General features: G+C 40.4%; 4 protein-coding genes and 1 long non-coding RNA gene across 7 annotated transcripts in view; 3 read left to right on the top strand and 2 right to left on the bottom strand.

The window, feature by feature from the left end:
- Positions 1 to 2,916, bottom strand: part of wnt7ba (wingless-type MMTV integration site family, member 7Ba) — a 6,438-nt gene extending 3,522 nt beyond the window's left edge. Inside the window, exons 1-2 of one of the 2 annotated variants that reach the window (XM_034863425.1) lie at positions 2,431 to 2,916; positions 1,075 to 1,301 (exon numbers count right to left, since the gene is read on the bottom strand). In XM_034863425.1, the coding sequence (XP_034719316.1) occupies positions 1,075 to 1,301; positions 2,431 to 2,513 (310 nt within the window). In that variant the 5' untranslated portion in view covers positions 2,514 to 2,916. Of the gene's footprint in view, positions 1 to 1,074; positions 1,302 to 2,420 lie in introns of both variants that reach the window. The other variant, XM_034863424.1, reaches the window with a different exon arrangement.
- Positions 2,917 to 51,809: 48,893 nt separating this feature from the next.
- On the top strand, positions 51,810 to 62,930 carry pparaa (peroxisome proliferator-activated receptor alpha a). Its single transcript, XM_034863008.1, has 8 exons — positions 51,810 to 52,031; positions 55,998 to 56,204; positions 57,153 to 57,307; positions 59,747 to 59,885; positions 61,222 to 61,421; positions 61,503 to 61,769; positions 61,945 to 62,188; positions 62,258 to 62,930. The coding sequence occupies exons 2-8, from the start codon at positions 56,021 to 56,023 to the stop codon at positions 62,500 to 62,502; spliced, it is 1,434 nt and encodes a 477-aa protein (XP_034718899.1). The 5' UTR covers positions 51,810 to 52,031; positions 55,998 to 56,020; the 3' UTR covers positions 62,503 to 62,930.
- Positions 60,185 to 61,595, bottom strand: LOC117938425. Its single transcript, XR_004655387.1, has 2 exons — positions 61,474 to 61,595; positions 60,185 to 60,633 (listed from the first exon to the last, which is right to left on the bottom strand). It is a non-coding gene; the product is annotated as an uncharacterized LOC117938425 (long non-coding RNA).
- A 1,249-nt stretch (positions 62,931 to 64,179) lies between the features above and the next one.
- Positions 64,180 to 66,203, top strand: cdpf1 (cysteine rich DPF motif domain containing 1). The gene is made up of 3 exons (XM_034863011.1): positions 64,180 to 64,520; positions 64,802 to 64,913; positions 65,305 to 66,203. The coding sequence occupies exons 1-3, from the start codon at positions 64,408 to 64,410 to the stop codon at positions 65,431 to 65,433; spliced, it is 354 nt and encodes a 117-aa protein (XP_034718902.1). The 5' UTR covers positions 64,180 to 64,407; the 3' UTR covers positions 65,434 to 66,203.
- Positions 66,204 to 67,827: 1,624 nt separating this feature from the next.
- Positions 67,828 to 70,650, top strand: LOC117938422 (cyclin-dependent kinase inhibitor 1B-like). Of its 2 annotated transcripts, none has more exons than XM_034863010.1 (3): positions 67,828 to 68,538; positions 68,869 to 69,026; positions 69,437 to 70,650. In XM_034863010.1, the coding sequence occupies exons 1-2, from the start codon at positions 68,117 to 68,119 to the stop codon at positions 68,990 to 68,992; spliced, it is 546 nt and encodes a 181-aa protein (XP_034718901.1). In that variant the 5' UTR covers positions 67,828 to 68,116; the 3' UTR covers positions 68,993 to 69,026; positions 69,437 to 70,650. The 2 variants fall into 2 exon arrangements, with proteins under 2 accessions (XP_034718901.1, XP_034718900.1); XM_034863009.1 differs by having other exon boundaries at positions 67,828 to 68,546; positions 68,868 to 69,026.
- The last annotated feature ends 787 nt before the right edge of the window (positions 70,651 to 71,437 follow it).

Below are 71,437 nucleotides of genomic sequence, written 5' to 3'. Positions count from 1 at the left end.
GATGTAAAGTACTTATGTGGTAAAAGTGTTTGCAGGGAGAGGGCAAGGGGACCTGGGTCCCAAGCGTTTTCTGAGCTCGTTTACACACCACAGGAGAAAAGAGACATTTCCTCTGACAAAGAAATAAAGGGATCCAGACGTCTCGTCTGCCTGTCTCCCGTGTAGAAAAAAGTGATTGCTCCCAGAGCTGCTAGATTAAACATGAATCCAAACCCACAGCAAGACCGCAACAAAACATTTCGGACTGAAATGCAATTCATATAAGAGGTTCACATTAGGAGCAAACAGGCTTCTGTGAGAAATAAAAACTGGGACGAATGTTGACTAAAAGCAGAGAGATGTGTTATTTTGAGTGTCCATGTCGGTTTGATTTACAAATGCTTTCAGAATATGGCACAGCCAGATAAGCATTAGACTGTGCTTTTATAAGGAAGTCTTCACACTCCATTTATGACTGCTTTGCTTTGACAATGTGTGTTGCGAGCACAGTGACGTCACACACATGAGCTACAGATTGAATCTCCGTTGGGGACACCAGCAAGGGGTTTGAGGTTTTTTCTTGTGTTGGTGTCTAAGGGAAGTAGATAATTAATTGTGGTTGTTGCAGGTGGTATTCCAAACATCGATGCTTCTATAAAAGTCTCACCGACAGTTTTCAAGTCTGTTTAGTTTAGTTGAGCTGTGCTGCAGCTTTTTCTCATCCCACTGACAACACTTAGGAAGTTCGAGGACAATACAAGAAAGAGAAAACGGGCGGATGTAGAACCACATCGCTGAACTGTGCTCATTCACAGTTCTTTCAGCTTCAGTGATCAAAAGTTTGGTTTGGTTAGACCAATAAACATACCTGTTGTGTTGACACACCTGTGGACAGATTAAAGTACCACCAAAAGGAGGAATGTGCTGCCCTGATCACATATTAGTCCACATTGGTACCTCTAAGTTAAGATTTTCCACATATCTTTAGACCCCTGTAAGTTGCTTTCTTCCCCCCACTCAGCCTATTTTGCTGAGCTATATTGTGATGATAATAGTTCAAACAACTTAAACAAACTGAGTTTTAAACAGACTGACCTACTCTCAGCTCTTGTCCAAAGACGGTCCTCTCCCCCAGGGCGGAGCAGTTCCACCGGCCGTAGCGGAACTGGTACTGACACTCATTGATGCCCAGCTGTGCGCCTTCGCCAATGACAATGATGGCGTCAGGGCGACTCTGACAGAGGGCTCTCTGACGGGGGGCCAGTCCCGGTATCTTGTTGCAGATGATGTTTGCACCTAGAGCTACCACAGAGGACAGAGCCCTGGCAGAGAGAAACAGGGATTAATGAGAGGGACTTTGAAGACAGACCGTTGTTTTTACAAGGAAAAGGTGACTACAGATTTTAAAAAAAAAAGGGAGAAACAAAAATGTTCCTACTTATGTAACATATAGTTTGGATTGAACCCTGTGCCCCATGGCTATGATTTGGGCAAAAAGTTATACAATTTTTTCGCAATAAGCATGTTCTGCTAGACTTTTCGTTACAGTTGCCAGTCTATAAATCATTAAGATAAAACAAAAATAATTATGACTAAATGAGCAGATCCTATGTAATCAAATGGACCTTCATTAAGATATAGACAGAGGACGATAGTTAATTATAGGAATGGGTCCAAATCCAGTTTATTCTGCCTTTCTCTGTCTCTCTGTTACAGAAAACAGGAACCACCACAGCTATTTCAGGTTTCAGGACCGTCCCTTGTTATGAATGAGAGGCATGTATGGTGCAGCAATCATTCTCTTTGTGAGGGCCTGGGTCTTTTAATGCCACAAGAAAGAGCTCATTACATCAGCCTGGCCCTGTAGGCAGAGCATGAAGTAGTCCAATATGTCTCTTTTCCATATGTTACACTCCAATTATGGCCCATGTCTGACGAGGTGCTCCTATGACAAAGTGGCTCTGGTGTAATGTGCAAATCCGTAAGAGCAGGTTCTCTCATCAGCTGCGTGTACGTGTAACAAATCAGGTAGATTAAATATTGGCCTCATTATGATGAAAATATTTGAGTGAAAATGACATAACTGCTGATTTTATGGAAAGAAATCCGTGGTAGTCCTTTATTTCATTGTGAAATAGAATGAACATATCCAGCGAGCCAATTGCGCATTTCCTACCAATGTTTTTATAAATGTAGGCTAGTTTAAACGGATATTCTAAGTTACATTTGATTCAGTTTCTAAAATAATCTAACTGCAACACCATAACAAAATATTGCCATTTACTTCAATTAGCACGTTAAAGTGTTTCCTCGTGGTAATAAAACACCTGCAACAATCAGCCAATGCTCTCAACTTGACAACGCGTGCGTAATTGGCCATTTTGCGCGTAAGGAACCGATTTGGGTTTTTAATTAAACAGGTGCATTGATAAGAAACCTACAGGTAGCTACCGCTGGTGAGGATGAGGAAGATCTGTGGGTAGTAGACGGACAGCAGCGCGCTGCGGGACGAGATGATGAGCATGGTTGCGCATTGAACACAACTGTTTATGCTCTCCTGTGGTTAGAAAATATAAGAAAAACGAGAAGTGGGAAGACGTATATCCTTTTATCTGAAGTCCAAAGCGTTAAGCGCGGAAGCGTCGTTTCTTCTTTCCGCCGTTGAGAGGTGGCGTCTTCAGCTAGTGGAGCCGGGGCGCGCTGCGGCAGCTCCAAGTTCCGCTGTCCATGTGTTGGAGATGAGAGGCTGCATCCCACGGTCGAAGTGCGCTCTGCCACCTGGACCGCTAGAGGACTGAATGGTGGGGGGGTGGGGGGGGGGTGGAAGGAGCGAAAGGGTGGGGGCAGATGGGGTTCCGGATGTCAGATACGCGCTGCTCACGTCTCCAAAAGTGGGACTGTCGTGGCATCGAAAGGGCGGGAGACAGTGGCCTCTCCCGGTGCACCAGCCCCCGGGATGAGTCCGCACCCTGCATCCTACCGTATCCCCTCCCCCAACACACCTCCTAACCCCCCAATCTTCTCTCTCTCTCTCTCTCTCTCTCTCTCTCTCTCTCTCTCTCTCTCTCTCTCTCTCTCTCAGCCATTTTTTGTTGATGCCCAAAGTTGTAAGTTATATCTGTATCGTCAATATTTGCATTTGCTCTTTTTTTCCTCCTGACTAAGGGGGAGGCCGGTTCCACCTGCAGGATTAAACCTATCTGTCACCCAAAATTCAACTTTAATGAATTGTACAGTATTCTACATTTCTAACAATAAAAAGGCAAACTTTTCTCAGTAGTATTAGTAGTAAACCATAATGAACATCTCCATCCAAACTTTCTGGAATAACTACACATCACTTGTTTTTATCATTTCATATAGCTTCTTTATTAGCATTAAAGTTACATTAAATCATGATTTAACTTTTCCATGAAGTTACCAAAAGTTGAATTAAAAATTGGCCAAAGAGGGTGGAGTAATGCAGTTTCCTGGTACGGAGCAGTACTAAAGCTAAAGCAATCAGTTGATTAATACATTGGTACAACAGAAAATGATTCAGCACCTATTTAAAATATTCAAAGTTTCAGTCATTTTTCAGTCCTTTTTCCAAGCAAAAGCTTTAACAAGTCATTTGTTACAGCTTCCCAAATGTGATCCTTTTGTTAAGAAATGTATTCTTTTCAGTTGTCAGAATTCTGATTTAGTGCTGAACTGCTTGGCTTTCAGTTTTCAATGCTTGCTGAAATGCTTCAGTCATTTGATGAGACTTTGCAGTCTACCAGCTCATATGTTCTGCTGGTGTATCACCAACAAGATGCCCTCGTGTGGCAGCATGAAGGAATTGTCATCATCCAAAACCTTAACATTAACGCTTATGTGCACAGCAGTATCAATTAGTAGAACTTTAACAATTAATCGTTAATGAACGAGGCAGAATTGTTGTAACAGTCTGAAAAGACTATTTTCTCTTTTGGAAAAGTTAGTCACATATTTCTACATGATGACTTTTCTTGTTAAACCCATATAGCCTTTGAAGTGTCCAGGTCTTATCAGATGGAAAAGCAAGCGAAGACGACACAGAAAGGAGTTCATGCTGTTCCTTTCTTTTAAAGCTTTTCCTGTTTGCTGTGGAACTTTAAAGTACAATGGGAGGGACCATCCTGTTCAATTCCACAGCACCTTCCAAGGACGAGGAGTTTTATAGGTCTCCTTCACTGAGTGGACAGAGGACAGAGTAGAGATTTTATTGGCTCGCTGTTGACATTTTGGAAACCAAAAAATCAAAACATTCTGAGCTTCACTCGAGTTAAACAAATGACCACGAGGAGATAATATTTATACAATTTATTCCAAAATGAGATATAAATCAAATGAACAAAAGTGAGACCTTCTCTTAGAATATGGTTGAGGGCAGTTTTGTGGAAATTGTGGAAAATTCCGTTATGCCAACAAAGCATTTTGAGAAATTGCAGTGATATGGAGTATGACGTAAAAGAATGAAATACCTTTCATTCTTTGGCTGCTATAAGATTGGAAATATCCCAGTGCCCACTTAGATTGTGTGTAACTATAGCTGCAGTCAGAAATACCCAGTACTGTAAAGAATGAGAAACACTTTTGCCAATAAATTGGACCCTCTTGGCTGCTGAAACTTTGTCACAGGAACTCCGTCTGCAGCTATTTCAGTGGACAACTCAACAATAATGTGTCTGGCTCGTGGTCAGCAGAGGCAGAACTCATTATGTGTGTGTTCTGTACGTCTCTTACTCTCTGTCTCTTTCTCACTCCCTCTTTTTGTCCAAATAATACTAAACCACAATTTCCAGAGCCAAGATAGCACTTAAGAAGCGTGCACTCACTGTCCTGGCACTCGTACTGTGATATCTGTTTCGTTTCATATTTTTGCGCAGAGGATGAGGCGAACTCGGAGACTTGGGTCTGCGTAGGAATTCTTCTCACTGCCGATCTAGCCGTCAGATCGGTGATAAAAGTGGCTGTAAAACTAACAAGACTTGTTTTTGTTATCTTTTGGGAGAGCTGTCAGAGTTTTGACAGTCACAAGGTTTTGATAGCATCATCCACATTATGAGGATGAGTGACGGGGCTGGAGACAGGCAGGGAGAAACTGGAGCAGTGACGCAGCGGGGCCTCAAGCTGGATGCAGGCCGAAAAAAGTCCAGATTGATAATGGTGTCTTACAGTATGACTCCATGGGCTTTTGGGCCTGTCTTGTCCTTGAGCCCAGAATCCCTAGCTGGGTCTCTGAGTGGTTGTCAAGGAAATGGTATTAAACCTCTGATAATTCGTCATAAGTGACATTTTTCTGCAGAATAGCGGGGCTCATAGGTGGAAGAGTTAGACATGATCCCGTCCACACACAGTAGTTGAAAGTGGAAAGGATGGTACTCCAGGCAAGCCCAGTTCATGAATTTGGGGTTGGGGGGTGGAAAGAACAGCATAGTAATGTGATTGTGTCTGTGTCAAAACACAGATACCAAAACTATAAATAAATTATAAAGAACATAGTTTGTTCAGGCAGAGCACACTCGTATTAGCTGATTGGCTGCTTCATCCAGGCTTCGCAATGTGTATTACATACAGTATGCCTCTCTAAATACATTAACCCCCCTTCTGTGGAAGTCAATAAATACCTCTTTGGTCCTAGACATATACAATTGTACATGGTATTTAAAATATTCTGAAAATACTGTGTCTTAGTGATACATTCATGTACTGCCTATGCAACTTTAACATACTTTTAAAGCTCCGTAGGGCTTCATTGTTGTTCAAAAACACATTGGTGGCATGTTCCTTTATGACGATGAACATGGGCTTGCTGTCAATCCTGCACCAGCCTGGTGCTATAAACCAGTTTATATTAATCAACACAAAAAAGTAGATCCCAACAAGTGCATTTTTGTATGCACTATTTAGATTTAGTCCTGTTCAATTATTTGACCTATTTGGAAAGATCGAAAGTGATGGGGACAGGGCTAAGTGCCGCAGGCAGTACTGAGACTGGGAAATATACAATAACACCAGCTATGGGAAAAGACATGCATCAGAGTCCTTTGTCCTACGTATATGTATATGGTGTGTGTCTCTGATCTACTTAGACACCCTGATGGGTTTAATTTGTTTAGGTCAGACAAGTGCATATGGGCAATTTTGGCATACAGCTACATGCATCTCAAGTGGCTTTCAAGCTTTACCGCAATGTCATAGGCATTGTTTAGACTATAATGCGGCAAGACAAACACATGGTGCTTTTATGTGTAATGGGGTAAAACGCATGCTGGAATGCACAAGAAATGCGAGTGTGGCGGGGGAAATGAATATCGTCCCCTGCACTGTGAAAGGATTACGGAGTGTGACAGATAACAAAACAAAACCACCCTGGGGGTGAACAGGCAAGAGGGTATTTATGACACAACTAAAAGAAACTACTTTGTAATCAAATCTAATTTACACAATTTTGAGCATTCATGGAACCCGACAAAGCTGACAGCAGGAAATTGTTCCCATGTTGAAGAACAACAATTCCACTTTGAGCAATTAATGTCTTTAAAGCATCTTGAACCTGTTTCGAGAGCAGATGAAGGGAGGGCCATATTTCCAACAGTGCCACGAGGCACATAAACTTCTTGAGAAATTATTCCTTTTATGTGAACAGGATTTATGTTTTTGGTGTAGAAATACACATTTGGAGTTGTAAACATGTTGCAGATGTTGGGGGAAATGGCTACACAGCATCACCAGAAATGACAAGACCTTCTTTCCTCATTATGATTAACCCAGGAAACAGATTCACAGCGCATTCAGACGCGCATGTTAAAATGTCCGCTTGTCTGTGTGTTATTAACATTGTTCATGATTATCCACAGGGAGTCATGAATGCATAACTTGCCCTAGGAAAGCATATTCCATTGTGCATTCCAAGCACCAAAACACATAGATTGTTTAGTACACGCTCATAACAAGTCAAAAAGATGTTTATCCACTTTTTTATTTTTCCACTCATTCTATTGCACCTCGCTCCATCATTCTTTGTTAAACTGTCTTCTCTTAGTTGTAACTGCAGAGGGAGACAAAGCATTAGAGAAGGGCTTGGTTCACTTCTCTGGTTTGGGTAAAGCATGTCTTTTTTTAAACCCGCATTCTGTCTTTTTGGACATTAGATTAGCAGCTAGTATACACTTTATCACGACAGACACTAGTGTTACATCATTAACATGCAAATAAAGGGTTCATTATCACATTTCATTATTATCATTTAGTTTTAAATGAATAACGCATATTCAGTGAGGCACGTGTTAAACCAGAGAAAATTCCCCTTTCGGATTTCTTTCTTTTTGTTTCCACTTGTTTCAGATTCTGTTGAACTGATCCTAAGGTGACTTTGACATTGCCGCATATGAGGTGAGTAATTTTAAGATCCTCAAGGGGGCTCTTTACTCCCATGTTTTAAAGTACAGGAGGCAAAACTGTCCAGCAGCCTGTAGTCCCCACCATCCATCAGAGGTTCCACCATCTTGGTTCCTACCATCTGTTTTTTTAAATTTAACCATTACGTTTGTTCATGTAAGCACGGGACAAAAATCATTTTCTCTTAGTATCTTTAGGTTTTTAAGTCAACCCGAAATTAAAGATAATTGTGTTCACTATTGCTTTTCATGAATCTGTAATCCTTGGGTTTAAACTAGAGTAATAAAAAGATATGTATACACTTTATTGCACCATCAAGTAGGAATTGGTTTGTGCACGCCAATCACTCGCATGTGAAAAGGGAAATGTGTGCTTCCCTATCAGCAGAATTTCCATTTACGGTACTGTGTCTTTACTGTAGGTAGACACACACACACACACACACACACACACACACACACACAAGCCAGATGTTAGCATTTGACAAAGAGATTCAAAAGTCATCAGATCTGCTTCATTGTTTACGGCAACAACAAGAACACATCTAATTATTAGCAGTGCTTTCTGAGCACTGGATCCTGTCACACTATAGTGCCACATTTGTCATTTTGCAACATGCTGTTTTCTAAATAATAATTCCTGCTATTAGTAAGAATTACTGACGTGATAATCCATAATCATGCATGCAATTATAAATTCAAATTTTGCACGATTTAAAGTGTGTGGTGGTCATCAGGCCCATGAGCCCCATGTGTAATACTGGGTTCAGATCCCATCTGCTGCATGCTGTGCTGGTGTCTGAGTTCTTTAGGGTCAGATAAGGACCCCTGAACAAAAGTGAAGCCACTCCACATCCTTCTGCTTCGGGTTAACTCAATTAGGTCAATTTACATAGTAGTGGTTATTTATTTAGTTGTATATACTTTTTATTTTTTCATAATGCATCATTTAAATAATAAGAACAAGGTGTTAGAAACCTATTTTTAACCCTTTTAAATAAATGGATAATATTTAAAAAGTACCAATTTGTCCCTAAGGGAAACTTGTTGAATTGATTGTCTTTCTTCGTTTACATCGCCAAAGATTGTTATTCCGCTGCAGCTAGTTTGATCCAGCACAACTTGATCTGTTAGTAATTCGAATGTGAAGAATTATTGCACCGGGGCTTTAGGGATTCAAACATGTGTTACACTTCTGTAAGTTTTATTCCCTTGGAAATACTTGGCCCTTAATGGGTTGGCCCATACTGTCAAAACCCACTAAAAGTCTCTCTCTCTCTCTCTCTCTCTCTCTCTCTCTCTCTCTCTCTCTCTCTCTCTCTCTCTCTCTCTCTCACACACACAAATTGATATAACCACAACCTCTTAACCGGTTTTAGCAGGCTCTAATAGCTCAAATCAGAGTAAGTCAAGAAAAAAAAACTTTCGTAAGACTCACATCATGTTAGTGCTGACCTTGCTGATTGAGTTTGCTCACAATCACATGGGTCAGGGCTGGGGTCAGGCCCATGGATCATTTAGTTTAATGGCTGTTTCCTGCCTGCTCAAATGTACGTGCCACAATGTAGGAAGGTTCGGTTGGATGCAACCATATTTTTACAGGACCTAATGCAGCAGGGAGAAGATTTAGAAAAAAGGTTTGCAGGGAAAGAAAGAATAAAAAGAAAAGAAAAGCACCCTGAGACATAGTGACATGGAGAGAAAGATCAAGAGCAAGAAACTGAGGGCCAGAGGAAAAGAAAGCGATGGTGACAAAGACAGAAGGAGAGAGCTCTACTGATTTTGTGGCCTGTCTGTGTCACCAGCACCCTGTTGGGACGACAGATGTGCAGATGATGTCATGTAGAAAGGGGATAGGGCGGGAGGGTGGAGCGATTGGAGCGCGGGAGGACAGTGGGCAGGCGGAGCCTCGATCTGAGAGAGGGAAGGCAGAGAGGGAGCACAGGACTAGGATTGCCACAGTCCTGTGCTCACTGTCTCCCTCCTTTCCTTTCATTGCCCTGCAGTCACACAATTATTTAGTTTTCCTAAGATGTGACTCAGTTTGCTTTAGAAAGTGTGAGTGCTTTTTTTTTTTTTTTTTAAAGCTACTTTTGCTTTGTCACAGCCTTCACTGGGAGTTGAGAGTGTTTGGATGAATAAGAACCATACCTATCAAGGGAGAAAAAAAATAAAGTCTGCTTTTGCCGTGCCATCATTATTTTGCACAGCAGAGGCAACAAATGTGTTGAACTGGTGGTTTTAGGTGCAGGACCTCTCACAAAGTGCAGCCTCTCCAAACCACACAAGCCATTGGAGCTATAATTTACTTAGTGCAGTCATTGCTGAAGTTTACCCTCCCATCCCCTGACCGGCCACAGCATAAGAACCCAATTGTTCTCATGGTCTGCACTGACAATGGCTGTTTGTGGTCATCCAGAGAAAAAGAAAGTGAGAAAGAGAATGGGATTGAAGAGGGGAGAAAGTTGAGCCATACGATCCAGTAATTTGTACTGTTCACTGCTAAAGATATAGTCAGGGTCGAGCTCAGAGTGGGGGGGGTCAGGGTGACCGCTGAGTCCTGCCGGGATCGCCGCAAGGCCACCATTTTCCCAACAGTCTGTCCCGTGTCCTGTACTTTAACCCATCCGACCCTCTAGCATTTACAACCGTGACTAACTTTAGCTTGCTTGCATTTCAGCAACAAGCTTCCCCTCTTCTGCTCCCCCACCTGCACCCTTTCGGGCCAATTGTGCTGGCATGGCAGAGGGAGAAATTGAATGAATTAGGCAGACGGATGTTGCCTAATGGTCGTACTGCACAAATGCAGCCATTCCTGGCATTGTTATGTGTTCGAGTGAGACTGAGAGGGATTGTGCTCTTCGGTCTAGCGCAGGAAAGCAGCTAATAAGTGAGGCAACCTGTGGGAATCGGCCCAAACCAAAAGAGGACTGAGGCAGTTTTTTCCCCCCTCTGTGTTTCTGTTAGCTTTACTTTTTGGAGCTTGCTTTTAAACATTATTGATGTGTAATGAAGGACAACAGTCCAGGCATTGATTCATTGATTTAATCATGGCTGAAACACGTGGCAGATCTGTGTAGCAACCCAAAATAACCTTGTGAATTATATAAAAAAAATGTAGCACCTACTTGTTTAAAATGACCACTAGCACAAAAAAAAAGGGATCATGTCATCACTTCATAAAATACAGCATAAACTCCTGAAGCGTGGCCCCGCTCATATCACAGTCTGCGCACACAATGTGAACACAATGCAGCTTTTCAAGCAGATAAGACGCTGATAACGGCGCAGGACTAGAGTTACAGATGGCAGCTGCAGCCCACTGTTGTCTTTTTCTCTCACAGGGAAGTAGTTCTGACCTGAGCTTGAGGACACCCTAGGCCCTCTGGGTAATCATTGACCTGTTACCTGTGGCAACCCAGCCACAACATACTGTACACCCACAGGACTGCTGATAATAAAGTGATAACCCAGGTCCACGGACACATTCAGACACGCACGTGTGCTCCCACAATTGAGTTCTAAAATATGAAATTAGCTAAGTTAAACTAAACCTTTAGGGACACTTGCTCTTTTAAGGAAGCCCCAGCAAAAGCTATTATCATTGACTTATTTTCATTATTTCCCTAAGCAGGGTGTTACTGTAAAAACACGCATGCTCAGCCAACCTACACTAAACAAAACTTAAATAAAAACTATTGAGTGCACAGCCATCGCAAAGGATCCGGTGTATCGGATCACTGCACCCTTATGACATACCTTATAGTATATTTTCTGTTTGGTGTATGTGGAGCAGCCAAATATGGCGGCCAAGAGTTTATTGAACTTCATACACTCGGAACACTTATCTATGACCAGATTTTGCCAGAGTGACTAAAACGTAACTTAAGATGGTGAAGGGGAAAAGGTCACGATCAGCCCTCTGGGTCTGAGCAGTGTGATCGATCAAGTCTCGAGTCTTTTCGTGGTGCTAGGTGGGGCGTGGCACTGCACTGCAGCATGTTGGTGGGGAAACAGGCCGGGGTACCATCCAAGGAGAGGAAGGAGCAGCTAGAGGAGGGTAGGCAGTGAGTGCAGTTGGGGAGATACAGCAGTTTGGCCCTTCACAAAGCCTCCTCCTCCTTTTTTTTCCACACCTCCCCTCGCTCTCTCCTTCGCTTCATGCTCCAAACTTGTTCCTTCCTCCTCTCCTCTCTAGCTGCCGTACTTTGGGTGCTCCGCGCATAATGGTCTGTGTCTGAGAGCAGTGGCCTGAAATAAAACTAAGAGGGGCCTTGGTCGGCGGAGAATGCTAGCTTTGTCTCAGCTGCCATCCACACTGTCTGGAAACGTGGTAGGGAAAGAGCTCAAAGAGAGTGTCTGATTGCAAATTAGCAGTGCCAAATGGAGCGCCCTGCCACCTCCACAAGATCCCCTGTCCTCCCCTCACCTCCTCGGACATGTTTCTGGTATAATATATGGGAAATGGTGGAATCAATACTTTTCCTTTGACAATACTTTTTTCCTAATTGATGTGATTGAATGTACAAATCGTATAAAATGAAAGATTGATGAGTATTGAGTGCTAAAGTCCATTTAGGTGTAAGGTTTTGGACGATAAGTGCTTAATAAAGTATATCCATTACTTAAAGTGATATATATTTAACATTTTGATTTTTCTGTATATTATAAGGTTTGAAAGCTGCTGCTCACTGGGGACATTATTTTGAGTGAGCGGAACTATGCCAAATTAATAACTTCAAAATAACTTCTTTAGCTTAGTTATTGATACCTTTAAAAACTATAAATATTTTCAATGCAAAAACCAATGAAACAGTTGCAGTTGAAAAAAGTCAGTTAAATTCAAATAACTTTCTTAACAATGCTTTGTTACCTAATAAAAATATATAAAAAAAGAACAACAAAAAATGTATGGATCAAATGTATACATTTTAAGGCTTGCCCAAACTGCAAGTGTTACTTATGTATGTTCCATAATATGTGATAAATTCTTACATAATAATGTAATTATAACATATGGATCATTAGAAGCTCCAATAACAGGCTTGTATATTAATTGGAACAAATACAGACACCTGTTAAAAAAATTAAAAACTCTGTTTAATGATTTTAAAAAAGTCACGCAAAGTCACTATTATAAGAAAAATCTGATTGGATTTTGCACTGTTATAAGTTCTTTTTTATATATATATAAATGCTTTGACAAATAGTACTCTAATTAATTACATACTGATAATAATGTCGGTCTTTTTGAAATATTTGTTTAGAATTTGCTAAAAGGATGAGCAATGATTTAGTCAATGATAAAGTACACACACAGCATTCATTTATAAAGCAGTCTTTCTGATCTGTGGACCACCCAGTTTTTAATACTTGTTAACAGTTCAGCTTTATTTTATTTTTAAACCCTGAAAAAAATAGTGTGTGCCTGTTTGTCTTGAGTCCCTTCAAATGAATCTCTGTTAAAATGAACTTGTGTCACCTTCTAATCTCTGTAAGCCACACACACACACACACACACACACACACACACACACACACACACACACACACACACACACACACACACTCCCCTAATCCTATATCTTTCTGTGCTGATGGATATAGGTGTACTGTACACAGAGCACGGTCACTGAGTGCAACTGTATTATCACATGTCAATACAGATTTACCACCACTCAATACACTCACCTCTGTTGTGCAGGTTCACAGTGGGAGTGGTGATTTAACTCGTGCAAAAAAATCCTTGGCTTTTTAAGTACATTAGTAATTTGGCCTAAAGCATTTCTGTGCCGTTCCCAGGTTATAATAGTTTTTTTTTTTTTTGTAAAGCACTTTCTTCAAACCAGTTTACTTTTAAGGGACTATGACAGATTTTTAAATGGATTGAATTGAAATTCACCATGAGGACATTTTATTTTATTTGTAAATTCAATAGTTGACTTTTAAATACTGAAATCAAAGTGAAGGAGTGTGGTCTTAAAAATTCCAGGGAGTCCATATTAAAAGTTATTTTTATCCAGGCCTTTAATTTAAAGACTATTATCCACAGTATAAGGCTAAATCTGAAAACAGATGCACTTTAATTTACATGCACTTTAATTTCTGTCCCTGTTCTTTAATAGTGTGACTCTGCAGGTGAGTATTTCAGTTGTGTCTTTATTCTACTGAAAATCTATCTGTGTCTGCATTTACAGTGTACTGTATGTGTTTTCAAAAGTATGAACAGTTTTACAGAGCAAACACATGAAGAAAAGGAAAATGAGGGTAATCTGATATGTTCTACTAATAGATATGCTCATTTCCTTACAGATTATTTTTTCCAATAGGAAATACAATATTGGCAATTTGAAGTCCATGTTGTATTGTCATCTACCTAAATCTAGAATCATATTAAACTGTTTGAGAGTAAATGTATGACAGAATGGTCCTTTAACAGCTCCGTCTTGCCTCATCTCCACAGCTGATTAATCAATAAAGTGTCTGTGAGGCAAATCGGGTAACAAGTCTGGGCTTGTCTTCAAGTCACCTGTGGTGTCTAACTGGATAGCTAGACCTTCATTAATTTACAGAGGGGACGAAACCGAATCAAGCCAATTAACGCAAGCAAACAGGTGTGAGAAATGCAGCTTTACATTACGTATGACTGTTAGCTAGCATAAAAAGTAAAAAAACAAGTAGGCCTAGTTGTAGAGCTAAAACTATATGTAGCCTAGAATGTACAATTTAGCCATGTTTTAATATGTTTATTTCTGTTATCGGGGCTCTTTGTGTATAGTTGGAGGGTGAGACAGCCACATTTAAGGAATGCTATTAACTAGCTTATTAGCTTACTTGTTAGTTTTCTATACCACGACTTGTTTGAAACACTTTAATATGAATATGGTGGTTTAGCTAAAGCATGTGGCAAGCTTGCTATTAGACATGTTGGTGGGGGATTATACAAACGACAAAACGGCATTTTGTGTTTAAACTAATCCAAGATGGAGATGAAGTTTGCGTATGACACTCAAATTGTAACTTTAAAGTGACCTTGTCTTGTAATTTTACTATTAAAACATGATGTGTCATTATAGTCCCGTGTGATAATGAAGTGCTAATTCTAATTTCGCGGATATATTTTCAGCCCACAGTAAAGTGTATGACAATGAAAATGTATCATACTTAAGGGTGACATCAGGTAAATTCACTAAAGCAAATAGTGCTTTTTAGATCCGCGGAGGGGGCAGGAGGAGGAGGGAGAAGTGAGGCAGCCCTTAATAATCATCTCAACAGACTAGTTTTTGTAGATATTTTAACGTGGTGTGCCTTCTCTTTTTTTCCCCCATTTGAAGACATTAAATAGCCCGATAGTGCATGTCGCTGCACACCCAGTCCGGTTGTATAACGAGGCTTCACCTCAGCTGAACTTGACGCATCTGGTTCATCGGCGGCGAAGGACGCGCGACGCAGCCTGCAGCCTGCAGCCTGTGCCCCCATTGAACCGAGCTGGATGGCTGCTGAGCGAGAGAGGGGAACAACTCTTTCGTGGCCCGGTAACAGCTCACGGAGACTGTCTCCTAGCACATCCAACATGACGATTTTTTTCCTACTTCTCAGGCTACAAATATATGCTATGGCTTTGTGCTTTTTTTATTTCCGTTTTTTTTTTTTTGGTTCCCAGAGACGATCGAGCCACCGTATAGAAGATATAAAGACCGCTGACTTCGAGTTGGACACCTCGGAGGAAGATATACCATCCAACTTGAACTCGAGACCATGGGTGCGTACACTTGAATTTGCCATTTTGTATTTATAAGGCGATTGTTAAAAAGGTTTGCATTTGCGTAAAGTGCGTAAAAACTACAACGAACATCGACTTTTTGAGCGTAAGCATTCAGCTATATAGACCATATACATTTCCCCCAGACTGGGTCAGTGGATATTGACACTGTTATGACTGAACCGATCCACAGTCCTTAGGGGGAAGTTTCCAGGGTGCTAAAAAGAACCGCTTTCGGAATAACAGTTTAATAGCTTAACATAATTGTCTGTAAATTTGCGAACAAGTCTCAAACACCTCCCAGTCTTTACGTGACGAGAAGACATGGTCGCCAGACTGTAAATTCTCCCTCAAAATACAAGGAACGAGGTCGCTTAGTGCCCTAGTTTCCCTTTGCAGAGAGGCATAATCTTTTCCTTTGTTGTCCCCGATGCAAGCAAAGATAGACAGCCGGGCAGATCACTTCAATCCAGCGGAAAACATCTCCGCTCTCCAAGCAATTTACAGGATTTCAGTAAAATGTGCATTTAATTAGAATAGCGGCGTCTCCCGAGCTGTTCGCCCTGAGATAATCAGTGTATGTAAAACATGGGAACATATGGTAGAGCTGTGCGGTTTCCCCGGATGTTTCACTGTGGTTTTCTCGAGAGAAGTTTTTGATGAAATGAATTCATTGAAATCTAAGAAGAGCTAACTCAGCATTAGCTGAATGTATTTTTAATGGCTAAAATCCTGTCTGGGTTTCCTGACTAATTCTCAGGTGTAGAGTGAGCTTCTTTAAAATACAAAAAATGTTTTATTTTAAAGAGGGAAACTTAAATTGCTTATAGGAATCAAAGCGTGTAGCCTTTGTGATAATATTTATTTGGCGTTATAGTGTGAATGAGTGTGTGTGTGTGTGTGTGTGCTTGGACAGTAATAACAAGAGCTGCACATTCATCAGGTACTGTATTAGAGAACAGAACAACTAAGTAGTTTTTAAGGTTCATATAAAAGTTTGATGCGTGGCCTAAATCTTTTCTTCTTTTGGCTATAGATTATTCATTGTTAAAGTACCACATTTAAAAAAAAAAAAAATCCATCTGGGCAGTCATCTGTCTCCAACAACTAAAGCAAAATGCAAAAGTGCAATTAATATAGTAGAAAGACTATTAGCGGACCTTGCAATAGTATCACATTATTGTTTACACTGCATGAAAACGCAGGATTTAAATTGTGTGTGTCCTGCTTTACAGCCTATTCCAACATGTCCCCATGTTTTTTTTAGATTCAGTCACAGATATTGTTCATGCCAAGGATAATTGTTACGTACAGCACCTTTAGCTCAGCGCAAGTCAAAAGTTTGAATGTTGCACGCACACCTCACTTCATTAGGGGTTGTTCCTCCTTTCAGATCATCTCGGGCATTGTGCATATTTACCCATGTATTGTGCGTGTGTGTGTGTGTGTGTGTGTGTGTGCGCGCGTGCTCTCAAAGCTGTATCTGCAGGCTGGCCCAACCTGCCGGTTAAGACTCTACTCATACTGGAGTGTCAGTCGAAATTGCAACGCAGCGGTGCTTCCTGAGAAAAGTTCTGTGTTGGCTGACAGAAATATGCTATTGTGCTAATACCACGTTCTCTCTCCCTCCATGGCTCTTTCATTGGAAAGAGGAACAGAGCTGTCAGAAGCCAAAATGTGTACAGGGTCCAAATGACCTTTTGGCCGCAGTCGTTGGTTACAAACACAGTTTTTTAATGATAGTCTAATTTTGCATGTTTATAAAGCCAAGTCACCGTTATAAACAGGAAAATGCCATTGTGCCTTCAAGAAAATGGAGCAGAAACACAGGTGTCCCTCAGACAATGCACTGGGGCTAATTTCATCATTGTGAGTCAGTGGGACAAGAACAAGCATGGCGACAGAATGAAAATTGACGTGATTATCGTCTGATTTACCCTGTAGCTCAGAGCTCGGTTGTGGGCCATACTGGCTGTGGCCAATATGGAGAGGAGAGGAGGGAAGGCTTGGCTTGGCTTCACCCAAATATTCTTTTATTTGCTTTCCAAACAGATTCATTCTCCATTCCACTCTCCATCTCGCTCTCTCATATCTCACGCAATTGATTGAAACCCTAAACGGCAATATCGGGCTGAGCGCAATCCAGCCTTTCTATGAATAGTTGATTGGATGTGATGGTGATATGGGGTGTTGTTTCTTTAAGGGCATTTCAGGTCAGAGGGTGGGCGGCCATGGAGTCGGCGGGGCGGGGATTTTCAGTGTGCACGGCTGATGCTGCAATGTGGCGTGCTGTGCTGTCCCATCCTGTCCCGAGTGTTGTTGTAGAGGCTCACAGAGACTCCTGTCACTTTACTCATCAGGTCATCTTGCATTTTGTGAATGCATGCAAGTAGTGCGTTAGTTTCTGCCCGTGAAGGGACTTTAAGTTGGTTTTCTGAGACTTATATTAAAATACACATCATTTTCTTTTATTGTGTGTCCAAGCCACCATGTCATTTTCTAAGCTGCACAGATGGATGGTATATTAACAGTAGGAGCAATTGGCGTGTAATCGACTATTTTTTATTTTTTTTGTTGGTATTAATAATGTTGCAAGCTACAAGATGACAGTATAACGTGTAGCCTGTATGTAATTTCTAGTGCAACTAGCGTTTGTTTGTTTCCCCGGTATGTCTTTGCTGTCCCCACCAAAAACTTCACGATTAAAATCTCTGTGCATCTCAGTGCAGGGCATTTAAGTGTGTGACCTAATTTCTTTTGCTGTGAAGAATCCACTAGTGAAGGCCTTCCTCTGTGTGTTTTTGAGCGTGTGTGTGCGCACGCGCGTGTTGCTCTGGGTGTTTCCTCCTTGCTTTTCTAACAGGAAGCTGATGTGGAGTTCAACTGAGGACAAGAAAAAGGCCTTTTCTTTCCACTGTGAATCATTTGAGAGAGAGAGAAAAAAAAGAAAAAAAGAGAGGGGAGATGAAAAAAAGGGACCGGGCCGCTGCATTGATTTAACCCTCTGTAATCTGGCCTCCTGCTCTGTCTCTCTCATTCCCTCCCCCTCCCTCTCTTCATTCTCCATACCGTATTGTCTATTTCTTTTTCTTTTCCTCTCTTTTTTTGTTTTATGTCTAGTTTACTGATGTTGGATAGACAGCAGCGTTCTGGGGGAATCGGCGGGTTTATGTAGAGTTCATGAGTCCTGTGAGAAGATGGGGAGGGGGGATAGGAAAGGAGAGATGAAAAGCAAATGAAGCAGGGCTCTGTGGGGAACAGTGCAGATTCTTCAGGTTTAGTTTTAACATACCCGCAGCAAAAAGAGGCTGCCCTCGTTATGTACTTAGGAGGTGACAAAATATAAAACACCTACACAAACTGTACCACTGGCTTTATCAAGGCCAGTGTTGAGCCACAGTGAAGCATTCTGAATCCCTTGCATTCTTTAAAGCTGTGATAATAAGGAAAGAACACAAGCTAAACATAATGATAATCCCTCTGGGTGAGAGATAAATGGCTCAAATATTTAAGTAGATTTCCTGTGGCAGCCACAATGCAACTGATATCCCAAACTGCAATCATGTTTTGGATGTCAACGTCAAATGGATTTATTTGGTTAAGGTTCCTGTGTTAGAATTTGTTCCGAGACACATTTCATGTTGGATAACACTCGTTCCAAGAATCAAATGCAGGCCAAGGCAAATGCTAGAAATGTTGAAACGGCCTGACCTAAACCTTAATTGTAGATCATCTAATTTTCAAGGTTTTGTGTACAAACTGCAGTAAAAGGGGATTTTTAGGAATAAGTTCTATAATATTCTAACTGAAACCACCTTCTCAACCTCTTTAACTGTTTGACTTGGGTCTCCAAGGCTGCAACTGACTTTTTGCTTTGCCTTCCTAAAGGGAAGAAAATAAATCAGTAAAGTGTTAATTATTGCACAGTCTGAATAGACACATTTTAGTGTTGGATGGCTGCTCCTGTTTGCACAACCTGTATCTCAGTTGGTCCAACTTTGATTTTTATTTTCAAATGCATCTCCTTTATTGTGCCTGTTTATTGAAGGAATGTGTAGAATAAAATGAGCTTTTACCTTGATTCACCTCATGTTGTACTTCATGGAAATAAAGTCTCTTTGATATTTTTGTATGTATAAAAAAACCTAAGTAATAATAATGATTCACAAATGCTAATGATTTTGGATGTAATTACAAACCAAACTTATGGTTGAAAAGAATGAATAAATCTGAGCTGGAGCTCTGCCCAACATCACTGACATGTAGCAGCAGAAATGTTCCAGGATGTCCTGTGCTCAGCTTCTACTGGCACACTGTATGAGAACAACACGCAACAAAACGGAGCGCCACACGTCCTAATCAATCACTGATCTTGATCATTTTTCACAGTGCAGGTCGAAAAACAAGGGAGCATTACGTTTTTGAGTATTTTTCTGTGTCTTGTGTTTTCTGTGCAGGGCAAGTGAGGACACAAGTAGACATGGATCCACAAGCCCTCAAATACTGCAATGCAGGTGAGCACAAGGCTAACGCACACATAAATGTCCCCTCGGCTTGTGTACAAAACATAGTCAAATCCAAAAATATTGCCTTACTTACAACATCTGCTTAAGTGGTTATGGTCACAATTCTACTGAGTAGGATTCAATGAATTTTAGGATTCATGCTTGATAGGCAAAAGGGTCAAAGCTGATGCATTATATGGCCTTATGCCCCAAGTTGTTGCAGTGTTGAACCTATTATTTTTTTGTTTTTTTTAATACTGATCATTTTTTATGTATAGTGCAATACTTGCAAAGAGACTAACCTGGTTATAAAAGAAGAATAAAATTGAAATTTGAAAGTCAATCTAGAAAATATGCATTTCTTAATATCTGTCAAGTTTAAAAACAGAATGCACTCAAAAAGCTAATGCACAGTGGGCATACTTCTCCAGCCTTAGTGAAACTGTGAGTGACAAGACATAAAATGAAATGCGCTCAAAAAGGCAATCTTCAATGTTTCAATACAATCAAGTAGATTTTTAACAGACAAGAATGAGATTTGAGTGATGAGCCGCAGCACTTAGCACTTAGATCAGCACTTAGATCTGTCCAGTGAAGGAGAACGATGCCTGGCTTTAGTCTTGGAATGTCGTAATTGTGTAGGAGAGTTATGGGAATAAGACAATTGTGGATTTTATGTAACGAGATTAGAAAAACATAGTTGTGTGATCATTTTTGAATTTTGATTTCTTCCAGGAAGTTGATTCTAACAAGGTGACTAATCCTTGACTCCTCTTAAATCAGATTTACGTATGTTGTTGTCGTCATAGAATGTAATTAATGAAAAAACAACAACAAATAAACAGAAAAGGCAACCTGATGCTACAAGGACATAGCGACAAATTATAGACAGGACAAACAAATATGGGGGCGGGGAGAGGGTGGGGGGTTACATTGAATATGCCAGTGTTTCCGTCTGACATCAAATGTGACCACGCACACATAAAAAACGCGACAAAAGTTGCAGTGTTTTTTGCAATGTAGTTGCGGAAGACAGAGAAAGTAGCAAAAAAGGTTTTTTTGTGTAGTTCTTTAAAAATAAAAAGGAAACTTGTTTTGGGGAGAATAGAACTAGTAGGCTGAGTTTTTCTAGGAACCTTACCAAAAAGGCTCAGGATCCTGCAAATGTTTGTACAATATAAAAATAGCTGTTGGAATTAAGACAAAAAAATAGAATTTATTGAAAGAATCAAATTTAAACATGTCTGTCAGTGGCTTGTTGATCTTTACATTGTTATTTTCCTATCCTAGCCTAGGACACACATTCATACGGTTTGATAAAGTACTTATTGGACTTCAACTTATCATTGCACTTACAATAACGAGCGTAGCTGTCCTCAATTTGGGTCATTGTATACGTCTCAGCTCCTGTTTTTTCCTGCATCCCCGTGTGTGTTTTTGTGTATGTGCGTGTCAGTCGCAGAGGAAATTCGGCAGCCACGCCAGCTACAGAGAGCTGACATTGAAATTGGATTGAAACAGCGGCCGCTTCAGCGACATCAGAGTAAAACACGTTAGTGTACATTGATAAATGTACACAGGTTGACAGGACGGTCTGACAAGTTTTGCACTCTTTCCACACTGCACGTTTTGTTGGTAAATGTGAGATGTTCGAGTCACACACTCCCACTTCGTCATTGGCTCTCAGAGTCACATACTGATACAAAGTCTGGCACGTTGGACTGCTGGGATTGGTTTAAGTTGCAATGTTAAGTCAAAATTGCAAGTCGCACCAAAGTCACAGTGATTGGTTGAATTGGCACGAAATCCTGGAGGGACTGACTGATAAGGTTCAGGAAGTCCTCCAGCCAATTATACACGACAGAACACTTTGCCATCCTGACCTTCCAATTCATAAGATTACAATATTTTTGCTAATTTATCAATGATGCCTTGGTCATTGATTCTTGACAAAAAGACTTGTAAACGTGTCCATGATTCACTTAAGCTGCTCAAAACTTGATGTTCCTCTCCTAAGTGAGAAAACCCTCCTCCACACATATGAAAGTGTCACATATTCTTTATCTAAGGCTTCATTGAAGCCACAGTATGTAATGTTTGTATTCAATAAAATATTCAATAACTTTAGCCATTACATGAGATGAAGAGCTTTTGGATGTCTCTCACATAAGTTTTTACGATTTCCACTTCTGAACTGCAGAATGAATTCGCTGCAAAATATTCTTATTACCTATTCCAAATAATAGTCCCCTTCAGTTTTTATTATTGTAGCTGATACATACATATAAGGACTTGTAGTTTTGGGTAGATAAAAATTAAGCTATGTATCCACTTGTGATATATCAGCTATATGTTTTGCATGGAAACCCTCAAGTGTTAACTAGTAGCTTTGACAGAGGAAAAGAAAATGTACTAAATGTATTTTAAGTGTTTTGTGTGTCTCTACCTAATAATTACTAGCGAATAGAGCAAGACAAAGCTGTTGGGATATATAAGTAGAAAGTTTACTCAAACCTGCTGCAAACAGTGTATTGTTCTATATAGCAAACATCTCAGGCCCACAAAACAATATAAACTTTCCATACAAACTATCTCTAAATACTGGTCTGTCATCTCTGTCTTTCTGTGGCGTTTCTTTTCTCTCTCCACTTCCTCTGCCCTTTTCCGTGCAGAGTTTTAGCTCATGTGTGACCTCTGCAGGTGTCGCTCTACATACAGCATGGCCAACTGACCCACTGCAGGATGTGGGATCAGCTTACTTTTCTTGAAAAGCCTACGTCTTAAAATGAAAAATAAATGTACTTACTACTAACATATCGCAGCTTAATATTTACATGCCAAAATAAGTTGCCAGAATTTTAGAAGAAATGTTTTTACTGCAGAAAGAAAAGCAGAATTGGAAAATGTTCTGTTTTGTCAGCATGAAAGCTGCTTTTTATTTTGTGTGTGTCTAATATTAACTAATAGGACCAGTGTGTAGACTTTACAAGGATTTATTTGCAAAAATGGAATATAATCAGAAGTATTTAGTTTTCTTTAGTGTATAATCACCTGTAATTAAGAATCGTGTTTTTATTAACCTAGAATGAGCCCTTCATTTTGACTGAGTCCTCCCCAGAGCCGGCCATGTTGCACTCCCATGTTTCTACAGTAGCCCAGAACGGGCTACCAAACGCTGGTGTCACTAACCAATGTGAGTTGAGTGAAGATTTGAGTTGTGCATGCTCAGATTTTAGGACAACAGCAAGAACTTTAAAACTATGACAGATTACAAGCCCACCCCGTGCTTCTTGTCAAGTGGTCATGCATCTTTAGCAAGTGAGATCAACACATTTTATATTCTCTTTGAGGCCATTAACAGCTAAAAAGCTAAAACTGCTGAAGCAGAGGTTAATGAGTGGGTGGGGGCACCTCTCACACCTATCTCCCTTTCTGAGCATGATGTCAGGAGGATTTTAACTTTCACTGTCATCCTTAACACCGGATCACTCCAAGGTTGTGCTTTGAGTCACCTGCTATACTCCCTGTACCAACAAAACTGTATAGACACTTTTGACTCCAATACATTTAATTTTTCTTATAGCACTGACATCAAGTTTGTTAACGACAGCTGTGGTGGGCTGATACTCTTCTTAAATAATATTTACACATGGCACTAAAATACCCTGTGAGAGTCATTAAAGATCAAAACCACTCAGGTAGCTGCCCTTTCTCCCTGTTGAGGTTGTGAAGAAGGTACTGGATACAGCAGGGCAGCACTAAGAGGCTCAGGAAAAGCTACTAACCTGAGGCCACTAGTGGCCTAAACGAGGACACTGCCTAAGACTAATGTGTACCAATGTGCGTCCAACCTCAGGGTGACAGGCCAAGCGAGAGTAGTGCCCCAACTGGAGGACATGCAAAGATAGGTTAGCCAGGACAAAAATGTGAATAGCAAGACAACCACTGGGAGCTGAATGTTCTTTAGTTTGATTTCTCCAGGAGACTGCCTCTGGGAAGGAGGTAGGGAGGATCTCCACTAGCTCAGCAGAACATCCAAGGACTTGAACGGGTGTGACTGAGAAATATAGCTTTACATTCTTGGAGCTTTGGTGGTAGAAAAGTTTCCTGGGTTGGATAGTTGAGGTGAGGTTGGGAGCTGTGGTGAAACAACGCTGTAACTCCGTGAAGGCTCCTCAGCAGTCTTTGACCACACAAAGGGAGTCTTCTACTCCCTGCAGTGACAATGAACCCCAAAGAACAGCTGGCTCTCCAGCAGTCTTTGGTGGACGCAAAGAACATGTTGCACATGCTCTTGAGTGGTCTTGGACAATTCAGGATGTCATCCAAATATACAAATACAAACTTGTTCAGTATACCCCAAAGCAGGTGATTTACAAGGGCTTGAATATCTGCGGGAACATTGTCCATACCAAAAAAAACACATAAAAAACCCAGATTGACAGGTGGTTGAGGTGTGTCTATCAGGTGAAATGTGAGGGTTTCATGATGAGAAAATGACATGGCCAGGAAAACCGGGGCAGTTCTATGAGCATAAGAGGTGTCTTTCGAGGGCGCTAGCTTTAAAGGGCTGTTCTAGGGGATGTCAATGTCCAGCTGAGTGGCAAGCATGCTGTCTATAAAGCTGTTGTCAGCACCGGCTTAGACAACCACTGAAATGGGATCGGTCTGGTCAGGCAGTGTTAGCTGGGCATGAAGCATAGGAAGCATGTTCAGGTTTTGGTTGGCTTACTAATTACTGGTTAGGCTTGCCTTTTACATGACAGTAGAAGACAAGACAGCCAGTCCAGTCACTAGGCTCGTTCGAGATGAACTGCGCCTCGCCTGTAGAGTGGACAAGAGCAGGCGGCAGCAGCAGGGGGCGGTGACAAAAAGCTGCGGAAAAGTCGGACAGTTTTCAGCCGATTCCAGCCGACTTTAGACTGAACAGGAAGTGACAAAAACACTGTGGTACAATTCCGATTTAATAAAGTATTATCAGACCCACATATCAACTGGTACACAGTCTCTAGTTGTTTTAATTATGACAGAGTAGCTCTCAAAATCCTCTACATGCAATTTGTTGCGGATGTTTATTAACAAACTGTAGATGATCCGTGATCTGAACGGATTCAGTCTTTATGACTTCTAAATCTAACTATCAGCCACACGTGTTCTGTACAGAATATGGCTTTAAATCAGACAAATAGCAATTATAATCCTTCTGATTCAAAATCAATAAAAATGTAATATTAAATGTCAATGTAATGTGTAGCCCCGTAGTGGAAGGAGAAGGAATGGACTCAGGAGTTGGTGCTTTGATTTATTTCCTCAGCAGTCACATGGAAGTGCAGTATTGCAAGGATGACTTGTTGCAAAATAAACAAAAAAATGAAAACTAAATACTAATTATTAAAATTATCATCACAAAATAATTAAAATAAGGCTAAATCAGGGCCTTACTAGCACCTGCACCCTTCCAGGCCAAAGTCGTTCTCTCTAGAAGAGCCTCTGCCTCCTTCCTTTATAGCAGAAGCCCTTCCTACAAGACACACCAAAGTTAATTGGAAATCAATCAAACCCCATCGTGTTAATTTAGCATTCCCAAACATTTATGGCTTCTTGAATACACCCTATATCAACTATAACATCATAAATGAAATGTTACATACTGAACAAGCTTCTCAAAACAGAACTCCATGCACTCTGTGCACCCCTCTGCACTGGCTGACACTTGGGCCATTTCAGATCTTCGCCTCCATATATTACTCCAGACTCTATTACTTCCTGTTTGCCATTTCGACCCAGATCCCAGTTTCATTCCCAGTTTCATTCAACAGAACAGGTGAATGAAACTAAAATAAATGACATTGTGTATGTGTCGTATTTATCCAACCATGATTTCTAGTCTTTTGACAAGTACTTAAATGAACTGAAATAAAATGACAAACCATGTGTTCATTGATGCAAGCCCACATGCTAATGTTAATGCTCACGCTAACTGTCCCTTACTACTGCACATGCTTAGGTTAGCTTAGCATGATACAACATGCTACCCTTGGTTTAAATGAAGGCCAGGGGTTAACCCCAGGATAGTCATGTTGAGTCGATTGTGGTTAAATCAGCTGTTAAATCAGCTGAGAGGCTGGCATTTCCCAGCATGCTCTGGGTCCGCCTGGGTCTTGCAAGTCGGTGAAAATCAACTGCGCCGCCTGCGTCTCAGAACTGTGGCTGTCTTGCTCTCGTGAGATCATCGTTGCCTACATGTGCATGACGTCAGAGCAAGTCGGGATCAAGTCGGACACAAATCTAACCGGCATGCAACGGGCGCCGATCTCCAGAGACAGTTTTGAACTAAATGGAGTAGTCAGCCATCCATCTTAGATTATGGCCAAAGTGATAATCATGATTATTTTGATCAATATTGAAATTACAATTTATAACATTCAATGATTAAGGGACGAAATATTTTTATTGCACCTACATATTTAATAAATAAAGAACTGCTTTTACTTCCATATTGTGCTACATTCCTGCTAATGTACACACTTTTTCATCAAAATAATTGGGGCCGAACCCTAATATTTGACTAATTGGATATTTGTTTTTTGGGTTTGGTATTCAGTTTTCAATTGTGGGATTCAGATATTTGTTTTTTTTTCCAATACTGTAGAATAATAGAATCCTTAAAAAATGTATAACTTTAATTAAACAAATAGATTTTTCTACCTTATTTTAGTTATAACTGAATTATACCTAAGTTTGTAACAGTTTGTAGAGATCTGTATGGGTATACTTTAGCAGCCTGGTGTTGTTTTCAGGCGATTTAATGAAGGTAAACAAAGCAAATGGCTGTGCGTAATGCCACTGCTGGCGTGGCGCTGGCTGAGTCCTCCCTGAGTCATGCCATTAGTTTAGGAAGCGCTTGATTTCATATGCAGCCGAGTTTTCCATGAGCGCCGCACGCATATAATTTTATTGTGGGAAGCCAAATTTGTGAGAAGCCAAAATTCTGATTGCGATTATTATTCAATTAATTTTGCAGCCCTACGCTCATGACAGGCAGCAATGTCATGCATGCCCCCCACAAAGAATCATAGAATTGGAGTCAACTGGGTTTTTATGGGCATGATCATACTGTAAAGCCTGGCTCTGAGCCCTGTATGATAAAAAACGTACCACAAAGACAAAACATGAATGGAAGTGGGTTGGTATACATGATATGTTACTGGGCTGATGGGGATGTGGGAACAGGTGTGCATATGGGCAGTGGAGGTCAGGTGATGGGACAATCTCAGATCTCAAAACGACAGGAGAATTTGTATAAGACAGGAGAAAAAAACATATAAGGAATATGTGAGACTAGGACCTGGATTGTGACACATGCTGGTTATGGTGCTTTAGGCAGTTCAATACTGCATTTCAACAATATTAAATGAATTTTCCTTAAGTCCTTAAGTCAATTACAAAGGAAACAAGTCATAAGCAAATGAGACAGAGAAATATAAAATCACTTGAAAAATTAATCAAATTAATAGTTTCTACACATACAGTGTATTGAATTCAGATAAAGTCACTTAGGGCAGTTGATTTACCTCTCAATACACCCTGCTTTTGAAATAAAACACTTCATTTGATAGAACACCAGTTTAGTGCAGGTCCAGTAGACCTGCAGCATGCCCCAGATCAGGTGTTGTCCAGATGTGCTGGCAAGAGCCATCTTTGGGCTCCTACTTATATCTTATTTGGAGAGAAGAGATGGAACAAGAAAGCCCTCTTTGACCTCCAAGGGCCTAATGTGCTGTATACTTTAAAAATATTATTATTTTAATGTCGGATGAAGATTTGTGTTCTACTGAAACAGCATCCTTGTGTCACATTTACAGTCAAGTGAGCACAGGACTTAGTCTCTGCCCCACACATACTTGTACATACATGTCAAATTTAATTTAAAGCTGGTTTGTTTGTCATTTTAATAGATATTTTTATCCCAGAGCCTCCCACAGTGCCTTGACTGCATTCATCTTAGCATCAGTGACTACATTTACACGCTGAAGAATTTAGATTTTGTAACCCAGTTAGTCCAGTTGTCGGTTGACACGTACAAATCTCAATAAGAATATCTCATATTCTGATTATTGAAAACCTCAGTCTGGTTGTCTGGCTTTCTTCGATTTCTGTGGCATTTGAACACCTTTCTCACATTTAAGTTTTTTGACATTGACACAAAATCTAGCTATTGGGGTTACTTGTTCCCCCTCACCCCCCACGCCCGTCTCCTCTCTCTTTTCCACTTGGTCCCTTTCTTCATTTCTTTTTCTATACCTCGTGGATAGAATTAAAATGTAGGACAAGATGTTAGTCATAGGGACGCACTGAGTATCCCTGCGAAAGCCAAGTTGGATAAAGCAGTGTCTGATTATCAAGCACGTCCGGTGTCATGCTTTATAACTGGAACAGTCAGATCCGCTGGCCCCCAATTGCAAAGTATTACATACAAGGTAATTATGAGGTAAAGTTCACAGCAGTGGAACATTGTTTGTGAGAAGGCCTAAATTACTACAGAGGTTTAAGGTAACTTTATCTGTGTGTGTCTGTGTTCACGAAGGAGAAGTAATGAGAGTGGATGGTTGCTCTCCACCAGACAACCAGATTGAACTGTGCAATGACTAAAATTGTCTCTGTCTGTCTGTCTGTCTGTCTGTCTCTTCTCTCTATGACTGGAGCTGCCCTGCCTACACAGAGGGCTCGGTCACTGCTGCATTGTGGGCCAGGGCCTCATTTGAATAGGCCTTTAGTATTTTTTGTGAACAAGTCAGCGCCATTTGCATTTGTTCCAGTCACAAAGGTTTAACAGGTCAATAGGGACTCCCTGGCAGAAAACTAACACGCCAGGATACCTTTTTTTTCCTCACTCCGTCACGTCTCCTCCATCGCTGTGGTTGTCAGACGCCTGGCTGGCTTGTCCTTGTAGTATGTAACTCAAGCATGTGGTTGTATACATGTGTGCATGTACATGTAATTGCAAATAGGATTTAATCCTCTTCAGACTGTGCTGACAAAGATTTAATTGACATACGTTTATATCAGTAGTTTGTTTGAGTGACAAAGAGCCTTTTTTTTGTGTATGTGTGTGTGTTTGTGTGCGAGTGTCAAATAGCAACTGATAATGCTTTCCATGTTTTTGTTGTGTATGTTATTTGTGACCGTGCAGGATCACACGCACTGCGGATGCACTCTGTGTGTGTGTGTGTGTGTGTGTGTGTGTGTGTGTGTGTGTGTGTGTGTGTGTGTGTGTGTGTGTGTGTGTGTGTGTGTGTAAGAAAGAGAGACACATACGATAGATATCTGCACATTTGTGTCTGCAGAGTTAAATTTCCCGATCCTGGAGTATTAATAAAATGTGTAACATAGGGAAGAACAATACGTGACATCATGTGGGAGATGATGCACTTTACCAGTTTCAACACAAGTCTGATGGCAAGACAAATGCCTATTTTGCCATTTATAAATGTGTACTTGAAGAGCTTTTAGTTTGTTAATTCTCTTCTCTTGGAGATGGACACATTGGGGAGTAAAAAATATTCAGTTTTGTGTTTAGAAGCAAACAAAACTTTATAGCATTGTTAGCATTACTATTGAAAATAAAGTAAGCCCTTAGCTTAAATATGTCAAACTTACTTGAGTCTAGCAGTGCCGATATATTTTAAAGTAAGTGAACCGGCATTTTTTCAATGTAGTGACTGGTAGGGCAGATAATCTTTCAATTCTGTTTCTAATATATGTTGTTAGCTTTATAAGAGCTTCTAAGAACGTTCAAACAATTTCACATTTCTAATTACTAGCTTGCTAATTTGTGTGAAAATGCTTTTAGAAAACCATTATACCCACTTTTATATATCAATATATCCAAAGAGCACCAAAAAACATCTAATTCAAAATGTATTGTGATTTTTGGAGGGATAGCAGAATTGACTTTTTATGGTTCTAACTAATTAAACCACTTCTAATTAATCTGAGTTTTGTTTCTGTCACTCCTGTGGCTGGGTTTGGGCTTTCACAATCCAAAACTAACATCACAGTGAACAAGTAATTTTGTATCGACTAAATACTCAAGTAAGGTTTTTTTATACAGTTACCTTACTGCAAGCAGAGGGCTATGCACTTCCACAGCATTTCTATCCATATTTTGTGGGTTTTAAGTGCAGTCAGGGCAGCAGGGTGCCCTAATGCTCCGGGAGATTGTCCTCCGTTTAAAATGTCAAAGGCTGCATTGTCATAGCAGCCAGGTGTGTGTGTGCTGCTGAAGGGTCCTCAGGCAGGGAAGCAAACCCCCCACTTGCTCAATCACTCTGGTTAAGAGCTTCCACCTCATCTCGAGTGAATATACTATAGTATACTACAGTACAAAGCTGTAGTATCAGACTTCAAATTGTATGACTGTAAGCAGTACAATAATATCAAACAATCACCGTCAGCCTTTCATCACTTTTTCTACTAACAGTGAGGCTTTATCAAAATGTAATCTTCAGCAAACAGCGTGACACAGAATTATACATAATTTATCACTGTGACCTTGCATTACTATGCAGAGTTATTTGTGTATAGTATATAGTGAAGAATGAAATGTAAAGCCCTATTTAAGGTCGAATATTTGTTGCTTTAAATGCCGGTGTAGCAGTACTGATTTTATTTTGCAACTTATTTGTGTTGTATACATATGTATTGTTTTGCGTCAATAGCAGAATTCATATTTGTGTAATCTTTTTCAATGAAATAAACTTGCATTATTGAAAATATTATATTGACCATGTAAAGCATTTCAATGACAATTTTTTGTTTTGGCTTGTACACAGATAGGAAGTGCATACTGTATAAATGTATACAGAAAGGGATTTGGATTTTTTGCAGATTTGAGGGCAGATCAAGAAAGACATTAGAAAAAAGGATAGAATAGAAAAAAACCTTTTCAAATCCATGGGTTTCTTGCTTGTGACGGTCTGTACTCCCAAGTTAAAGCTTGTACAAGGCATTAGCTAGTTTAATCACTGTGTACACCAGCATGTACACTATAAGGGACTTGCCTTAGAGACTTGGCGCAGATAGCATAAATATAGCAGAATATGCCGACATACACGGACACAGTGTATATATAAGGATATAAAACTATGTACAAATCATTCGCAACTGTACACATGATTAAAACTTGGACTTGTTGTATTTATATTGAAGAGCATTTTTACAGGGATATTTGACAGACAGCAGAGGAGGGGAAAATCTAATATTTCGTGACAGACCTGAGTGGGAGACATGCTTACAATTGCTCCTGTCATGCTGATTTAAGTTCGCCTGGTTACAGCGCCATGCTCTGCTGTATTTTGTAGCGATTGTTTATGTTGAGCTGTGTGACCCTCTATTTGGACTTCTAGTCCATTATCTTTCAAAACTTGTTGCACTTGCGTCCCAAGCAAAAAAAGCAAAGTGAGAGCCCAGCATCAGGTGTTACAAGCTGCTGTCTAGGCCTGTAGCCAGGCCTAGACAGCCAGACCTGGCAGTTCCTAGGCTGCGACGTGTGAAACGCTGCACACAAAGGAGCTTGCTCCATCTGTATGCACCCTACATAGGCAGGCTTTTGTTGCAGCCGACAGGCACATGACTGCTAGCATCTTAACCCCTGAGAGCCAGCGTCTCTTTTTCCCTCTCACTAGACTGCACAGTGCAGTAAACACCATTGTGGGTTAATACTTTGAGGGGAAAAAACAACATATTTTTTAAAAGTAAGCGCTAGTGGTGTATTATTGAATTACTTGTTTGGTATTTCTGTGGACCAAAATCCCTTAAAATATATTTAATTAATGTAGTGTAATATTTATGGACTCATACTTTAAGTAAAATGAGTGCAATGCATTGTTTGAAGAACTGGATCAGGGCTTCATTTTTTCACAATGATTTGGGGTTAATATGGAGGTCAGCCATGAATGGGGGGGGGGAAGTGTTGAGTGTTGTCCCATTAAATATATGTAAAAATATGCAGATAAATATTTTCTGTGCGGCTGTATAGATTTGCAAAACAATAATTCTGTTTACTGCCAGGCCAGGTTTGCTTATTTGTCTGTACATTCTACATATGGTTGTAGGGACAGTTCAGAAATGAGAACGCTGAAAGCCACTGGGCGACCCCTCTGTAAAATCCAATTAAAGATAAATCACTAGTATCAAGACTCGGCAGCTGTGGCAGTTAGGAGATGCTCCGACCTATTACCAATCTTCATTTTTCAATTTTAGTGTGCTACTTGGATGTCCTCGAGTAGATCATTAAGTCACACACACACACTCTTTTTCTCTGTTTGTGTGTGTGTGTTTGTGTGTGTGTGTGTGTGTGTGTGTGTGTGTGTGTTTTTGTGTGTGTGTGTGTGTGTGTGTTTGTGTGTGTGTATGCAGTCCCGATGGGACACTCATGCTCAATATGAAATCAAACAAACACTCTGTTTGTAGTGTTCCTGAACCCTTAGTCAGCTGAATTGATAAATATACGAAACAACAGAGGAAAATAACAGGAAGGACAGATACGTTGCAGGTTAAATAAAACATGGGTTCACATGGCACCACCTTCCTCGTATGAAATGTGTGTGTGTGTGTGTGTGTGTGTGTGTGTGTGTGTGTGTGTGTGTGTGTGTGTGTGTGTGTGTGTGCAGTCCCGATGGGAGCTGGGGTGTGAAGAGCTTCTATCTGGGCCGAGCTAGGTCACGCAGGCCCATCTACGCTGCAGTGGCTCTGTGACGTGGCATTACACTAGAACCAACAGCAGGTCCGAACCCTTTAAAAGGTGGCACCACTCTCTGAGAATGCCAGAGAACTGCATGTAAGCTGATGTTTGACAAGAGCTGCAAAGATAATTATTTATTAATGCAGGATGGACCCCGAAATGTGAGCAGCAAGAGCTGGGAATCAGGAGGTGTGTGTGTGTGTTTGCACGTGTGTGTGTGTGTGTGTGTGTTTGTTGGGAGGAGGGGAGAGGAGGGGTAAGTTTCAAATATCCAAAAATGTGTCTATAATATATTTTTAATTTATCTTGTTAGCATGTCTGCAGTTTATAATTTGCCTTAATTTATTTACATTATTACTGTAATAACGAGTTACTCCAGACTAACTGTGTGATCAAAAATGACATAAATGTTTGAGCTGAAATGTTGCAGCCTTGAGATCTACAACAAAAAATGCTCTGCATTCAGAGCATTTTTCCTGTGTCAACTAACATTGAAGAATATTTCAATGCCTCATAATGAACATCTTTTTAACGCAAGCTTGAATAAGACCAAGGTAGCAAGAATTGCAGCATGAGGTTTGTTGTAAATTTAATTTTGCCATGCTCCACATATTTATTAAAAATCAGGGGGAAAAGCCCTCTTTGCAGAGCAACCGTGTTACATTTTAGTTTTTCGAACGTCCTCAAATGGGCAGTGTATTCTGTTATATAAAAACTAAACTTTTCTACAAAAACAAGAGAAAACTGACAGTTGCTAAGTGACCTAGAGAGGGGACTACAATGGTTAAAAGTAGGACTATGATTCTCCCAAAGCACTGCCTTTACTTTAATGCAAGAAGAGCTGCAAAAAAAAGGAGGGGAAGCTCTCAAAGTGCTGCTGTTTGGGATTTATTGTTGGTTAGGCTGTTTTAAAAGCTGTGTAGGACGTCTCTCACAAGCGCACGTTGATTTCCTCTCTCCTCTTTCCAACCTTTGCTCTGCTCCTCTCCAGAAAGGGCTCCCTACACGCAGAGAAGCTTTGTTTTTAGAGGTGAGTGGCTTAATGATTATCAAAGGAATACATTTGAATCAAAGTGCTGAGTTAGTGTCCTTGATAAATGTGAACTGGTGTTTAAAAAAACTCTTGAGAAGGTTGACCTTGTAAACTTTCAGTACTTTGTATATTTAAAGCTTCAGTCTGCTGCTTTACCCTCTTGTGCATTTGTAATATACAAGTTTTAAAAATCATTTTTATAGAGTGATAAAATTGTATAATATATTTACTACTCAGTTTCAAATGCGAAATTATTAAAAATCTACAAGATAGATGCAATTTTCAGTCATGATAGCTGCATTTGAAAATCTTTGAATCACACGTTCAAAATGTCTGAAGTCTGAAAATCAAATGATTTTGTACACAGATGGCAATTTATATCCACAATAATGCATTTTTATTATCCCACCTTTCTTAAGACATTTAAAATTTCATAAGAATGTGACATCCTGGTGGAAAGCCTTCTCAATCTCATTTTTAATTGCACAGACTGAGAGAGAAAATTCTCATTCATTTTTAAGTGTTTCCAAATGAAACTGCAACTTAGTAGCAGTAGGTTATAAAATTGTTATTTCCTAATTGTTGTACAACAATTAGAATTTAAATCATTTAGTCTTGATGAAGCTTTGATTAAAAAACAAGTAAATTACATTTTCAACTTTGCCACATTACTTCCCAAAGTTCAAAGGCAGACTTCAGGAAAAACTAAATTAGCCTTTTGTTATTGAAATAAAAAGAAACAAAAGGTTTGTCCTTTTGCAGAGGTCCCTTTTTGAAATCTAACTTAATCTTTTATTATGTCACATAATGCCGTTTGTAACTTTTTCTTTTAAACAAAGTCTTATGTTCTGTCAAGCCAATTTTTAAATGAATTCATAAATGCATTCAGCATATTTAAAAATGTATCCGGAGCTAAAAAAAGCAACACATTTTGATCAGTGACTGAAACATTTGCCTCCTTTTTTACTGCACTGATTGAACGGGCTCACATTACATGATCAATTATTCACAATGTGGCCTTTATTTGGACTCTATTTTTATAATACAGTTATATCAAGATTAGTATTTATGCATATATATGATGTATATATATGGTTTGTAAATCAATGTATTGGCTTGTATTCACTTTGTCAATTATATGAGTGAAAGAAATGCTATAATAGTTCAAAATGATTTTTTTCTCTTTTATTCTAGCTTGAAATAATTATATTTCATACTTATTCTGAACTTTGAAACAATTTAAATATTTTATTTGTTCTTATCATCTCATGAGCAAACAGAAGAAATCATGAAATGTGATGTGAACTGATTTAATTGATTAAAAAGCATACAGAATGTCTCTGCACTCTCCGTCCTTTGTCCTAGACAGACTGCAGAGGGTTAACCTTTGTATCTATTTGGTCCCAAAGTGGCTAAAGGAATTCATATCTGTATCTTCTACATTCAAGTTAGTGGAGCTTTCTGTTTTGGCATTTGTTAAAAACCTTTTTGCCTACAGTATAGAGATTCGTTGTAACATACATTGCTTTTGTAGCGATTTGGCAAGTTATAAGCAGTGTGTGAGTGACTGCATCACTCGGTCCGCCATGTTGTCTCCTCCAGTCCTCCATTTTGTGATTTTTATCCTTTCGGTTACTGCTCATCTGCTTCTGTCAAAGTTTTACCAAACTCTCTCTGGTTCATTTGTCAGAGTGCATAAAATAAATTCTATTGCTTTGACATGATTTTCAGTTGACATTTATTAATTTTAAAGACCAGTCAGGCTTTTAATTACTGAGACAGATAACCTAGTGGCTAATAAATTTTTACCTTAAAGCATACTTATTGCAAACTGAAATCTGCCAACTACTGCAACAAGAGAAAAGCTGCCTGGAAAGGCAAAACTCGTCAAAAGAAGAACTGTGTCCTATGTGACAAGGTGTTTACTTCTTAGAATAATTTGTCCATGTAATCAGCAACACTCATGTTAAAGGTTGAAGACGTCGGGTATCACAGCTCTGCAGCGTGAGTGACTGTGACCCGCTGCCCTATAATGGCCACCGGGGGTCATGGAGGTTAATAGAGACTGATGTATGAGGCCCCAGAGTGACATCCCAAAGGGGATGGCCCCTTAATCCTTATTAGGCCTCTGTGTTAGTGATCCTTACCTATCAAAGCAAACAGCACGCTCCCTTTGCCGTGGGGCCCCGGCCTGCCCCCGGCGTTACACTTCTGACCCCGGGGTCGTGGCCTTTGTTCAGAACCCTTCAGAGACTGACCTTAGGGGTCACGGATGTAATAGAGAAGTTGTCGAGGCGCGTGCTGCCGAGGGGCCCCTCACTAGACCACCTTGTAGAGGGAGCGGGTTTGCCACACTGGTCACCGAAGAGTAGAGGAAGTGTGTGTGTTCGCCGGAGTGTGAACGTTTAGATGACTGTAACTTCTAAGGCGTAAATGCAGCTAGGGTTGTACATCTGAGTTATTACCATTCCGGACAACCTCTTAAGCTTGTAAAAAAAAAAAAAAGATCTGAACTTTGGCATTTTAAAAGCAATAAGTCATGTATTCACTGAAGTAGCTACCGCAGAGAGGGTCACATCTCTCTTTACTGGCATTCCCAGGTGGTTCTACTTATTTAACTGCCTTTTATTAGCTGTTGACTTAAGGCTACAATGAATACATTGAAGAAATAGCATTTTTGGTGCAGAAACGGATGAATGGATCACTTTTTTTTTTGCTTTGCTAATGATGAATTTCCTTTTAAGAGAGATCTTGTTAGCTTATCTGTTAAACTTACTGTAAAGACAAAGAATTTGTTATTTAATTACAATTCATGTTGTGGTTTTTTTGTATTTATACTGTGTTTTTTCCAGTATTAACAATACCGTGGCTCACATTTTTTTCAAGTACTGTTTATCCCAGGGCAGTACAGCACTGAGCTGTGTGTGTTTGTGTGTGTGTGTGTGTGTGTGTGTGTGTGTGCATGTGCGCGTGTGTGTTATTTATGTGATCTGTATATGTTGATTGGTCCTGTTCATTGCAGTGGATCCATGGGATGATTCATAAGTACGCGGAGACACCCGGGGTCTGATAAGAGCACTGAATCAACAGCTCCATTGTTTCAGCTCATAATCCTAACTCGTTTTGATTCTGAGATATTCTGTGCTGTGTTGCCACTGTGCAACATGAGTTGTGCATTACTGACACATGTACTGCGGTCGGTCTATTTGATATTGCTTTGTATTTAATATTCCCCCCCCCCGCATCTTTTAAAGATTGTTTTTAAACCCTAATCACTTTACTGCAGCTTCTCTTTCTTTACCTACTGTGTTCCAATTATGCAGAACTTTAAAATATCACTTGCATGCATATCAAATATCACCAAGGCAATATGCTTTTACACACTTACAATAAATGTAAAAGCAGAGCACTGATTGGATTTAACCTGGAGGTGACGGCTGTGGATGAAAAAATTATGGTTGTGGACTCTTGGAGGTGCCATAAATTATGTTGTTAATATTGGAGTTTCATCAATGGCAGCATTACGCAGACCGCTCCTGCAGGGGCGAGGCCGCGCAGAGGGCTACAGTGTCAGAAGTTGGCAGCTGAGCCAAAACCAGAGTCGTATCCTCAAGTGAACTCTCTGCAACGTACAGTGCAACGGGCTCTGCCAAGTTTTTTGAATTCCTGCCACGTTAGATGGTAAACAACTGACTAGGAGAAATGGTGTCTTAGATTGATAAGGAGGACTGAGGATCTCTTGAATTTGCTGGTGAAACCTGCATTTGTTTACACTATTGTTTGATTAATACTCAGCATGCAGTTGTGGTTGCGTTTTATGCCTGCAGCCAGTGCAATTGGTTGAAAGACGTGGCGAGATGTGACGTCACAGGGTCAATCTAATGAATGTTTGGTGCTCGATCCGTTTTTCTCATCAAGGGACACGAGTCATTTATTTATCTTGACAAAGTACCTGTGTTAAACCCCTGTACTAACTCGATTTTTGCCTCACTCATGTTTTGCTCATTTTTCTCAAGGTTTTGCGTTCGTACATTGTGTTTTCGATATGTGAATGGTGCAGAAAGACACAGGGAAGAGAGAGTTAGGCAAGACAAGTGCACTCTCTCTCTCTTTCTTTCTCTCTCCGGTGGAAACACAGAGCAGCGTAACGCCTTTTCTGTCAGCCTCCAGGACTGAGAATGAGGAGGAAGGAGAGACTGCAACTAACCAAGCGGCCATATTAGTTTGCTGTTTTATCACTCATACTTGCTCTGGTCTTCGTCTTCTTCTCCATAGTAAAAAACACACGCATATGAGAGAACGCTGGAGTATAAAAAAGGTTTCCCCACCTTTATTTGTTTTAATGTGGGCATTTCCCCTTCACATTCTGCGTGAGGTATAGAGACAGATTGAAATCAATACCAGCTAGCTGTGCTCCATGATGTGAGATCTGTCGTTTTTTGGACAGTTTTCTCTTTTTCCAATCTCTTTTGTGTGGCTGCTACTTTGGGGGGAAAGGAGGGGAACATTTTGCCTGGGCTGAGTTCTAGGTTTCGTTTGGGGAAGAGATGACCGGAGGGGAATGAAGTCCAAAAGAGAGGACGTTTTTCTGGGGGAATCTGTTGAAAACTGCTAAGGGGCATTACAGGATTTTGGCCACAGAGTTTTCGGGGAGGGAAGTCAGGTGGAAACCGGACGGGTGTGAATAACCTTCAGCGGGCTGATGCGGAGGTTGGTAGGTGTGCATGAGACAGGGATAAAGAGAAAGACAGCAGGGGTGGTATCTGGCACAAAAAATATAAAAAGGATCCTCCTTGCAGGCTTAAATTAACACTAGCCGTTCAGAGCAGAGCTGTTTATTACTGTAGGCTATAACAGTGCTACTGAAAGGACAAGAAAGGGTGGGAGACAGAATAGGCTGGACACTGAAGGGGAGGCGGAGGGGGGTAAGGAGGGAGCAGGACACGAGTCATCAGCAGAGGCCATTTTATCGTTTGGTTACTGCCCGACATTTCTCCTTTCCTTATTCGCACGCAGGACCGCTGCTGCAGATAGCAGCAAAGCAAGGGTGGCCTAGTAATGGCACATGGCGGGCACACTGCAGTAAATATTCCAGGATTTTACAGCATTGGTTCACTGTTGCAATCATGGCTTTGCAGGCGCACCTAGGCAACTGTAATTGCGTGCCAAAACAGTCAATGTAGCTTTTCAACTCATTAACTTGTCTGTGGTCAAGAAAAAAAAAATCAAGATGATTTTTATAAGTAACATTGCCAGACTTTCTTCTTTGGCCTTTATTATGGGAACGCCATTGCTCCTGTTGCTCCCTGGATGTTTTGTAATGAAGGACATGTTAGAGACAAATATGTGTTATACAACTCAAAGCAGCAACAGCTCTGAAAATGAAAAGATAAATCGTTAATCTTTCCAATGACTCTCAAAGGTAGCTGTTGCAAGTTGTCCAAGAATACTTTAATCATTTTTGAGTGTGTGTTTGCTGTGACTCTCCTCTTAAGGATAAGTTGCGCCCCCCAACCCCCGCCTCACAACCTACCCTGCCTCATGCACGCGCACGTCGTGTCGGGCCAGTGATGCAAATGCGTAGTGCACACACTCCCACACGTCCCTGTTTCATCATCAGCTGAGCCCTTTCTCCTCCACTCACAGCTCTTCTCCCCTCCCTCTCTCACCCCCTCCCTCTCGGTTGCTTCTTTTTCTATCTATCACTCTCCTCCTCCTCTCTCCCTGGGTCCTGGCCACATGCAAGAGGGTAGACTGGGACGCTGCAGCTCTGAAAAAAAGAGGGGAAAAACACTCTGCTGCTATTTCTACAGGCGGGCCCTCCCCTTTAGCTAGTCTGTGCCAGAAGAGGGAGGGATTTTTTACTACTCCCAGTCCCAGGATTTTAACCCTCTGCCTGCACTTGCTTCTCTCTGTAAGATCTGAGCTCCTCAATATCATGCAACAAGTGGCTTTGCTTTACCCTTACTTCAACATTGCTGCGCCATTTGCGAATACATTTTTCGGGACACACGTTTTCTTCACTTCGTGGGCACTGATCACATGAATTTGGTCAGTTATTACTGCTTCTGTGTTGTTGTCAATAGAGTTACAATGGACTATGTAAAATTGTTGATTTTAGGTTGTGCGCTAATGCGCTGCGAAGGCTTTTTTCAAGCACGTGCTTCTCGATTGCCTGCCATGCTTCCTTTATGTGGTTATTCCGCTCTGAAGCAAAGGACGAAGACAGTATTGTTTTTGCTGCTTGATTTTATGTTACCTGTGCATGTATCTTGACTTGAGCAGATGATTTCACATGTATTTTCCTGCGTTCTTATGTCCTTTGCCCTCCTCCTTCTTCACCCTTTCCATCTCTAAACCTCTCCCTCTTTTGGGTTTTCTGCCCCACCCTCTCTTCCTCAGTCTCTCTCTCTCTCTCTCTCTCTCTCTCTCACTCACTCTCTCGTGGGCAGTCTCCAGTGAAAGGGGAGCAGGAGGGCGGAGCAGAAACGGGGCTATTTCTGGGACAGGTGCCAATTCCAAACAAAAGACACAAAAAGCCAAAAAAGAGTGAGATAGTTCCAAACGAAAGGAAAAGAGTGGCATGTTTCAAGAACTGATTTGGATTGATTTGGAATGACATGTGTGTGCATGTGTAACTATTCTTCTCTCTCTTTTTTGTATTCCATGTGAGTAGCAACATAGTCCTTGAATCCTCTCTCTCCCCCCTGCTCTTTTGCTCTCGTGAAGGCATTTGAGTTTCGAGCAGGGAAAAGAGGGAGGGCCGGGTGGAGTTTGGAAGAGGCAGTGGGAGGTGGAGCCTTGCCTCCTCTCCTCCCTGTTGAGACTTCTGCATTATTCATATGCCCGGGCCAGTGCTACAATCTGACTGGCTGCCTGGCTTAGCATTCACCCGACATTCAGCGGCTCTGTTTGCTAACATTCCTCATTCAAAGTCTTGTTAACTGCCAGACGGGAGGAACACGCGACTCCATGGGAAACCCACATGGCCTCCTTATTGTGGGGAGCCCTAACAGTCTCAGACTAGGAGGTAGCAGACAGGACAGAGCGAGGGGAGCCGGTTTGTAAATATTAGAAAGCAGTTACCTGAGGTTAGGCAGCTTACCCGAGGCTTAGAGATGGGTTTGAGGTAAGGTGGCACATTGACAGGGTAAACCCAGACAGAGGGGCAGACATGGGGGCTGGCACTTTCTGGGACTCCACATGGGTCTCTCGTTCGCATGCTCTCCTACTCCTTGCAGGGAGTGCAGAGCTGTGTGACTGAAACGGAGCTCCTTCTCTGCCCTTCTCTACAGAGAGGATATGTGTACATACTGTGTGCAGCCACAGAGGGATCCAGCAAAATGAATGGCGGAGATTTCGGAGCTTTACCCCGGATAGCTTATGACTGGCGTTTGTGCCAGTTACCTGCAAAGTCTCAGTGGGTAAGTCAGAGAGTGTGTGTGGGTGTGGAGCTAAGTGTGTACATGCATGTATGCCTGTGTGCCTGTGTATGTGTGTATGAAGCATGCACTCATGAAGAGGTTTTCTTTTGACATAACAGCAACACACAAAGAGGAATGCTACAGCGACTTTTGTGTGCAAAGTCTTGGTGTTGTTTCCTTCAGGGTACATCCTATCCAGAGATAGGAGACTTAGCTCAATATAGGCAAACGAGGGGGGTAACGTGGCATGAGCTTTGAATTTCAGACGAAACTAGGCTACTCCCTTCTGGTGCTTTCCTACCTGCAGTTTGGCAGTCCAGGTTGGCCTTTTGTGTTTGTGAAAGAGAGACAGTTTTGGAGGGAGCAGAGAGGGACTTGTGCTGTAATGTTGGGCCGAGGGCCAGACAAGGCCTGCTACACAAGGCCGAGTCGTCGTCCCCGCCCTCCCCCCCCATCTCTATCATGCTATCTTTCTCTTTCTCTCTCTCTCTCTCTCTCTCTCTCTCTCTCTCTCTCTCTCTCTCTCTCTCTCTCTCTCTATCTGTCTCTCTCCCCTTTTCTCCCCTGCTCAGCTATTAGAAAACTATTAACAGCGATTTTCATGTTGAGTTTTCTCATTAAGACCTCATCTTAGTGAATATTTACAGGGTTCCTGGTTTATAATAGAAGGTTTAACATTAGAAAACGGGTCATTGCTGACACGTGGCCACATGTAGCTGTGATACAGCTCGTACAGGCCTTTTAGACATACCTGTTATTGTGCTTTGTAACTGATGAGTACGTTTTAATTTTTTTTCATTTCCTTTACACAAACAAGAAAAATGCTTCAGGGAATTAAGCTGTAGACATTTCTCTTAGGTTCGATTAAGCCGTTTGAAGACACAATTAAATCCAAAGCTATGTAACCTACATACGCAGTATTTGGGTTTTGTTAGAATTAATAAAAGTTGAACTGCCGTTAATATTAGTGACACACCTGCTTTATCTTTCAGAAAGAATACCAGCACTAATTTTGTCTGTATTATATCGTATTATCCACATAATTAAAAAACTCTATGTGCCACACCCCTTCTAGTAAGGCATCTTTTAATTATCGCCCATGAATCAGTTTTTTTAATGAGCGCTAATTTATTTTTCTTTCCACATTGCCTGTTGATGTGGCTTGATGTTGGAACACCTCAAGGTACATCAGAGACTAAGATGACCAGTAGGTAGGAATGGAGGCAGCGTGAGTCATCCCAGAAAACTCCAGTCATCCCACCTACGTCCTACGTTTGACAGACATAGATCTGCCATTCTCGTACTACAGGGCCTGGCGCGCCTGGCAAGAGCTCCGCCATCGCTGTAAAGCCAGCAAGAAACCCCGATTTCGCTTGCCGCATTCTGTGCATTCCGAACCCTTCTTCTTAGACCTTAAGTCTGGAAAATTATGAGCTAGTACGTCAGCATTTGCTCTTCATTTCTATTTCTTTCCTTTCTACTTAATTCCTCAAGCTGACACACATACTTAGCAATAAAAGTTAATATTTTCGACGAGTTGTGCTGCTCTTCCCAATCCAACGGCCTGGAGGGAAATGGGGAGAAACCCACTTTAATACACTATTCAGTACTTGGAACCTGTCAATTATTTAATTAACTTTTGAAAAACATAGAATTTTTTTTTAAATTCCTTCTGACATGGGCATGTTTCAAAGTGTCCTCATACTTACAATCGCTGATCTGTCCCGTCTATTAACGTCATACAGGTAAGACATACAGTTTATTTTCTCAAAATATTGGCAGTCTTAAAAAGAATATTCCCATTTGGAAAGGACGCGAAAAAAACAACCTAGTTTGACACTGACAGTAAGTCACAGTTGTTGGTTTTTTTGCGATTTCCTGTGCTTAAAATGGCCTAACCTTTTATATTGAAAATGATAAACCACTAAGGACCCCTGCATTGCTTGTTTTTTGTTTTTTTTAAATGAAAAAAAAGTGATGTAGCAAATGCAGATTTTGCCTCAATATCTAATCAGCAAGACATATTATAAAGGAATTTATATTGGTTGTTAAAGAGAGTTAGATAACAGCAAACCTGAAGGGAATTTGAAAGCTAACATAAAGACCATCACACTTCATCTTGATAAGACACACGGTGTGCATTTATGCATGCAACTACATACACACACTTAAACACACACACACACACACACACACACACACACACACACACACACACACACAGGCAAACCCCCAGACACACTTGATGCAATGTACCCCACAATGAACCCTGGCTCCTAAGATGAATGGGGTTCCCACGCCTCTCCCAAGGAGTGCAGGGCACAGTCTCCTCCTCTGAGCATTCACACACACACAACCACACACGCACAATGCACACTACAGATGGCCACACAGTCTCACTCAAACACACATAGGTGCTTTTGAGTATAATACAGAGGCACACACACTTGTATTGAAAAGGACACATTTTAAAAGGCACACAGACAAATATCAGAGCACTCTTTCAGAGCACTCACAGCCATGATGAGAATGTCAATTTTTTAAGATGGAGTGAGACAGCTATCTTTATTGCTTGCGCTTCAGTAATTTGGTATGGAAAGCCGCTTTTAATTTGTTAAGCAGAAAACAGGAAGGTAAGTATGGAAAGAGAAGAATGAGATTTATTTGGGGTTTTTACTTTTGGTTAAATTTCAGTTACAACCTGTGTGTGTGTGTGTGTGTGTGTGTGTGTGTGTGTGTGTGTGTGTGTGTGTGTGTCAGTCGTAAGGTTTTGCTTTGCCGGGAGAATTTTAATGAAAACAAAAATGTATGGGAAAATCGAACATTTCAATATCTCAAGGTTCAGCAACACAAAGTCCTTGAATGTGTGTGTTGTTAAATTAAATAATATTGTAATATTATTTTGGATCATTGTATAATACACTACGCTGTTAGATTAGTTGTTTTTTTCACGTGGAAAAACGTGCCTTGTATATACAATATATATTTATTTATATAAAATAACATTTGCTTTGAACATTGCATTGTGTGTGTGTGTTAGTGAGTGAGTGAGTGAGCGAGTGAGTGAGTTGCATAGTTTAGTTAAAATTATTTATAACTAATAAACTAAATAACTAAATATTTTTTTCATTTGTAGCTTAATTGGATCCTTATTTATTCTATAATTGCCTCTTTTGTATTTTTTAAATTAAGCACTTTGGAAAATGTCAGCATTGTTTGTTTTTTTAGAAACTACAATTGGATTACGAAAAGGAAATGGCTAATTACAGAAAATCTAAATCCATGCTTTATAACTATAACTATAATATACATATATAGCAATAACTAACATATAGTAATATAATTCCCACTGGTAACTTTCTGGAGCGTATGCTTCTCTGAGTGATGAACCTTAAGCTTCTTCAACACTGGCCAGTATAGGGTAATAACGTTTTCCAGTCTAAATTCGGCAGCAGTATTCTGAGCCATGATCACTCTAACATATGTCACATCAGCCTTAATGATACAGGCAAGTAGCTGCTTGGCAGGTTTATGACCTGAGGGCTACATGCACACCTGTGTGTGTGTGTGTGTGTGTGTGTGTGTGTGTGTGTGTGTGTGTGTGTGTGTGTGTGTGTGTGTGTGTGTGTGTGTGTGTGTGTGTGTGTGTGTGTGTGTGTGGGTGTGTGTGTCAAATGGGTACAGAGACTGCTTTCCATGTTTGTTGTGTATTAGATGTGTGACCGTGCAGGATCACATGCACTGCGGAGTGCTGTTGTTAAGTGATTCTCATGTGTAAGACAGCAGCAGCCGCACGAATAAATTATGTCAAGTTAAGACACACGGTTAGTTGCACATAGAAAGCAATAATACTAGTTAGTGGTGTAGTTCATTCACTGTCTGCACACCATGGGAGAGGCGTGGGACCCCCCATTCATCTGAGGAGCCAGGGTTTCATTGTGGGGTACATAGCATCAAATGCATCTGGGGGTTTGTGTGTGTGTGTTTGTGTGTGTGTTGTGATTGTATTTGCACAGTATTTTGCGTGTGTGTGTTAACGTGGATGCGTGTAAGTATGACTATAATTACGTCTGTTTTTGTCCTTCACTTGTAGGCTCATTATCTTTGGTGTTGTAGTTCTTCCTTTTGCTCATCCAAATATAATTTGCTGCATATGTACAGATTATTATTACTCTGTCGTGTGTGTGTGTTGTGAATATATCCGCACTGTATTTTGCATGCGTGCGTGTTTTAATGTGGATGTGTGCAAGTATAACTATATTTACGTCTGTTTTTCTCTATCAGTTGCAGGCTCATTATCTGGGAATGACTTTATTTTGCCTATTCAGACCTCAATGTCAAGGTTAGTTTCAATGTTTGTTTTTTACCTTTCTATATTTTAAATACATTATATATATATATATTTTAGACTTTGATGTGTGTGTTTGTGTGTGTCAGTCGTAGGGTTTAGCTTTGCAGGGCGAATTTAAATGAAGCAGAAACAAAAGTTTGTGGGAAAATCTAACATTTTATTTATCTAAGGGTTCAGCAACACAAAGTCCTTAAATGTGTGTGTGTGTGTGTGTGTGTGTGTGTGTGTGTGTGTGTGTGTGTGTGTGTGTGTGTGTGTGTGTTTGTGCCACTACACTGCAACATTTTCAAAGTCCAAATCATTTTGGTCAGGTCTGGATCTGGGATCATGCATCCTTCAGCCACACAACACAACTAACAGTTTGTTGTTAGTTTATTGAACGCAATCCGACTCACACCGTTCCCAGCACACAACAGCAACTGTGGCAGTGAGTGACGCGTCCCATCAAAACCTGCTCCGGCGCGTTGTGTGTGTGTCATGTCGTTTGAATCAGTAAGGTGATTCTGGTACAGCTCCAAGATAATCTCCTCAAAGGAAATTAGTTGGGGAAAAATAGGAAAGAAAAGCCGTCAGCCTAAAGGTCAAATGAAGATCAGAGAGAAACAGTACACGAGGGCACACCGGCTGGCACCCGGAACCGCACAAAGGCCTCATTGTCACGGGAGCCCTCGGCTCTGCACACACTCCTCCTGGGTACTTGGGGAGACATGACACCTGTTGGTGGTCTTGGTCAACTGCAGGCAGAGGACAGGACACCTCCACAAAGAGAGAGCAGCACTCAAATATGTTTGTTTTATTTTTTTTCCGTTTTGAGAACAGTAAAATAAGATGTTCTTCAAAATGCACATAAACGTGCTGATTAATATTTGCCGTGACATGACAGAATGCGCCCTTACTTAAAAGTTAAAATGACAAGAAAAAAAAAACCAATTTCTTTTGATTTATATTTGTTGATTTGACAGTTTTATGCCAATCCTCCAGGCAAACAGGGTTCACTCACTTCAAAGAGTTGAGTGCTTAATCTCAAATGATTTGAAAGATCATTCTTGACAGTTTAACACAGTTTTACAGTTTAAGCCGCCATTTGTCCAAAACGTTTGCCGAGTGTTCTTTTGGAAAGTTGAGTTCATGGCTATAGGGTGTTCCTGAGTTACACCTCTCATTTGTTAATACTACCATTAGATTTGTGTTTTTTTTAACAAATTGGATACAGGTGTTTTGGGAATGTTTTAATAAGATAATACTCTCTGAAAACATTTTATTTATAACATAGTTTTAAAGTAATTTTTATACATTTTAAAAGTTACAAGATACACTTTAAAATGACAAAGAAATAAAATGTATTTTACACTGTTAGTGTGTAAGTGCACGCAAGCAATAAAAAGATTATTTTTTATTTATTTTTAAACACTTAGAAATGACAAAGAAAAATAATTCTGGCTTATCTCTGGTAGTTTCTTGCCAAACATACAGGGATAACTGCCTTTACCCCAGTACAATGTAGGAGCACGCAATAGACGTTTTTCACTGAGGACATTTTGACTTGTTACAGCTGGAAAAGCCACAGGTGTATAGAATAATAAGAGTCATGGCTGAATTCTATTTAGCCGCTTTGATTTCCTCATTCCAAATTTGTACCACCTGTGCATTTCCTACGATGACTAGTCAAAAATATAAAAAAACTGGTAAAATATATGAATGAGCCACATTATGAGCTGTCAATAGTTTTTTTAGGACTATTTCTTTGGGAGAAAGATGTTCCAGTTAAAGCAGGTTACAGTGAGGTCAGTGGATTATCTAGAGAAACAGTTTCTGACACTGTTTCTGTAAAATAAAAAGAAAGAAAAAATAAAATGCAATTTACCTCCATTGTGTTAGGATAGAGGTAGAAATCCCAACTATTTCAAAATCTGCACAAATTACCATCTGTGTGACGAGATACTACCAGAGGTGAACGAGAAAATATGTTTTCTTTAATTTGCATGAATCGACTTGCGTGCCCCGTGCAAACCGGTGACCTTGCACCGCACACATTAGCAGTGTAAGTGAAGCAGGTGATGCAGGTCTGTTGTATACTTCTACTGGCTTTGACATTATGTAGCTCGTGAAGAGATGTGTGTGGCATTTATAGAATAGACAAACTGCAATAAAACAGCCGCAAACCGGTGCGTGCGTGTGAGGAGTTAAAGGAGTGACTCACTTTTATAAGTTCGACCCCACCTTGCTTCCTCACGTCTCCCCCGTCGCTCTCCAGCTCGGGGGGAAACCGCAGCAAAGCCGCGGCCTCACTCAGGAAACTCCCTGTAACAAGCACAGCAGGTCGGTTTGACCTTTTAGCCAAACACAGACAGACATACAGATTTATGCTCATGTGATTTCCTGTGACATGCAAAGATGACGCGTGGTAGATTTGTGTGTGTGTGTGGGTGTGTGTTTCAAATAGGTACAGATACTACTTTCCATATTTGTTGTGTATTAGATGTGTGACCGTGCAGGATCACATGCACTGCGGAGTGCTGTTGTTAAGTGATTCTCATGTGTAAGACAGCAGCAGCCGCAGCAGCAGCTCACTCTCTCCTCTCATTTGTCTCCATCAGGCCGAGGAAACCTGAGAGGAGGCGAGCCGACAAACCGCGCAGACCTGAAGCTGCAGAGAGGAGGTGACCTGTCAAGCATAAGTGACATTCAGGAAGTATTCAGCAGGCATTCATTGATTCAGAAAAATTAAGGCACGAATAAATTATGTCAAGTTAAGACACACGGTTAGTTGCACATAGAAAGCAATAGTACTAAATAAATAAAGTTATTTTTTATGTAGATTATCCAATGAAACAAAGTCTTAAATGGTTTTAAAAACAATGAAACATTTTTAAATAACTTTTGTATTGAAATACTGAAATGTAATTGCAGTTTAATTCATCCTAATTTTCATGTTAGCAGGGACACATTACATCCTCCCAAAATCATTGGGATAGAGATTTGTGTTGATAAAGCCTTAGTGTTTAGCTAAAAAGAAAGACGTTGATTTTAAATAAAAATCTGATGTATTATTATTTTATTTGTTCAGTTATTTTGAAAGTTATTAAAACTCTCCTGAGTCCCATGTGCAATTAAAATGAATAACCTATCTACTTACAAAATACATCATACAATAATAGTTATAATGCATAAGGATGTAGGTTTATTCTTGACAAGATTATCTCAACTCAAAGACCCACTTAGTAGCTTTCTCTGAGCTTTCAACTGCAGCTTGCAGTCTTCATCAGCAGATATGTAATTCATACGTCAGCCCTCAAAACAGAGTAGGTCTTTTTTTATTACATTAACTTGTGTTAGAAGGACCTTTTGTCGTTGTGAGTTTGTGTTTCCACAGGTCCATCAACCGTGTGACACGGGTGACACCTGCAGAGACAAACTGTCCTTTGGGGTGAGGTAGTAGGTTGTATAGTTTTAGGGTCATTCCCAAGCTGTCAGATGACTATACAACTTACTGTCTTTCCTGAAGCGACTGTGATGGCGGCAGCATCATTATCATCATCGACATTGTCACAAAGGAAAATACAACTTCACCACTGGAAATTCTTTTATATATATATATATATGTAATGTTAGAGAAGAAACATTAGAGAGATAAGCTGTTAAATAAGAGAGCAATGTTGGAGATGTTAGATAATGGAAGTGTAACATAGGTATAATATATGCACTGCAACTTGTCGTGTGGAAGGTTTTCCTTATATCTTGTAGTGTACAGTCAATGTGTATCTTTTTTGATTACCAGACATTCATTAGTGTTTTTTTCTGAAATATAGGTAATATCTGGAAGTTTTGTAGTTTTTTTTAATTATTAAAATGCAAGTTTAGGAGTCTGTTACTTTAAATAAGTGCTTTAACAAAATGCCTCTGATAGACTCTGTTATCATTACTTACCTTGCTGTATTGATGTAATAGCAACACAGTAGTTGGGTCTTCATTTACACAGTGACCAGATGTGTACACAACTTCAGATCCAGATGTTCTTCCTGCCCACCCAGGTGATAAGTGATTTAATGGTGTTCGTACAGGGTGAGGTAGTAGGTTGTGTGGTTTCAGGGTTGTGATTTTACCCCATCAGGAGCTAACTATACAACCTACTGCCTTCCCTGGAGGGCAGCAATACGTCATAGGAGCACACACGTCTTTGTCACCGGACAGACAGACTCATTCACTGAGCACAACAAAGAGCTGACATTTGATTTCAACTGGGTGAGTGGTGACAAATAACAATATGCATTTCATAGCAACGTTCATTATTTTTAAGTGTGAAGTTTAACTCGTACAGTGCAGTGTATTAGTAAATTAACTTTGTACTGTTTCATCAATAAATAAAGACTGAATCGGAAAGAATTTAAGAACGAATGACTGCAGTCTGATCCTTTCGGTGTCTACTAAGCACTGAGGTGTACTAGTAAATATCTAGTTGATGGACTTGTTTCTTGAACTATTGCTTTATTCTTTCAACCTTGTCATGAAGTCCTATTTCAAAATGTGAATCTTAAACTCCTCTGTATCTTAGGCTTCAACATGTTCACATGTACTGTCTCTATCTATTTAGAAGAATGTTCTAAAGTTTGTGTATGTCTTTATTATTACAATTTTTTTAATGAAATATGACGACCTACTAGATCAAAGAGAAAAACAATTTCCCAGAAAGGATTTGAATCAACTAAATTCAAAGCATACAGTCCATTTTATTTGAGCTAAACACTGTCTGACAAATGTTCAGCATTCTGTTACACACTTCAGAGTAGTCAGAGGTTGTGAGTTTCCAGGTTGCATCCCAAAAGTGGATATCTGGTTCACACAGTGTATTTCACTTATTTGAGCTTTGGAGTTTGGAAACTTGCGTGTGTGTGTGTGTGTGTGTGTGTGTGTGTGTGTGTGTGTGTGTGTTATAGCAACTAGACAGTTTATCAGCTCAGGGTGGACAAATTGAAACATTGCTAAGGACCCACGCGCAGTAGATGGCGCTAGATGTGCTTATCTTTTGATGTTGGCAATCCAGAAATTAGCAGAGAAAAATAAAAAAACAATCCATTCTAACTACTAACCTATACAAAGGGATGATACCTGCAATGCTCATTTAAAACGTGTCATATAATATACATTCTTTGAGGTTACATGCTCATTTTGTAAAGAAAGCTACATATAAATGTCGTTATGATCCCATATTGATTTTGGTAAACTATACAAATATAGGAAAATGTTTTAAGATGTTGATTTTGCAAAACCTATGGTGAAAAGAAAGGTTAGAAAATGCAGCTGATATTTAGTTTACTAATAGGATAACATGACTCACCATGTCCATAATAATGTGCACATAATATTATCTTGTTAAATGCTGATGAAATCAGGACTTAAAGGTAAGTCCAGAACCACACCGTATCCAAACCAACTGACACACAATACAGTAACCTACTTTTCAATTTTACACTTATTATTAACCCATATGTGTTACAATTTTGCATTTACCATGTGAAAACATCTAGAAAAGTAAAATCAATATTTTCAATGTGATTTTCCTAACATTCAGTTACCGGTACATAGATTTATGCCAGTTTCGTTGTCATTTTAAATACTATAACATACAGTACACAACATATGTATGAGATGCAGTGATGGAGGAAGCGCTGAAAGTAACTAAAAACTCAATTTAAAATAGTCTCTTGTAAATATATAGTTTATTACTAGATTATTATTACTGATGCATTCATGTGTAAGCTTACTCACTCACACAGTGTATACCTGCACCGGATTTTAAGAGCTCTTGTTTGTGAGTAAAATCTTAACAGAGATTAAATAAGTGAATTAAATGTATTGTATTGAAGTTAAAAGTGCAATATTTAAACCCTGAAATGTAAAGTACTAGTATAGAGTGGCATAAAATGATTCACTCAAGTAAAGTACAAGTGCCTCAAATTTGAGTGAAGTACCGCACCCCTCCATATATATATATATGTATGTGTATATGTGTAGGCTATATATATATATGTATATGTATACATATATACATATACATATATGGAGGGGTGCGGTACATTCTCTCAAGTAGGCTACTTCACTCAAATTTGAGGTACTTGTACTTTACTTGAGTGAATCATTTTATGTATGTATATATATATATTTAAACATATGTATGTATATATATATATGTATACATATATATATGTATGTATATATATGTCAGCAGGCAGGCTAAAGCCCTAAATATTGTTTAATATTTTATTATGAAAAACGTTGAGCGTCGATCCTCTATATCCTAATATATGATGGTGACGTTTACTTACAGTGCTTGATTCACAGTGGCTCCATTATAAATGATTTAGGAGACATTGATTGATTGATCGAGATAGAGCCAATCAAGCCAGGGACTTGTGTTATATCGACATTTCTGTCCTTTAATGACTAGTTAATGATGACGGATCACGGACGTGAAGGCACGTCGGTTCCACACCGTCCCCAGTTCCACAAACAGACAGTTTGTCCCACACCGACCCTTGACGTCCCGAGCCACCAGGAAGTGATTCCATCCTGCCAAAAAAAGCGGGGCGGTCCGTTTTCAAATCCACGCGTGGCCATTGGTTGAAACCATAGGTGTGTCAGGGGGTGTGCGCGCCGTGGCCTCGTCGCTACGTCATTTCCTGTAGAGGATGAGCGGAGGTTTACCAGCGCGTAGGGAGACGACGCATCAAGGTTTTTTAGCAGAGCCGAGCGGGATCTGAGCGTCCCGCGACCGAGGCGTCCGACCCGGCTGCAGCAGCTGGAAATGCTTCGGATTGCAGCCGCTGAGGTAATTCATAAGCTTTATTACAAAACTGTTATGTAACTGTCATTGAGCTTACTTGCGTACCTGGCGGAGATTTAACAAACTTATTGTTCAGTATGCTACCTTTTTGTGTCACCTGAGCAGAAAGAAATTGTTGCATAAGTGGATTGGGCTTTCTTAAAAGACAACTGTCACAAAGCTGCCTGCGCCTTGCTCCATAGGGACGAAGGAATGCAATTGTTCTGAGAGTCTTATTGTATGTTGCGAGTGAGCCCCCATTCACACTTCCTGACAAGTCCTGCACCTGTTTTTCCAATAAACCTCACACACCCACATGGTGTCGAGAAACGCTTCATTTTAATGAAAGGAAAATAGCTTTATGTTGGCCAAAAAACTTCCCCTTTCTGCCCCCAATATATTTCCATTTCCTTGTCTGTCTGTGCAGCATAGTGACAAGTAAACCTGACCTTATGTGAGTCTGTTTGGAGCAAGATGTTGACATTGGTTTGGGGATTTCCTGTGTACCTGGTTTTTGGTCAGCGCAGCACATGGGTGACCTTGTTGCAGAGGCAGTGACGGTCTTAGAAACAGCTGATCCTGATTCAGGGGTAGTACTGCCAGAGGGTTTAAGGAGATATACTGTATGTTACTTTTGTTTTGATTGATTTGGGTCTGTCAACTGTTGACATGCTTTTGTTGATTGCTGAGAGCTGACTGGTCCCAGTGCAGTTACTGTTTCCTCCTCTCCTGTGACCTAAACATAGAGCCCCGTTGTCTGGGATTACAATTCCTCTGGGAATTAAGACACAATGTCCTATGAGGTGATTGGGGAAGCATGGGCTGGGCCCGAGACATCAATAGTGTGTGTGTGTGGGGGTGGACGGGGGGACGGGGGAGTCAAAAACTCAGTTAAGAGTTAGACCTGGATGCAGATGCAGCAAGGCTATACAGTATTATATGAATGAAAAAGGCCTATTTTATATAGACCATTAGAAAGCTGTCGATGTATGTACAGTTGTGTAATCTTTTCAATAACTAAAAGGGAACACAGACAACAGAACACGTGTCGGTGCTAGTTTTGTCATTCAATTAGGGCCACAACTGATGATTATTTTCATTATTATAATTAATATATTATTATCTATTCTAGATTCATCCATTGATTGTTTGGTGTATGAAACATCAGAAAACAGTGTGAAAATGCCCATTAGTCTGACCAACTGTCCAAAACACCCAATTCTACTACAAATTTACTGCAAGTAAACCAGCAAGTTGTCTTTTGTCCAAATTGATCAATGGACTAATTGTTACAGCTCCACATTCAGGCATGCCAGAGTGCATGTCTGGACACACAAATTCACACAGAATTCACATACAAAAAACTGTAAAATCGTCAAAATTTAGATCTGGGAATGGTGTGTTGGAGCAGGTACTACATTATTTTGGATCCAACTCAAAGATCGGTAGATAGGAGCTTACATCTCATCCTCACTCACAGATTTCCCCTTTCACACAGCTTTTGGCAAGACCTGTCACCTGATATGCTGAAACCCAAAGACTATACAAATAAACAAGAACAAGCACGCTTTGATTACTCATGTCCTCACTGTGTGGTCTGTATGCACAAATAAAGAGAACATATTACCTAATTGTTGTGTTCGTCAAACCATTAGTTTCTGTAAAGTCTCAACAGTGAAAGTTAAAAGTTGCACAATACCATATTAGCTGATGTTTGTTCCCTGCTGGGCTTACAGATGTATGCAGCTGTGTAAACTGCGATTTAACATTGATCTCACATGAGCTCTGTGATGGACCCAACAAGGGCTGGGTATCGTTAAAGATGTTTGATATGGTACCAATACTGATATACTGCTTCCTGAACTATACTTTTTTCGATACACATTTTCTAGAAATATTTTTAACAGATAATATTACAACACTATGGTACAAATCTTTTTTTTTTCAACCCCTTTGCATCTATGTGATGCAGAACGTAGTCAAGCCTCTCAAAATACAACAAGACACACGTGAGCCCCGTCTCTGTGCGTAATGTTTTTCCTGCATGTCTCTATGACGTGTAGACAGCCAATCACCAGCATGATTAGATTGTGGTAGAAGCATGCTTATTGGCTCACTGACACCCCTTTGGGGACAAATACATTTTTACTTGACTTGACACTGATGACATTCATTTCTTAGGTGTTGAAATTTGGTATTGAATGACAAGGCATTTTTTGATAATCTGTGCTATGGAGGCATGTCAGTCTGTGAAGTTTGGCACCCAGCCCTAGGCCCAACAGCTAAATCTCTGTAAGATAGATCAAATCATGTTCTCAAATCAGGATTCTTGCCTAGATGGTAACACAGATCAAATGTTATTGTAATAATGTAAGAAATGTCGTCTTTTTTAAAAGCAGATACCTATTTTTCTGCCTTCATCCTTTCATCCTACATGTTGTGTCACATTGTCACTAATACATGGAGGTTTTAAAGATGGCATCTATGCTTTGTAAAGTTGTAGTCTGTAATCTATGGAACAACAGCAGCAACATCTGGCGTGATGAGTTACTGGAAGTTTGCGGGAACGTTACAGAATATGAGCATTGTTGCTGTGATGTTGTGGGATGGCTCTAACAGATGTCTTTTACCCTGCTGGGAGCAGCTGGGAGCTTCACCATCTCCCTCCCACACACACCAGATCCACTCTGAGATCACAGACAGGCAGTGGAATAGATAGACCCGTTTTATTTTTAATAAATGAACTTGAAGAAAGTGCTGTGTTAAAGCTGTGATACACTGTATGTACTCGCTGTAAGTCTCTGGGGCATCACAGTTGGTCAATAAATCCATTGGTCAGTGTGTCCGAGCTTTGTAACAAGCTGCAGAGTGTGTACTTTGACTGGACAGGTTGGAATTTAATCTGTGATTGAAGCGCCACTGTTGACTCTCTGGGCATGGTTCACTTAATAAACATGCACTTTCACATGATAAACTTACCTCTAGCATTAGTTATAGCTGTCACAACTGCATGACAGATCTGCCTTTGTTGTTGACATTTGAGGTTTGTTCATGTTTTCTCTGAAACAGGGTCGACCTACAACCGAAAAAGATCAATCTTGGCATGCACCCACTCCTGGTGCTCTTAAAGAAAAAGGGTTTGAGATCTTTAAACATGTGCAAAGGAAGAAAAAAAACTCCAGGCATTTATGCTTTGAATAGCAGGATTATGTGGCGGTTTGATTGACAAGTATTTATTAGTTACATGGCTTAATCACAAAAGAGTTAAAAATTAAAAAACTGGCAAAAAACAATAATGATGTTTACGATGACACGTTTTATTTTTCCAAAAGCAAAATCAACTGAAAAACTTTAAAAAACAAACAAAAAACAAGACTTTAAATGAAATCCATGGAAAAAGTTTAGATAGTAGATCACATTGGTGCAAAAGTCATAAATATCAAATCCAATATTGTGTTGCACACTTAAAACAGACTCTGTCTTCTCTTTTGCAACGTTGTTTTGCCAGTTCTGATATTTTCTTTGCCAGTTCTATTTTACACAAAGCAACACAACATCTTCTAATATCAGCGACATAGCCAACGCTCACTTCACTTGACTCAGCTTTCTGCCAGGCTTCTGCACTGCCTTATGACATCATCGTCACTGAACCTTTCACCTTTAGTAACATAAATCAGAATAATATCCAGAATATTTATCTAAGGAAATTACAGTAATTTGCCTACAGAATTCTAAATGTGAGGCTGGTATTTTCAGATTTATCCACACTGTAAACTGACTTTAACAAGCTAAGTTTTCACATGTTTTGGCAATGGGTTTTTGTTGTACTAAACTAAAAAAATCATAATCTACCCAATCTAAAAACAAACTCAAGATTTTTCCAGAGCTAGGAGTTATGAAACTCTCAAACAATCCAAACTGCCTCAGGATTTTGTGTCTCATTATCACCCATTGTCTCCCTTCTTATCACAGTCTGGTTCAGCTTGATCTCCACCATGGCGGGGGATCTCTTTAGCCCCCCGTCCCCACTTGGGGATTCCCTACTGGACAGTCCGCTGTGTGGAGACCTGATGGCGGATCTTCACAACATCTCCCAGTCTATAGAAGACGACATGTTGGGATTTGATTTCCCGGTGTACCAGAGCACTGGCTCGGGGTCGGAGAGCTCCATCGCACTGGGTTAGTAATGGAGTTAGCCTCGTGAGGAAGAAATGATCACAGACCACATGAACAGTCATGTCGAAAAGGTACAACACACTGACCTTTTGGCTCGACTGTTCCACATGTACCCTCACTGAAAAAGGCCTGTGTAAAACACTGTGTGTCTGATAACAGAAGATTAGATAAAACTCTGTCTCCCCAGTGATGTGTCAGTCTCCAAATTCCTGAGCAGCACTTAAAAAAAGGCCCATGCCTCCTGTAATTATTTGGAGACACATCAACAGCAGTGTATGATGTGAACTAGAAGTTTCTGCCAAGGAAAAACCCATGAATTAATTCAGATATCTTGCTTTTACCATCACGTTGATGGTAATCTGTTTTTTATACCAACATTGTTCCGATTTAGCCTAGAAATCTAGACGCACCCTAAAGGTAACAACAGCCCTGCGCTATCTCCTGGGAATTCAGTTGTAGCAGGAAAAGGTAGCTAAACAGTCCAGATCGTAGCTTTTGTGTGAAGAGTGAAGAGCGGAGTTAAACTTGGAACTGCTGCGTTACAATTTTCACAAAAGGTGGCGGTAGCCAACAGCTAGCAGCTAACCGGGCAAGCTAACTACCAGCAAGTACAAGACAGGTTAGGTGAATTAAACCAATGTCTGAGTTGAAAAGGCATCTTGATGTCACGTAAGGGCCCTGTTCTTGTTGTACAGGCAAATTAATTGCATTTTGTGTCTGTTAAGAGGCACAAAGGCACTCTTAAAACTTGCCCTGTTAACTGTTGTTTTAGCTCATAGGAAGCTTGTACACGTAGCTGCAGCTACTCAGTGTTGTCTGCGCCAATTCAGGTCGGAGGTTTTTCAAACGAAAGTACTCGCACATCTATAGCGATCACAGTTAACATAAAAATTGGCCGGAATTTCCTTTAATTTGCTGTTGTCTCTTTTCTGCTTTGATGTGTTGCTGCAGACACCTTGACCCCGGCCTCCAGCCCATCGTCGGTGGTGTGTGGAGCAGCGCCGGGCCCAGAGGAGAGCTTCAGCCCCCTCAACCTGGAGTGCCGGGTGTGCTCAGACAAGGCCTCAGGCTTCCACTACGGGGTGCATGCCTGTGAAGGCTGCAAGGTGAGAGATGTGGGACTAAACGCAGGCGTAGTGCAGTTAAGATTACTTGTTGTATGTACTGACATACCGCTACATATCAAATATGAAAGGACATACAAAGATGTGTGTGTGCGTGTCTGTGTGTCTGTGTGACATGCCTGCACCAACGCACGTACACACAAAGCTCGGCATGCAGAGGCGGCTGACCCGGAGGTCAGTGGAAAGTTTCTGAGAGCCAGGTCATGTGAGGTGGGGGACATGATGGCCTTCATTGACTTACTTGTCACCTCTCCCCTGCTAGGCACAGAGCCCAACTGAGTGACGTTAATAAATACACACACACACACACATAATTATACAAACGTGGAGCTGCAGCTGGCATTAATGCTAAACGTCAGCTTCTTACAAAGTCATCTTTGGAATTTGATAATAAGAGTAGTTAATAGTCATTAAGGTAAATTAGTCAGGCCTGTGTTAGCTCTACCGGAGAGATTATAGAGATTCTTGAGATACATTAAACCAAAACAAATCACAATGGAAATCCGATAATAAAACAAAACACTAATGGATCAAATGTAAAGTCTTACTATACTCATCTTAATCTAGATCTGTCCACAGTAGAAATTTATTGCAAGTAGTCTCTCCATTTCGCCACATATTTCTCAGTCCTATTCTTAGAGTTGAAAGAAATGTTTTCTAATGAAGCGACTTTTGCCAACTCTGTGGTCCATTCCTGAAAAGAGGGCTCCCCTGGCTTCCTCCAGTTTGTTGTTGCTGCTTATCTGAGGCTTTGTTTTTCTATTACTGCATGTTTGTCTCATTAAACAACAACTACACAAGGATCAAGAAAACCAGAGCGTTGTGGTACCAGTCACACTTGCTAGAGGTGTTCTCTTCTTTTTGTTGCTTCCACAATCACTTCTTTTACCCTGCTTTTCACTCTTCTGAACTGGCACTGTGCCTTCAATTTTACTCTAATCCATGAATTGGACCCTTTTGGGACAATTTCCCTTTTTGTTCTGCCTTTTGCAGAATGCGTGTGCGTGTGTGCGTGTGTGCGTGTGTGCGTGTGTGTGTGTGTGTGTGTGTGTGTACTAACCAGCTCCCTACATGGCTCTGGTTTATGACCCACATATCTAAGGCTAATCATGTCGGCACTCGTGTCAGATGGCTGCTATTCTAAAGTAGAGACATGACGATTATGAAACTGTTGGACGCTGTACATGTGAGGGTTGTGTTTTGAACGCACTCTGTTCCTAAATTCTCAGACTGATGATATTGCGTCATCATGGAAATATTTGTCATACGTAGCAGTCACAGTTTACTGTTTGTATGCTCAAAAGGCTCTGCATATCACTTTCAACACCTATCTTTTAAAGAGAGGAGCGCTCAATAGTGGGAATGTGAATGGAATGTGTTGTGATGTTATGTTTCAAGGGATTAAACCTGTGGTGATGATGGTATGTCATTTGTATGGAACGTTCATTTTAGAGCAGCAATAGGACGGTTAATCCCAACACCCCTACCTGCCCAATAGGGGGATGTTAGTTTAAACAGGTGTGCCACAAAGACGCTGATGATCAACGTTTCTTTTGGTTTCACTCAAAGACAATTGCTCTTAAGGAAGTGTTGCACAATACAGCTTGTTGCTTATGTCTTTAATATTGTATTAGTATTGTTACTCACAGCTAAATATCTCCGCAAAGTACTGATTCTGTCATTACACAGACATGCAAAGACATGCTTGATGTAAACACACACATCTGCTTTTTCACACACACATCTGCTTTTTCAGCTACATAATAACCCATCGACATAAAGACAGACAAGACCTTTTGTAAGACGATGGCTGACATATTGCGTGACCACGTGGCTCTAGATATATTACCAGAAAATCCATATTCCCCTTTTGACACCAAGGGATAAGGAATGTCCTGACTGAAATTTCAGTCATGCACATAGTTTGCGTCAAAGGATCATATGTTTAGCCACATGTGTGACATCTGTTAGCATGCGTTGGCTCACTGCCCTGTATCTCTGTGTGTGTGTGTGTGTGTGTGTTGGAGGGCTGCAGGATGTCTTGTCCAATCAATTTTTTTTCTTTAGAAAGAGCAGTTTACTATGCACATCTCTCTTTAAATATACCGTAGATGTAGTTACACTGTACAGTCCAATGTAATACAACACTCAAACTACCAGGGCTTAAAATGAACAATGCATACATTATTTATTATAAGGTACTTGGCCAGATTCAAATAGGTACTGCAGATATAGGTGTCTGACATATAGTGTGAACACAGCCTTTGCACTCATGCTTCTTAAAATAACTTTAAACAAATTTCCATATGGGGTGAAGTACTCAGAAAGTATTTTTGTGGACTTTTTGTGTACTCAAATCAGATCATATAATTTTCATATTACATCAATAGCTCTAGCAATGTGCCATTCTGTCTCAACCAGGGTTTCTTCAGAAGGACCATCCGGCTAAAGCTGGAGTATGATAAGTGTGAACACAACTGCAAAATCCAAAAGAAGAACCGCAACAAGTGCCAGTACTGCCGATTCCACAAGTGTCTCTCTGTGGGCATGTCCCACAACGGTAAGGCCTGAAGCCTCCAACATACTGTAGTTTAAAGCTTAAAGCTGCAACTTTTGCTAAATAACAGCCACAATAAAGGATAGTTGTCGAGCATAGGACAATGGTAAATGTAGTAGAACAGTAGTACAGGCAGAGAAGAGTCATGAAGACAGTAAACAGAGGATCTCGTTAAGATCAGTTACACAGCATTATCTAGCTAAAGTTGGGTAACTTTAGCTAGCATTAGCCACAATAAGCTAATAGTCATACCAGACCAGTTAAGCTGTAGCAGAAAAACTGCAGACTGTACTACAGTAATATGAGCAAGAGTGCGTTGTATTGCTTCATAGCACGAATTAAACCTTTTGATAAATTTGTATGAGAGTTCTACATGTGTTGCATCATCTCTCAGAACAGCCCAGCTTTAAAGCTCAATTACTGAAATCATAGCATCCAATACAGTACTGTAATGGCAATGACAGAGATTGCAAGTAAGTTACATAAAACTCTGCTCACCACGTCCTCAGTCAGCACCATGATATGTGTTCTCAACAACAGCAGTTAATGTCCTAATGTGTTTTGGCTCCAAATCAACATGCTTTACACGGACTGGGTTTTTATAGAACAACGTCCCGCCGGAGCCTGCTTGACATTGAGGAAACACAGGCCCATATAGCGCCACATTTGGCCCGTCCTCTGCACTGACTGCTGAGGGGTCATTGGGTTTGTTACGATTGCCTCCCACTGCAGACAGAACAGTATCAGAAACCTGAGAGGAGGACGACATGTCCTCAGAAGTGAGGAAAGAGAACATAACACACCAGATCTGTTGTGGGCGAATACTTGTGTGTGTGTGTGTGTCTGCACACACAAGTTTGCTGTAGGAGCAGGGTTTCAGCAGGGTCTTAAAAGTTAAAAAAAAAAGTCTTAAAATTCAAGTCAAAATTTAAGGCCTTATTAAGTGTTAAAATTGCAAAAGGATTGTGTTCTAGGTCTTAAATAATTTTAAACAGGTCTTACATTTTCCTACCACGGTGTAACACTTTTTATTCTGTGGTGTTGTAGTTCTTACTTTTGCTCATCCAAATATAATTGCTGTATATGTACAGATTACTATTACTCTTTCGCTTTTTAGTCAATTTTAATTTTAGTTACTTTGAAAGTACTTTCATTGTAATAAAGTGCTTAAATTTCATTAATAAAGGTCTTAAAGTCTTACATTTTACTGCTTCAAACCTGCTGAAACCCTGTGGAGGAGACGTCTGATGTCTCTGTATGTAGTTTTTTATTGTAAAATAACACACCAACCGTTTGAAAGCGAGTCTAGGGGTTGGTAATAATTGTTTCTATGCACCAGCTATTCGGTTTGGTCGGATGCCTCAGGCGGAGAAGCTGAAGTTAAAGGCAGAAAGCAAGATGGTGGAGAAAGAAGTAGAAAGCCCCATGCTGGCCGACCAAAAGATTCTGGTCGGACAGATCCACGAAGCCTACATGAAACACTTCAACATGAACAAGGCGAAAGCTCGGCTCATACTGACCGGAAAGACCAGCAAGCCGGTAAAGAAAATATATTCTTTATTCTGTATCTGCAGAATTAAAATATCTTCACCTAGCAGCATCCTCTTTCTTTCTCTGCAGCCTTTCATTATTCATGATATGGAGACGTTCCAGCTGGCAGAAAGGACATTTGCAGTCCATATGGTAAACGATGACTTTCCAGAGCCCGAGAGCGGCCTTCAAGCAGGGGCAGTGATTCTGGCTGCGGGGTGTAGGGAGCTCCAGCAGAGGGAGGCTGAAGCCAGGCTCTTCCACTGCTGCCAGAGCACCTCGGTGGAGACCGTCACCGAGCTGACAGAGTTTGCCAAAGCAGTGCCGGGTTTCCAGAGCCTGAATCTGAATGATCAGGTGGGTTTAGGGGTGCTGTATCTGTCATTTGTCTTCCTGTCAGTCCAGAAGGAGAAGGAAGAAAGATTTGGCCTAACTTAAATAAAAGAAGATTTGTTTCTGTTGGAATTCTAAAAAAACAGTTACAGAAACCAACATCTGAGTCATACTGTGGCCTTCTTACCTGCCCGTTTAGGTGACTCTCTTGAAGTACGGTGTTTACGAAGCCCTCTTCACGCTCCTGGCCTCCTGCATGAACAAAGACGGCCTCCTGGTGGCCCGTGGTGGAGGCTTCATCACCCGAGAGTTCCTCAAGAGCCTCCGGCGGCCTTTTAGTGACATGATGGAGCCCAAATTCCAGTTTGCAACACGCTTCAATTCCCTGGAGCTTAACGACAGTGACCTGGCCCTTTTTGTGGCAGCCATTATCTGCTGCGGAGGTAACTGACAATTACAATGTGTTAATTATAGTCAAAAATGAAGAAACTGAATCCACCCCTTCCCTCCAGATCGCCCAGGCTTGGTGGAGGTGCCTCTAGTGGAGCAGCTGCAGGAAAGCATCGTTCAGGCACTACGGCTCCACCTGCTGGCCAATCATCCGGACGACGCCTTCCTCTTTCCCAGACTGCTACAGAAACTGGCCGACCTCCGAGAGCTGGTCACAGAGCATGCTCAGTTGGTGCAGGAAATCGAGACATCAGAGGACACGTCGCTGCACCCGCTACTGCAAGAGATATACAGGGACATGTACTGAGAAGATGGCACATGATCATAAACAGGGACATGTGTTAGAATATGTATGTATGCCACTCTAAACTGGGTGTCTTGTCTGGGTGACATACAGTCTTTACTTAAACTGTCAAGCATATCAATGTGCTTTAATTTGCTTATCTAATGTGCAGCTTAGGGGTGCCCACTGCTGTGATTTGCAGTGTTTGCAATAAGACTCTGTGTCTTTTTACTGGAACAAAACATAATGAAATTATTTTGGGGGGAAAGACAGCTCATGTAGGCTTACGCTACTGTAGGCTCATGTAGGCTCACGCTACTGCTTCCATGAAAGGGGACACGGGGGAAAAAAAGTTTTTGATCTTACACCATAGATGTGTAAAGAAATATTTTTTTAAATGCATTGATTTTTCACTTGGAGCACTCAAATGCTATGGAGTGGGTTGTGGATGCCAGCCTTTACTCTATGCCTAGCATTTACAATGGATGCAAACATATAATAGCTACCAGGACGAGACTATTGCAATCATGTGTGCACTGATGCTCAATTTTTTTTCTGTGAACAAGTTGAACTGTGGTAAAAGAAGCTTAGAAGATATAACATTTTTTATCTTTGAGGCAACTAAACTGTTGATTGTGCAGTATAGGCACTACACTCAAATACCAGGCATATTCCTAATATTTTGGATATTTAGTGCATATGATACTCATTTAAGTCCCTTGGATTTAGTTCATATAATTGTCATGTACTTTCATTGTGTACTTGTACATCACCATATTGAGCTTATTGGTTAAAGAAACTTAGTATTCACCAAGTGCCATAACATTGTAATACCCCAGCTTTTATTTTCACCACACCTTATACATTTACCTCATAAAAAGTCTAGTTAGATTTTTTTTCCAAGTAAAAAACAAGTTTAACTTTTTTAATGTTGGATCAGGGAATGTTCTCACATCATGTACAATATTGCATTTTTCATTGGCAATGACCTAAAAAATACCTTACTTTTGCTGTAAGCAGCCATCATTGTAATTCTGTATGTAATATATTAATTTTAGTAATTTACCCTACTGATAAATACCAACACAACATATTAGCTGCCAAACGTATTTGTTTTGTACAAATCCTGCTGTTAAGACACGTTATTGGCCAGTTATTATTGTTATCACAAACAATAATCTGATAAGATAGTTTGTTTTATTTTGTAAATATAATATCAGAATGTGGTGACCACAGGGAAAAGATGTCTGTATCTGCAGTAAAACAGACATCAAAAAGAGGAAGTGATTGCCTCATTTGCTGTACCTGTATTATTGAAAACTGTTTATATTTTTTATCATGTACAGTGGTGTACATTAAAAACAATTTGCATTTGCTGTTTCAATAAACAGATTTATGTCTTGTGGAAGTTCAAAATAAACTAATATGTTGAACTTTAATTTGTAATACCCTGGCTTATTTACCATCCTATATCCGTTCATCTGATTTAGACCCCACTGTTGAAATAAATAAGCTAATAGCTTTTCACTGCATAGGCCTCTATTTTGAGTTTTTATGGAGGAAAAGCACAGGTGGAACTAATAATGTTAATGATAGCTTGGTTCCATGTAACCTGAATTGTCCCAGCAAGCCATTACTGTAATTAATTACACCTGTGCTTACACGTTGTGTGTACTTACAAGTAGCCTACCTGCTGTAAACGTTATCTTAAGGTTGTTTTTTACCATGAAAGCCTTGTTTATAATTGTGGCTGGTTGACTAAACTGTTATTTTCTATACAAATATATTTCCACAAACTTTCGTTTGAAGCATCCAAATACCTCTGCATCTCCAGTCCAATAGGTGGCGCTAAAACTTCATAAAACAACTTGATGGTTGGACTCGATTTGAAAACCCGGAAGTAACCATTATGCTACCCTGCTTTGAAAAATGGAGAAAACTACAAGCGATACCCGTCAAAAAACATTTACATGCCAGTTGTGTGGTTTAAGTAGTCCCTTCACTTACCACGGCCAGAAACCACCAAACACCAGAGCCATTGTGTAAGTGAACGTTAAGCAAAGTGGTTCGGTTAGAGCTACGTGGCTAGCTATGCTAAAGCTAATTTTGTTAGCTGCTACGTTACGAATGCGTGTAAAGTTTATGTCATCTCAACGTTAGGCACAGCGAAATTAACAGCGATATAGCGTTACATATCACTGTAAATAGCTAGCAAGTATAGGCACGTTACATTTATAGCAAGTAACATTACTGTCTTTAAACACACCTCTGTCTTATATACAGGTATATATTAATTTACGTGTGCGTTTCTGTTGTCCACCAGGTTGCTTGAAGAGTGTTTTGTGACTCAGGATCCCTTTAGTCCGGACAAGGAAAAGTTCCTTGTTTTAGGCTCTACCTGCAGCGTGTGCAGCATATGTGTCTGTGTTGGATCGGTAAGACCACTTTAAATTGAATTGGTTATGTAATCCAGGTTATCAAATAATGCCAGATGCACAGACAAAAAGTAACTTTGCAGCATGCTCATCAATTGCACCAACCAAGCTATGCTCCTGTGACAGTTTTCCACTTGACATGAGTTGACCCTGTTGGTACCTGGCGATGAAAACAAACTGACCACTCTGTGGTTTGTATATTTTCCTCAGATGACTTTGCCATTTTGTGGCCTCTATGTGTGCTGAGTGGCCTTATGACTCTGATGTCCTTGAAATCAATGATCCAGTTTCACAAACAGTCTTTACATCTTGGAATAATTGTGACAAAACATATCCAGTACTTTTGGGAAAATAGAGCATTGATGCTGAGCTCTGCTTTCTCTTCACTCAGGACTGCAGCCTTTTCTACACCAAGAGGTTTTGCATGCAGTGTGTGAGCAAGCACTTGGACCAGTTCCCCCCTCAAATTCAGGCCGAGCTGGCCAAGAAAAAGCAGAGTTCCAAGGCTGCTGTCTCGTGACATCCGTCAAGAGGTCCATAGCATTCTCACCAATAGAAGAGAAATGTTTGGCGATTTAAAGAGTCCCAAAAGTGCCAAGGTTCTCTACCGGCACTCTTTTATCCAACTCTTACTGAACGAAACTTCATTTAAGGCCTTTATTTTGACTGGACAGCTGAAGACGTGAAAGGGGGGAGAAAGGGGGAATGACATGCAGCAAAGGGCCGCAGATCAGAGTCAAACCTGTGCCCACTGCATTGAGGAGTAAACCTCTAGATATTGGTGCCTGTTCTACCCACTGAGCTATCTGGGCACCCCACTTATTTCTAATTCTTAAACCATGATGGTCAATTTTTGCTTGTTCAGCCCAATTCAGCAAATATTCTTGGCTTTTTACCCACTGTTTTAACACTATTAGTAGTAGTATGTACGACTCAAAAGAAGATGTGGAGGTAATAGAATTTCCCACACCAACTGCTGAGCTGATTTACAAACCAGACTCATGTCTCCACTGCTATTCCAATGTTAAGAAATTAATAAATGACATACAATGTATTCTTGAACTTGAAAACTATGTCCGTGCAATGTTTTAATGACCTACCACAAACACGCACACACATTTAATGACTTTTCAGCAGCGTATGTTAACATTAACGTTTATGACTAATTATCTCATCTACAGACAATTGTTGACATGAACTATCACTGTTATCCATCTAATCTCTGCCTCTATGGTCAGAGGGGGCACTGTTGACTTCTGTGGAGTCAAAACAAGTTTTTGTTATCTTAAAAAAAAATAAAAGATAGGTACAGTGACCTTTCTGTTGTTTTGTGACTGTTTAATCTTGTTTAAACTAATGTTCGTTTTATTGAATGAATCTGCCGCAGTTGCATCATCCCACACGGTTACACTTAGCAGTGTGAAACAGTTACTCCCATTTTCAAAATACACATTTGCTGTGTCTGACTCAAACAAAATGTTCTCTTGCCCCCTTTCTCGCTTGCTCTTAATCATTTTGATCAAAAAATGTTTTCATCTTGGGGATCACTCTGTACAGCATTGTGCACAGTTTGCAGCAGCATAAACACATTATGGATTAAGTGATTCCTGGCAATAACATTGATATAACAGATGGCCTCGCTGTGTTCATCACGAGATGTTGGATGTTTTGAGGGCTAATTGAAACAGTGTGGCCTTTAAGGCAGGCAGGCCCATTGGTGTGTGTGTGTGTATATATATATGTGTATATATATATATATATATATATATATTTTTTTTTTTTTTTTTTTACTGGCAAATGCTGAAGAGGAATGCAGAGCGACATACACTCGGGTTTAAGTTGGGACATAGTAAACTTCTGGGCACAAGGAGTGCTTACTGTTGCAGATGCATTTAATTACTCCAAGATTCCTATGGAGCCCTGGTATGTACAGAATAAATTCAATAACTTAAGTCTTGGCATGAACATTAAATAACAATTGTTAAGGGATTTTTAAGATGCAAACACAACCCCAGGGGATTGTTTCTATTTCTGTTTGTATTTCAAGGTCTTTTTTTTAATTTACACTCTAAAACTGCACCACTTGCTGTTTCCTTGGTATTTAAATTCCAAGCACACCAGAGCAATTACAACCAGTGAAGCACACAAACCACCTCTTTGGCACCAGTGGCAAAGTCTGACTGCGATAAGCACCGTGCCAACAATGACGGAAGGCTTTCAGCTCAAGAGCTGATGTCATTGGATGCCACATGGAAGATTTGTGGCTTTTTTGTTGTTGTTGTTTTCCTGCATTAAACCTCATTTTAGTGTCTCATTGTCCTTCAATAGCCTTAAAGCTGTAACTGAATGGATTTACTCTGATTGAATCAAGGGTGCCTAAATCGTTTATGTGACACCAAATCAGATCTAGCAGTGGGATCTGTCAGCAGTCAAACGATCATTTGATGATTGATTCCTGTGATAGTATTACCAGCCTGGAGCGAAACCTCAGCCTGGTCCTCCTGCAGTGAGATCTATTTAAATATATATACATGTTTATTCCTTATCACACTTTTTATTTAGGACATCTACAGTGCCTGCACACAGAGTCACAAATGACAGTTAATGAGATCAAATAATATATTTGACCTGTATGTGTTCAGTATATTAATGTCTAACCCGATGCCTGCTGGGAAAAATCAAGCATGGAAATGTCAAGCTAAATAACACACTCTAATATGACGACAGCCTCTTTTGCTCTTTACGTATTTAACCAATCAAACCGATTAATTGGACAATATTCATGTGTGAGGTTAATCCATTCCAGCTCTGTGTTGTTGTTGCCGCCCCTGTTCGACTTTAAGAGAGCTCAGTGGGCGGTCCTACTGCGCAGACCAATGAATCGCATTCTCTGTTTAAATAGTCCTTGATGTCAACTTTTCTTCTTCACTCATTGCTCCCTCTAACGCCATGTTGGCTGTTATGACTTGACTTGTTGTTTTCATCAGCCTTACTACGGACTTGACAGGAGTGGCTCTTTTAAACCCCCCCTGCGCCATTGGAGACGCTTTATTCCATTTTGCGCGTACGCGTGTTGGATGATACGCGCGGAGTATGCACGCATCATCCCTGTGACTTTGCATTTTAAAGGAATACTACTGGGAAGTAGAAGTTGAACAGGGTTTGGTTGTTGTTTGTTTTTGTTTGTTTTTCCGCCTTGTCATATGTGCAACAAAATGTCAGATGTTCGCCTTTCTAATGCGAGCCCGACATTGGAGAGGGTGGATGCGCGGCAGCCAGACAACGTCAGACCTTCGGTCTGCAGAAACCTTTTCGGCAGACCTGACCCAGAGGAGATACAAAGGAATGTGACGGCTTCGATACAGGAAGGCTTGCGGAGTTTCACGGAGACGTACAATTTCGATCCCGTCAACGACAGACCGCTCGCTCCGCGCAATTACGTGTGGCAGGAGGACCGCAACGCACCGGAGTTTTATACCCGACAGCCTCACAGGAGCCAGCGGTCCCGGCGACCGCTGGCTCCTGAGGACCTCCGTGGCGATAACAACCGGCAGGACGCCGAGACGAGGAGTGAGCGCCAGTCGGATCAACCACACAGAGCTGGTTCGAGAAAAAGACGTTCAGGAACTTTAGGTAATTTACCTTGACTTATTAACACTGCGACGCATTTTTGTTTCGCCGTGCCGCAATGCAGAGGCGCCAAGCAACCGCTGTGTCCGGGGACCAACCTTGGCTACGATCCCCATAAACCAAAAGTGTGCTGGAAAAACTTTTCTTTACAGATGTTAACGTAATTTAAAATCTTAAACGAGTGTCGCAATGCGCTTGTTCATGGGATCAAACTTACTTATAAGCCGTCGCGCTTACTAATTAGATTTTAGTTTTTTTTTTTTCAAACTCTGTAGTAAATTAAGTCTCTTGGCTGCCAATTATTTTTTTTCTGTTGTCTGCCAGATCCCTGCTCCAGCGAGTGTGAGAAGAAAAGGTCGCATACTGACGAAGATGATGATGAAGAACAGTCGGACGTTGCAGGAAGCCAGTCGGTAAAAGCCGCGGAGGAGAGACCCAGCAGGTCATAGGAGAGCGCGGAGGTGCAGTGAAAAGCAGTGCCAGGTGAGAAATCATCATCTCACTATTTCATTGTTATGTGAATTGGCAATAACATAAAGGTTTTTCAATGTGTAAAATACTCACAATCGGCGTTTAAAGGCCTAGTGGGCGCCAATGCAGTTGACTATAGACTAGAATAGATACTTGTGTAGGCCTATCATCAGCATCAGGAACAGTTGTAAATACACATTTCTGTCATGCACACAGCAGCACGTCATTAGCCCTTCAAACTTGCATATTGTTTCTTCCTTTTATCTTCGACAACTCTTCGCGCTATGACTGTTCAGTGTGTGTGTGTGTGTGTGTGTGTGTGAGTGTGAGTGAGAGAGAGAGAGAGAGAGAGAGATCAAGCATGAGCAACTGCTTTTTCAATTGCACAATTCAATAGCCTGTTTCCTCTTCGTGTCCCACAGAGAGGGGAGACCTGTTGCTGGTGGAATACTGTAGCCTTTCTCATCACCTGACAGATGGGAGAGAAAATATAAAAAAGCAGCCTTTTCCTGAAGAAAGGAGGAGAGGCTGCACAAGCACTGATATGTACACTATCAACTTTTGGCACTCATTTCAATTAAATTGCCTCAGAAGCAGCAGACAATGTAGCATTGTGCAAATGGTTTTTTTGCTCATTTCTTATCTACTACCTATGTTTCAGATGTAGCACATAAAAAAGCATATTATGCTTTTCATACCTTTTTGTTAAATGTTTTTGAATAAGTGTGTGATTTGACTCGGGAACTTGCAGTGCAATTTCCAACAGAGAAATATTATTTTGTTAATGTGGTCATATTGTGTCATTATTCAGGTAATTGATGTAAGTTAAAAAAAATGCAGATATCAAAAGTCAGGGTTGTGTGGAAACAAAATGTCTTCACTTTTTCTATGGCTTTATTTGTCCCAGTGTTATAAATCTTGTTTTTGAAGGTCCGGATGGCCACACTGTAAGATGAGAGTCCATCTAATTGGGAACTGCCATGACAGATAAAGTTTACATGCAAATATAGTCTCCTCATTTCCCCCATTTTTTTCTTATAATGGAATTTTTTTCCTGAATTTAATTTAGTTTTTTTAGTTTAGTTTTTGCCAGTTTGCAAGTTTGAACCTTTTTGTTTTTGGGTGAGGGGAGGGGTGGGAGCTAAACTGCTGAGCAATATCCAACCAAATTGTAACAGTATTTGCTAATAATCCTAAGAATAAGCTTTTATTTTTAAAATTTGGTGAGTTTATATTTTAGTGGCTTTTAGGTCACATAATCCGCCCCTTGTAATAATCGGTGTAGTCCAGGTTAACATAGAGATTAAATATGTTATTGCACTGGGCTACTTATTATGCAAATATGTGAATCAAAGATTTTTCTTTGTGGTGTTGAATTCATGTGGAACATGTAATTGCACTATTGTTGATTTCTTATTTTTCTTATTGTAACAAAGTGAGGCCTCGTGTGGTGTAAAACTTTGTGTACCTTTTTTTTTTTTTTTCAAAAACACTGAAAAAATTATACTAACTTATTTATGTTGAGCTTTTTGTTGTGGGTGTGTATAGCTTCCCAAAGCGACAATGTTTGTAAATATATATTTTCATTTTTAAGATAAATAAACTGTTGCAAAACTGAGCCTAATAATCGATTTCATATCCTGTGTGTTTTGTATTTTTTTTTTTCTCTTCTTCAAGCTGCAGCTTGACTGATTAAAAAAGCAACGCTGGTGTAATAAATGCATGGAGCTTACTATATTTAATTTCAAAGCACACAACCACTCCACCCTTAACAAACATTTAAGCTTTTAAGTGATCCGCCCATGTAAACTTGCGGACTAGTGATAATTAAGTCTTACAGACCTGATGGAGATACATGGGTTTAATGAGTTCATCACTCTGAGGAATGACAGCACACAGCAGCAATAGGATCAGCAATTTACCATAATTTAACAGTATAACCATTAATAAATCACATAAATACGGGTTTACTGATCTTATATACCATTTATGACCCTAACTATCAAAGTATTTCTACAACTGTCCCATAATTTGCACATAATCTCCATTTGCTATGGAGTTGCAGCTGGACTAGTAGTACTTGGTATAATCAATTGATATAATTTGTGTTATTGGACTATAATCCACCACACTGTGCAGGCTACATTTTGAGTGCAGACACAGCACCGGAGAGCAGGCTGTGATTGTGAATGTGGGCTGTGACTGTGCTGGATCGTCTCAGCCCGGCTCTGCTTCCAAAGTTGAAAACAACAAGAGTAGGTCCTCAGGAAAAAGGGGGGAAAAAAAGTTTTTAGTTATTGGCTTTCCCAGGCTCCAATCACAGCAGAGAGAAGAAAAGCAGACCACTTAGGAGCCAGCCAGTCAGAGAGTTGTGGGAGGGAGCCTGGGACAGTACAGGCTGTTCTTTTCATAAAACACACACC

This window comes from Etheostoma cragini, chromosome 23 (assembly GCF_013103735.1).
Source record: "Etheostoma cragini isolate CJK2018 chromosome 23, CSU_Ecrag_1.0, whole genome shotgun sequence".
Taxonomy (NCBI): Eukaryota; Metazoa; Chordata; class Actinopteri; order Perciformes; family Percidae; genus Etheostoma; species Etheostoma cragini.
Note: the sequence above shows the minus strand (reverse complement) of the source record. Positions and strands in the feature narration are given on the sequence as shown.

What these genes read in the sequence shown, in the direction of transcription:
- cdpf1 (XM_034863011.1), top strand. Translation starts at nt 64,408, where the DNA reads ATGGAGAAAACTACAAGCGATACCCGTCAAAAAACATTTACATGCCAG. An exon ending in CCAAACACCAGAGCCATTGT is followed by an intron (nt 64,521 to 64,801) that starts GTAAGTGAACGT and finishes GTTGTCCACCAG; the next exon opens with GTTGCTTGAAGAGTGTTTTG. An exon ending in TATGTGTCTGTGTTGGATCG is followed by an intron (nt 64,914 to 65,304) that starts GTAAGACCACTT and finishes CTCTTCACTCAG; the next exon opens with GACTGCAGCCTTTTCTACAC.
- LOC117938422 (XM_034863009.1), top strand. Translation starts at nt 68,117, where the DNA reads ATGTGCAACAAAATGTCAGATGTTCGCCTTTCTAATGCGAGCCCGACA. An exon ending in AAGACGTTCAGGAACTTTAG is followed by an intron (nt 68,547 to 68,867) that starts GTAATTTACCTT and finishes GTTGTCTGCCAG; the next exon opens with ATCCCTGCTCCAGCGAGTGT.
- pparaa (XM_034863008.1), top strand. Translation starts at nt 56,021, where the DNA reads ATGGCGGGGGATCTCTTTAGCCCCCCGTCCCCACTTGGGGATTCCCTA. An exon ending in GCCTGAATCTGAATGATCAG is followed by an intron (nt 61,770 to 61,944) that starts GTGGGTTTAGGG and finishes CTGCCCGTTTAG; the next exon opens with GTGACTCTCTTGAAGTACGG. An exon ending in AGCCATTATCTGCTGCGGAG is followed by an intron (nt 62,189 to 62,257) that starts GTAACTGACAAT and finishes CCTTCCCTCCAG; the next exon opens with ATCGCCCAGGCTTGGTGGAG.